The sequence below is a fragment of the Haliaeetus leucocephalus genome, unplaced genomic scaffold (genome assembly GCF_000737465.1).
Source record: "Haliaeetus leucocephalus isolate CR32 unplaced genomic scaffold, Haliaeetus_leucocephalus-4.0 Scaffold0, whole genome shotgun sequence".
Lineage (NCBI taxonomy): Eukaryota > Metazoa > Chordata > Aves > Accipitriformes > Accipitridae > Haliaeetus > Haliaeetus leucocephalus.
In genome coordinates, this window is record NW_010972436.1 from 28,499,157 (window position 1) to 28,571,245 (window position 72,089).

Here is a 72,089-nt window from a genome sequence, read left to right on the forward strand (position 1 = left end):
GGAAACAGGGATGTTTTTAATTGATGTTGCTTGCTCTAAAGGCACTTTTAGAGTTATTTTCCACTAGAAAAAAATGAAGAAGCGAAATGTGGAAAAAAAAATGCTGGTAGGGAACATAAAACTCACTCAGCTGTGAGTAGGGGCATACGGTTTGCTTCATCGCATGCTTAAAAACAAGTGCTGGAGCACTGTGCTGAATTTGGGTGGTGTGGTAGCTCAGGCTTTAAGTTTGCAGTAGGGGTAACCAAGCGATGCACTGAGAAAGATTCCTGAGCACATTCATATGACTGCAAGTGCTCACGTTTTTAATCAAGTTACACTTTAGCAACTTATCCTTTGTCACTGATCCATGGTAAAAGGCATGCAAGCTTTTAACCTGTCCCAGCTCCAAAACAAAATGTCACTTGAGACTCTATACTAGTGTCCATATTAGTGCCATGAAATTGCTTAAGTGAAGGCAATTTACCCAAATTCAGGGAGGTACAGTGTAAAAGTATGTCTCTTGTGGGATACTGCAGAACTTCTGAGAAATGTTAACCACATACACCAAATGATTGACTGAGTTATGCAGAACTCAGGGTTGTTTCATCTTGCAGATTCAAACTCAAGTTTTACACGAAAATACGCAAGTGACTGTATGTGAACTGGTTGTATAAGATCTCATTTCAATTAATGGAAAAACAGTCAATGTACTCAGTGAAATTTAGAGCACAGTTCATCTGAGGAGCTAGTAGGGATGCAGTTTAGTTGCTTAAATCTAAGCAATTATTGCCATCTGAGATGCCTTTTGGTATCCAAGACATTCACGCAGGGGTGGTGAACATAGCACAGGGCCTGGCAGACTCCCACCCAGCAGAGAGACACCAGATGGGATCCTGTCGAGCATCTCAAATGAGGCTTCTGTATATTGATGACTGAAACGAGCTCAAGATTTCCATAGACTACGATGGGAGTTTCCACACCTAGCCCACTGATTGCGCCCTGTATGTGGGCACCTATAATTATATTTCTCAATTTTTAAGCTGAACTCCTGCCTGAAGGAGTAATTCAATTCCCTAAACATAAGGCATTTATTGCAGCTGAAAATTCCTTCGGTTGTCTTGCCTGACCTCCAACTGCAGTTCAAGAAAGACACAGCTCTCCTGTAGATCCTGTGTCACAGCTGCCAGTCCAGCTTGGATGTCTCAGAAACCCTAGAACACTTGAGATTAACTAAAAACTAGTGTTTAAGTATTGAGTTAAATCTGCAATATCCATTACATTTGCCACCTTCCAAATTCTGTAAGATTTATCTCCCTTTCCAAGATTGTTGCCCAATGTCACTTATGAGAGCTTTTTGAGCTGCAGTTAAAAACCTTCATAGCCAGTTATTCAAATACAGGCCATTAACAAAAAAGACTTGCACAGATCAGCATCTGTGACAACAGAAAAATAGAGAGCTGGAATCTTGGTGGAACAGCAGTAAAATAAGCTGGGCTTTTGTATGAAAATGTCATTTGAGCATCCCTAGGGTAGTCAAAGTGTAAACAACCAAAGAGGTTCCAGCAATGCAATGAAAGAACCTCATCTAATTCACTGCACTGCATTGACTCTGGATATTCATACTTTCCCTGATATTTCCCTAAAAAATTCTAGTAATTTACCCAGAAGGAAATCCATAACATCGTTAAATATTTTGCACTACTGCTTACCTAAACCTCAGTATTCAATACCAAAGCTTTCTTTTACTGTAAGAAAGCCAATAACTTTTTTTCTTCACCCAGTGGGCTCAGACAACAGTTGATTCCTGAAACTTTTATAACAACCTCTTTACTATATCTCAGAAAATTGATATATTTCTGTCCTTACTTATTTACCATTTGACCCTGTTTTTTTCCCCTAAGGTAGCAGCAGATATGCTTCTTTGTGATGACTTACTCAAGAGACTCTAAGTTCAAGATCCATTGTGTGTTGTACACATGTTTATTTAATAACATACACCAGTGGAACAATTTGGGTATCTAAAAATCATTGTCTAGTGCCCTCTGAGGCACTTTGAGATACCCAAGACATCTGCATAGGACTGATAGATGTGACAGAAGACCAGTGGGAAACCCATGATCATCTGACTTTGAAACTGGAGACCTAGTGGAATAACTTTAGTCATCTAAAATGTAATGAGATTTCTGAGACTAGATACATGAGTCATTCCTGAGTAGATGAAGCAATTTTTGTAGCCTGTGTTTTGCAGATGGAGAGGAAAGGCCAAGGGAAATGCCGTATCCAGCATCAAAAATGAATTTTCTGGTAAAGTCAGGTGTCAAATGTAGAGCACTGGAGTCTCTCAGTTGTGGTTTGGCCAAGGTTTTTAAGCTGAATTGTACAGCCCAAGCACAAAAAGTTGTACTCAGGTCATTGGCAATAGATTCTCATTCCTAGTCAGAAAAAAAGGTTGTGTTCAATCCAGTTTTGTAAGTGTCTTATGTCTCACCGTGGTTTCCCTCTGTTGTTTATGCAGGAATCACAGTCAGGGAAGGACATCTTGATATTTAACCATGAATCTCTATCCGAAATCTAAGATACTGTGACAGGTGCCTAATTTTACCATGAGTATCATGGTGAGTGGTCTGAATAGGGATTATCGCTCACAGCTTGACTAATATGTCCCGCATAAAAGTTGATTATCTCCTTTATGGACAAGTTCATGTGGTTCTCTACAATTTGAGGGTTAGCAATTAACCTTCATCATGATATTCCCTGTAATTAGTATCAAATACAGGTTTAGCCTCAGGAATATTTGGGAAACATGTGGCGAGGGTAATTGCAAAGGCATTTGTAGAGGTTTTAATAGGCACGACTGTATAAAACTTTCCTCTGTTGCTGATTTTGGCATGCTGACCTATATTTTCTCAAGTCTTTTATAAAGAAAGGTGTTCTAAATGGTTTATTTGCTGCCTTGTCTCAATTTCCTGACCTCTTTCTTATTAAAAAGCATAGCAAGGGGTTAGCTATTAAAAGCTGAATTGTTTTGTCTGCCTTGATGAGACTCAGGTTTAGTAAGGTGCTTGCATTAAGGATTAGTTGAGGCATTAACCATCCAGCCAAACATTACCTACAAGCAATGAGATGCTGTTGTGACTTATTTCCTATTTAGCCTTTGTGGTTTTAATAGATGTGAGAACTGAAGAGACATGGTGCAATAGAGAAGACAACAAATCGAACCTAAAATGTGCATATTCCAACTGCAGGTCGTCAGTAAATTCTCAAACTGAGCTGCCCTCCAAAGATATCAGTTGCCATCATATAAACACACCATTCCTTCTCTTCTTCCATCCATCTTCAACTTGCTCTAGGACAACAGTGCTGGCTTCCCAGCTACAGCACAGGACATCCTACCTGCTGCAGAGAAGGGCTTGTGCTTTGCAGTGGAATTGGGTATGAGGAGAGTGTTTTCATTTTCATAAATGATGATGTCTCCACTGCAGGTTATAGTCAACAAGGACAGAGTGAGTACAGCTTAAGGAAAACTGCTTTTAAAAAATGAGATGAAGTCCTGGATTTCTTGCTAGAAGCCCTATGTGGTTTTATGACATTCAGACATATTACTGTGGGAATAAGTCTGAGGTAATGTAACTACAGTGTTTTGGGATGCAGACTAGCATCTCCTCAGAGCTCTGCACTGTACCAAGGTTCTAGTTTGAGGGTCACCTCAGGAACTCCTTATGCTAAAGAGTGATAACCCACGAGCGTTCAGTGAAACCATCAAGGAGTCTCAGGATCATGCCGCTCCATTGTCTTCCCAGGTAAATCATGGCTTGGATCACCAGCAGACATGCAGAGAAGTTCTCTTCCTTCTCACTCTTAGGGCAACAGATGATATTCTAGGGGGACATTGGACCTTGACAGGTCCAGGGGCTGGAGGCGGGTATTGACACTACCTAACCCCAGGGACGTCATTCACGTTGCAGACTCAGACATCTGAACTGAAGTTCAGATGCAATATGTTCATATGAATGGGGTATCTTAGTTATTGTTATAGTTTATGTATATCTGGGGCTAATAGAATTTGCCAAAACATAGACTCCTAGTGCCATTTCAGGGACCCCAAGTTACCTGAAATTTTCCCTTGGCCCTCATCATTTGTCCTGTGGGAGGCAGGATATTTTGCCTAGGGGATCTCAAATAGCACCACATATCTATGTTGAGGAAGTCGAACTGAGTCTTGGCTCCCTCTTGACTGTGATGGGAGGTAGGACACCCAGTGCACAGAACTCACAGGTAGACACCTAAATGTAGGTGTCTACGTGTGCATCTGGCTCTACGACAAGAACCTATGTTAGGAAGCTAATCTTTCTGAGTCCCCTCTGTAATTAATAGAGAAAGATTCCCTTGAGAGGGAAATTCTGAACAATGAGTTGGATCCTTCCTCTAAATCACTCTTTGAAAGAACCTGTCTCTCTCTCCATTGACTACAGGGTAACACTGGTGTATCGAGACTCTTAGTGCTGGCCCTAATTTAGATGTCTGACTTTCATGGGATCACTGCTACAGCAGTATATATCCCAAGTGATCTAAATGTGCTTAGGAAAATCTCTACCAGCTTCTTTCCCTGGGGAATGGAAAGTTCTGTTGCTATTTTAATTTCATTCCCACCCACTGCAAGGATGGGGTATAAAACTAAGTACATGTTTGGCTGTAACCTTTGTGCTGTCCAAGATTGATCCAAACCTCATCAATCTCTAAGGCAGATTTGCCCTGACTGGGGTGGCCCTTGAATCAGGCCTAGAAGATCAAAGATAAAAGGGAAGAGAGCCAAGACAGATTTAGAAATATAATCAGCTAGCCATAGCTACATTCTTAATTAAATTGCTACAGGCCAACAGCTGCTCTTTAGGGAGTCTCTAAACTCTAACACATGCCCCTATATTACAGTAGTAAAACCAAGGAATAATTTTGCTCGACAATAGCTTTCCTGTGTGCATTGAAACGGCCTAATATACTTTCGTGCCTGAATTTAGTGGTTTGAGGGTAAATACATAACTGTGAGGTTTTCTTTTTTTTTTTTCTTTTTTTTTTTTCCTGGTCCTCCAACCATGATGTCAAAGTAAGGGAAAATATTTTGTAAAAAACCAAATTAACAAACCACAAGAAATCCATATGGCATTTCCCCTCATCCTCCCTACTGTCTAACTCGTGCAGCTGTGAAATCCAAAGTATACCTTTTCTCCACAAATACACCCCTCTGTCGACATCAGTACCACAGGCCTTAAACCAAAGCGGATGGCAGAAGCAGAGAAGGCAGCAATGACCTCTTTTAGAAGGAGCTACCTATAAAGAGGTTTGAGTGTCCCATCTATTCAAAGGGTAAGGGACTACAGCAAGTGGATATCGAGTGAGGGACGGCAAAGGGAAAGGGTTCAGCATAATCCAGAAGATATCTTTCAAGCCTTCTGAAGTGAAGCCCTGCTTCCCAGAAAGTAGCTGTACATTGCCTGCTTATGGGAAGTAATGAATAAATGTTTTTGTTTTCCTTTGCTTCTGCAGATGGCCTTTGCTTTTCCTTGTTAAATTGCCTTTATCTTGACCCATGAGTTTTCCGTCATATTTTCTCCTCCTGTCTTGTTGAGAAGGGGGAATGATAGAATGGCTTGGTGGGCACCTGGTGGCTAGCCATGGCCAATCCACCACAACTGTGCAAAGCCTGACTCTATCTTCTCGACGAGCTACTCACAGGCAACAGCAGGTTGCTGTTTGGTCCCACAAATCCCTGTCTCCTCCAGGCTGCACAAACCCAGTTCCCTCAACCTTTCTTCACAGGACAAGTGTTCCAGCTCCCAACCATCTTGGTGGCCCTACACTGAACTTGCTCCAGTTTGGCGATGTTTTTGCTGTAACTGGGGCCCAAAACTGGGTGCAGTATTCCAGGTGCGGTCTAAATGTTGATGCAAAACAACAGCCAGTCATCACTCCTCCTTTCACTTGACAGATACGTCCCACGCGCTACATTTTTTTCCAGAAAAGATTTACTAAACCTGACTTTAGATCCCTGAGATATAGATGTATAGTTAAAAAGCCTCCCTTCACTTACCTTTCTTTGCCACAGTTCCCTACCCTCCAGCTGTCTGGCTTGTATCTGGATATTTCTTAGGATAAGATGAATCAGGTCAATTTTAGCTATCTGAAGTTACTAATTACAAACCCCATTCATAGTATCCCAACCATCTATAAATACTTAGGAACAAGTATTTGAGTGCATTGCTGCTATGAATGTCCTATCCTCCTTTAGAAATTATGAATATATCTACAGATAATGCCATCCCACAATGGAAAACTGAAAAGTCTGGGAATTTGCACATAAATACACTCATAAGCCAGTTGCAGGCCAACTTTAAATGGGCTCTCAAATAAGCACTCAAAGCATGCCTGTCAACCTCCTTCCCTTACATGCTTTCCCACTCAACACCTTCTGTTAAAAGCAGAAAAGCTCAATGGAGAAAGGAGTTGAACTCCACTGAAGCAGCACACAGTACATTTGAATTCTCCTTTATGAAACAGCTGGTTATTTCATTTAGAGTTAAATAATGGAGGATTTGTACATCTCCCAGTCTCTCACATCTCTGAATGGCTTTCTTCCTATTGACAAATTTGCCTTTTTGCAGAGTGTACTGAAAATATATGTTAGTGTGATGTATATGTGTGCGTGTAAAATAATTTTAGGCTACGGTTAGCGTTTAAAAAAAGCAGAGTAAAATAGGAGAGTTATTTCTGGAGAGAAGCCAAAAGAGACTGAGAAAGTACTGGCATGCTCAGAGGCAGAGGTTTTTCAGAGGTCAAGTAGGTGAATGCTGGGTGGCCAAGGGCTGCGGAAAGGTCTCAGCAGCTGGGAGAGGTTCAGCAAACCAGTTCAGTGGCCAGTTTAGCCGTGTTGCTCTACCTAGCTCATGGGGCCACAGAGCCAAGAGAAGTAGTGACAATGTGGTGCGGTGGCAGCAGGACGGAGTCCCGTTACCCCTGCTGCCCCCCTCATCTGCCCACCAAAAATCAGGGGGAAAGCAATCTGAGAGGTCACCATGACCTGGTTGTAAGTGACGACTTCTGGCTGCTGTCTGCGGCTTTCTGCAAGAGACCTGCACCAGCTGCCAAACCCACCTGGCTTTTTGGGGAAAAAAGTGCCCACATTAAGCTCTTAAATAGCTGCAGATGGTGAATGGAGCCCTAGTGTCTGTGGTGTCAACACGTCCAACTAAGTTAGTCTCCCTGCTCCCTCCTTCCAGTCAGCAGAGGGGAATGGGGATTTGGGGGAATAATTCATCTCAGTTACCTTCAACACAAACTTTAGGACAAGAAGAACCGCACTCCAGTTTATTAAATGTATTGAACACATCTCTGATGATAATAAAAAGAATTCAGAGTATCTAGCTCGAGTGGAAATGTTGACTCTTAGTCACGTAAATCTCATAGCAAATGCTTCATGGCAGCTATTACATACTGCTGTCCTACAGGAGTCTGTCCAAGGACATTTATTCTGTGCTTTGCCATCTTGTAGCAGATGTGAGAAATGAAATCTGCAGAGCATTAAAGGATATTATTCTCAGAAATTGCCACCTTTGTGTGAGGGGAGATTCATTCCTGTGTATGTGGCAGGCAGAGCAGTACCTCAGCGAGTCCTCATTACATCCTTATGGTTCAGCCAATTGTTTGCAAGGTGCTGATTACAATCACTGTCCCCATCTTTCATTGTATAGAGGAAGATAATGAGGAAAATCATAGAAAAGATAATCACAGAAAAATTATCAAGCCCCCTAAATCAACCCACACCCTACAGAAACTCAGAGATGAGCATGTCTGAAAAGAACATGGCAAGGGAGGACAGGAATACAAACTGGCTTTCAGCAGCACACAGTTGTGCCAGTTTCCCTCAGACTTTCGTCAATATACGCCCTTCAAGAAAGCCAGTAAGAAATCACCAGTTTCAATAGTACCAATTTACACTCGCAGCTAAGTCAATAATTGCGTATATTTGGATTTTTATTTATATCAGTGAGATGAAACCTTCAGAAGGCTTCATAGGTAGGAAGGGTGTCTTATGGCAACTGATTCCTGACCCCACTCCAGATAACTACTCAATTCATGTTTAATTCAAACAAGTCTGTAATACAAATACTCCCTCCGTCCACATGCAGAAGTCAAAAAATATCCCCCTCGACCAAATTCCTCTGTCAAATTCAGGATCCCTATAACCTGAAATGGAGAGCCTTAAGAAGGAAATGTACCATGAGAAGGAAATAGGAGGAAGCTTGGATATTGGCAATGTCAGAAGTCCCTGTAGGGATAAAAAAATAACAGAAAGAAAATATAGCAGTGGAAAATTGTCTCCTGAGTTGAACCACTGTCAGTTCAGTAGCAGGAATTTCCACTTTTGTTCCTGTATTTGGATCAGACTTAAGCTCAGGAAATAGCCTTGCCTCAGACTGCCTTTCATTTAATTGAGGTAAAAACTCCTACTTTCCATCCTTCAGTGACAAACTATGGCACAGGCAGACTCAGCGTCATGCCGAAGGGAGATGCTCTCTGTGCTCCCCAGACCCCTCACGTACCTTCTCCCTTGGTGCATGAGGCAGCCTGGAAGAGAGGATGCTCTGGTGGCAAGTCCCATACTGGAGCTCAGCCTGCAAGAAGGGCTCTGTGGAGATGGTGCCCACCAGCACGTACGTGGCTTCTTTGAAGCCCTTGAGCTCCCTCAGCCCAGCCAGCTGCACCTACTGCTTGGAAATGATGGAGACGGAGAGAGGACCACGAGGGTATAAATGTCTGGTTGTGGGAAAGGTGAGAGATGAGCTTGCCACGTGTGCTTTGGGTACTGTGGACATGACTGGCAAGCCTGTACCATTATTTGGCAAGGCAGGAGTAAAGTTTTGTCTCTAGGAGCTAAAATATAAATTTGTGTGGGTGTGTTTATGCCACTGGAGTCCTGAACACTGGGAGCTTCAGAGGATTTTGTGGCTGGGGAGTATTTCCTGGGTAAAAAGAAGACCAGAGGTAAGACTGGGATTGCAAGAAGTCCCTCCGAGTCGGAAATATTTGCCCATCCTTGGGGAAACTTTATGCTTGTCTGTCTGGTCATATCCCCACATCCTTTTCTTTTTTATTTTTATCTTTTCTGTTTGTTTGTTTCTTTTTCTCCTGGAGGGGTTTGTGAGAGAAGTCACCCCCTGGGGAGGGGAGGCAGGGAGGGAGGGAGAAGAAGGGTCTGTCTTTTGTTTATGCAATGTCCAGGGAGGCTGGGGACAGGCTGAGCATCTTGCCCTCTTGCAAAAAAACCCAGCCAAAATGGAGCCAACAGATCTTCAGTGGTGGCACTGGGGAGGGAGTGGTGGAGCGTTTTTGGCTATCTTCAGGAGCTGTTGACTTTGGCTATGCTGCCCTGTCTCTAGACGCTTCCTGTCTTTCTGAGGTTTTGTTAGTTTATAGAGTATCTATGTCGGACTTGAGGTTCACCCGGGAAATTGGTTCTTGCTGTAGTCAGCAAAAGTGAAGAGAATAGCAAAAAGACAATCTTAGGCTCCCTGCCCGACAACCCACCTCCTCATGAAGCCTCTCGAGCACTGTTTCCCCAGAGCAGTTTCTGGAACAGATGTGCTCTTAAGGATTACAGGCAAGTTATTTCTACCACTTCGTTTTAAAGAGTTTTCCAACCCTAAACATGCAGACATCCCGGAGACCCAGCTCCCCTCTTTCCACCACACACCTCCTCTTTGGCAAGAGGGAAGCCTGAAATTTCCTTTTCACGTTGCAGGCAGCATTTCATCCTTCATTATAGCTCAGCCAGCACACGACCAGACCAAGCGTCTGTGAAATGGGAAAGGAGATCTGAGATGGGGCTCATGTTTTGCTAAACACCATGGCTGGGCTGAATGTTTCCTATAACCTGGTCTGCCATGCTGTATTTCAGACATCACATCTTGCTCAGGATGTATCTTGGGCATCATATACCTGCGCTGGCACTACTGTCTCTCACCAACCTTACCCTGTAAGCAAGACTATGCCGCACATTAACAGCTGTAACTCCTGCCTGTGTAAACGCAAAGGGAGACACAGACCACTATCCTATCACTATCCAGACTCAGGTACCTACACAGAAACACACATAGACAGACATACCTGTCAGATCCCCTCCCTTCCCAAATAAATTTTCACTCATGGATGGGAACCAGACACAGACACAGGCACACTTTGACAGACCTGCAAAATTGGTTGCAAAGTCATATGTAGTCATATACATGCGAGCATCTAAGTCAGATAAATACAAGATGCGTGGGTATTGGTATCCATAATAGACGTTTCTACATAATCTCATCTTATTGATAATGACTAAAAAGGGGTTCTCTAGAAAAGTGAAGGATATATTCAGTGAAGATAAATATTTGATGCCAATGTCTAAGCTGTGATAAGAAACTGATCCCCCAAAACTGCGCAGCAAGGAATCCAATTTCTTTTTTGGCTGTCACAGGATGGAAGGCAATAAATGCAGCCAGCTTGTGAAGTCCTCAATAAACTAATGTGGGAAAGGTCTGCCATGGGGTGACAGATACCTACATGGTACAAGCCCTCCCTCCCCACAGGGGGAAGGCAGCAATGTCATCTCCATTTCCTTGTGACCGAAGGATCTACACAAAACCATGTGGCTCAAATTATTCTGGTGTGTTCCCATAAATTGTGGCTGTATTTTCATCCTGAGAGAACTTTATTTAGCTTTCTAGATGGTTGCTTTATTTTAAGCTCTGTCCGGGAGCAGCATGAAGTTGCCAACACAGCCTAGGGCACGCACTTCGCCACCCACAAATCTGTATGCCATGAACCGAATCTAACCTTGAAACTTCTTAAAACAGTATTTTTGACTTCTGCTGGAAATATAAACCAGTCCCCTGTGGCACATCTTTTCAGTTGTCTTTTGGGGTTTTACATTTCAAATCTTTGCTTTTATGGCAAACTGGGCATTGGAGCAGAATTTGCCATCTTGATGTTATTTCTGTATTATTTGTTAATGTTTATCTGATTGCAATTTTTGCAGTGCTTGTGTACATAAAAGCAGGCTCTGGACAGTAGTCAGTATTTCTTAAGTATTTACCCTGGCTCTGAAACAGACTCCAACTTTGACCTTGGAAAGAATCACTCTAATCCATCACCCCTGTTCTAAATAGCAGCAATGGGAAGTTGGGTCTGATGTGTATGTGTCAGTGCCCTATAGCAGATCCTCCTAGGCTCCCAAACCCATTTGTCATAAGCACTATATTGTTAGCTACGGATGAAGAATATCTTTTAACAGAAACAGACTGTTTCTTTAGGATGAGGAGAACTTCAGTGTGGTCCCAGGTATCCTATGATTCCCTGAGCAGCCACAGAATTCTTCTAAATCCTGCAGCTGTGAGGCCAGTTATTCCTCCCAGAAAAAGTCCCCTCAGCTGATGAAACAGGGCCAGGCTATGAGTTCATAACATGGGTGTCACACTAGTATCAGTATTTATTAATACTGGTCCTATCTGATATTACATGCACTTAAGACTGCAGTGCTGCAGAGGTATCATTACATGCACATGCTTTACCTGTGCACTCACTGCCATTTTCATTAACACTGCTGTGAATAAAGTCCTGTTATTTGCATTTGTAAAAGGAGCTAAAAGCATCTAGACATGATGCCAGATGCATCATCCCCTGTGTGTACATGGCCAAAGACCTTGCTATTTCCTAAATTCACTAGCTTGATACTTAAGCTAGATTTTATTCATGTCTGAAACGCTGCATCTCTCAGTTAAATGAGGCTTATAGTAGGGGAGCTTTGATAAGGCAGTTTCACCACTGTGCACAGACTATATCAATAAAAAATAAGCAGTCTTGCCTGTGTAATTATCCTCACAGCTTCTGCTGGCAGAGCTGCACCGGTCCACACTCACACCTTTTCATGCACCCAAACAACACATAGGAAGGGAGAAACAAGCATAAACACAATTCACTGCATCAGCTCATGGTTTGAATCAGTTCCCTTTAGCCCAGTGGTCATGCTTATTCTGGAGGGTAAAATTCTCCATTATATCACCTGCAGCAAGTGCAGAAAATGATCCCACCGCTGTCTGCAGGGTACTCAGAAACAACAGGCTCTGGTCCCTACGGGACAGCATCCCCTAAGGGATGGCAGCAGAGAGCTTTGGAGCAGGGCAGACATCCTCTGGGAATGCCTCTGAACAGGGACTTTGGGCCTGTGGTTGGAGGTGATGCAGTTTTGTGGCAACATGTCTTTGGGTGATGAAATGCTCGCACAGCCGACATGCCCACAGTGCGCTGCTGAGCGGGACGTGACGATGTGGGTCAGCTGTAATGGGAATGCAGGAGACGTGCAAACAAAAGCGTCAGAAAGCAAAACTGCTGCTATGGGGGTGCTGATAACTTTTCCCAGACTGGAGTTCATCCCCATTCTCCAAAACAGAAATGTGAAATTACTCTGTGACTTTTCATTTACAATTTGGCCCCAGAAAGTCACAGAAATTTGTGCTCTATTGTGAAGAATTTTCATCTGTCCTTTTTCATCCAGTTTCTGCACACCTTAATGTTGCTTAAAATGGTTTGTCAGTTCCTCACTTTTCTGTCTGATGGTATCATGAATAACTGGGCAAATATCATGAATATTCATTTTGATGAAAACAATGGTTTTGAAAGGAACTAGACTGTAAATGGCACAGTGAAGCAACTGTCTTTTTGTTCTGTTTTGGTCTAGCATGAAACACAGCATGATCCCAGTCAATGGCTGTAATCCTTGGCAAGAACAATGATTATTAGGGATTTATAAATTAATAGCAAGTAATGATGAGTAGCAGTTACTAATAGTGCCTCTGTTCATTCTGGAATTTGCTTATCATGCCTGTGATACTGGAATGTATTAATGAAATATTTTGCATTTGCTAGCTGTCTCCCACACGCATGCATCAGCCTTCTCTCTCCCCTTTCTTTTTTTTCCAATCTGTATGAGAGTCCATTTGTTGGACAGTAAAAGAGGGCGCCTCCTGGGCTTTTGGGGAGTTTTGCACTGCTGAACCAGAGAAGAGAAATTAATCTTCTGAGAGGACTTGCCAGAGGCAGAGATCTCTGCAGTCCACTGCCATGGTATTTCTGCTATCCTGCATCCTTCCACTCCAATCTGCTGCCTTTGGTGTTTGTGTCAGTGTGTGTGTCCCAAATGACACAACCTGAAGGAAATTTTGGGGATCTCCATAGCCCAACACTATGATTGCTTCAGTAAGACAGGGACTTGAAGATATTTTTCCCTGCAGATGGTTTATTAATATGGTATCACTACTGCTGATGCTTCAGAAATACCCCCAGGCAATGGGTAGAATTCAACCCCATTAGGCTGTCCCAGGGTACTCAGTTTATCCCAAGATCCACTTTTATGTAAAGAATTACATCACAATTATAAATTTTGCCTCTTAAAATTGGGGACATGTGCAACCCCCACAAGCTCCACTCTGCAGCAAACACCTCACCTGACCTGACTCCACCATATCAAACAAGCATGTACTCTATCCACAAGGCCAAAAAATCAGCAGAACATCCCAGGAACCTCCAGGAGGTTGGGAGTTTTTGTGGGAATGTAGGAGATGTTATACATCTGGGACCTTCGACATATCTTCATAAAATTTACTCAAGGTCTGAATCTATTCTGAATCTATTTTGTGTTGCACGACCATGGGGTTTGGGGTCATTTTTTTTTTTTTTAATCTGTTATGAGGCTCCAAAAACCCTAGTATCATCAAACTAGAAACTTCATTCCAGAAATGTCAAACCACATCTTGAGAGATTCTGTGTGAGTCTGTGTTATCTATGTGTTTGTGTGCTTACTCCTATGCACCCATTGATTCTTCCCCGTGGGAACAGAAGCACAGCTTAAAATGCTAGTGCTGTCCCAAATGACACACAGTTGCTTCAATTCAGTATAGGTCTACCTACACACAGATATACTTTTCTTTCTTCATTTCTCCTGTCTTTTATCTTTGGCATGCATCATAACTCTCCCGTGGCACTTTTATTACAGGAAAGTGAAGGAATTCACAGAACAGCTAGTTCAGAAACACAGGCACTTTTGGATTTATAAATGAAAACATTCATTTTGCTGTTCTGCTGGGCTTTTGACATGTTTCAACAACTTCACCAGATAAATGAGAGAAGTAGGATAGATGGACACAGGCTACATAAGAAACTTCAGGGAATCCAAAGAATTTCTATGTTAAATAAAACTGGGAAAAAATAACTATGCTGAATCACAAGGCTATTGGTGAATTCATAGCTCACATTGTCTACGTTGTGCGGTGTGGTTACATATCTGCATAAACACTCATACACATATTTAAGATTTGTATCATATAATCAGATATTAATTCTACCAGTAAACATGAATTTACAGATATTTTCACATCATTACTCCTTCAAAATCACTGCTGCTACAATCAGATAAAGACACCTCTTTTATCTTGGAGGGGCTTTAGCTTGGTGGGGAGAGGAAGGGGTGAAGTAGTATGCAGGCAAGGTCTATGAATTGACAGTCTCTGTGAGCAAATTTGTCGAGCTTACAAGTGGAGTAAGATGAATCTCATCCATAAAAACTCAAAACAGGACTTGCAGAAGATATGCATATTTCTGAGCAACAGCTAGAGCATGGGGCAATAACCTAGAGCATTGCAAATGACAAGGCACGCCGCTGTTCAGGCCACTGAACTGAGTTCAAATAGTCTATTCCTGAAGCAGTTGTTTAGGGCCATTTTATTCTCAGTGGAGGGAAAAACAGGGTTTCTAAGGGGCAATTAACCTTATCATATGAGCAAAAGCTATGAAAAATCACACGGGTCAGCTAAGAAAAATGAAACCTGAAACCAGTTCTGGGAAAAACTGCAGATTCTCTAGGAAATGACGTTATGGACGAAATTCATGCTTAAAGTCAGGTGTAATTTTGACAACAGGTTTGGCTGAAAAAAAATAATTCCACTCATAGAGGAAAATGTTGAAAATGTAAAAATATTTCATTTCAAAATGATGCAGATGGATGCCTTTTGATTTTTCACTCCGAAGCAGCAATCAATTAGTTGAGGTTAAAAAAATAGCTTTTGAAGTAATGAATAAGTAAAAAAATGAGCTGAAACATATCACTAGGGGGCAAAGTATTTTTAATTGACCTCCAGATTAAATTATTGATGTATTTACTTGTTTATTTTCTTGTGGGCATCACTGAAAAAATATTACAGTCTTCACTTTCTTTTTGGCTTCCGGATCAAAAAAATCCACACTTCACCCCCTGATCTAATCCAGGCTTGGGTGGGTTTAAGGAGAGGGTAATGAAATGCCAGTCAATATCTTTGCTCCATCTGAAACCCCTTCTGCATGACTGGGTGTCGCAATGCAAGTTACTGCTGGAATGTACTATGTAATTCTGGCAAGAAGTCAATAGGCTCGAACTCCTCAAATAACCAAACCATGGTACTAAGAAATCAGTGGAGCAGGCAGCAGCCCAGACAGCCAGTCCATTAGCAGCTTAACCACAGCAGATGTAAAGTCACCAACAAAACTCCCTACGGAGACTCCCAAAGAGCCAGATGCTACTGCTATAAAAAGATCTTCTAGAAACTTGGCATGTCTCCTGCCCACATTTTTTTTAAAGAAACATTCTCTAGATAGGAGGTTATTTTTTTTTTTAATTTGGGGTTAGGGGTAAGGGAGAGGAGGAGGGGAAGGGAAGGGGGAGATATTGCTTATTTATTCTGGTTTGCTTATGAGTGAATCTCGTGCTCATGAAAACAAAATTCAGCGATAGCGTGTGCTGAGACACGGAAAGCAATAGGCACAATTCCAGCCTTCTCCTACACACAGCTTTGCTTTTGCACCTCAGACAGACCTGGGGATCCTTCCTCAAAGAGCCCTGCAAATGCACTTGGGGAGAAACACCAGCTCTTATTTTATTCTGTTCTGCTTCCCTGGCCCACTGGGGAGCCCAGTTTGCCCCATGTGCTGCACTTCAGCAGTCGTCTTGCCTTGCACTCTTGGCTGGTGCACATCAACTCAGGTGGTTGTGCTTGGCCCGTTGGTCTTTGCCTCTCATGTTGCTCCATCAAAGGACTTAGCTGCTCACTTGCAGCACGACCAGCCCTTCCAGTTTTCCTGAAATAGTTGTGAGCCTCATGTAAGGCCCAGCTGCTGGATTCATGTGATGAGGGGGTTTCAACTGTGATTTTAGTAACAGCAACAACAAAACCAGTAACAAAACCAGTAATAGCGTGTAATCCTCATGGCACAGGTCCCATCTGTGCCAATAAGGTAAGCATTGAAGCCTAGGACAGATGGAGACACCAACTCCACAGATATCTGCACTCAGATGGTGAATGCCACCCATACGCCCAGATGAAAGTCCTCGCCTGCACCTGTGGATGAGGACAGATGTTGTCTGGAGAATGTATGGAGAAATATTCTGCAAGATTTAGATATACATCTCAAGGTGACCCCTTCCTGGAAGTCTGAGTTGAGGAAGAAAGCAGCTGATGGTCCATCGGAGAGATTAGGATTTCTCCTCCACTTAAGCTGCACCTGATGTGGTACCTAAATCTCTGTGAAAAGAAGTCAAAACAAACGACCATGGTTTGATTTTGAAGGAAATGTTGACAGGTCTGGCCCTAGACTAGGCCACGTGGGACTCATTTTGTGACTCCAATAGCACAAATTAGAGATGAGTTTTGGTGGTGGAACAACAGGGGCTGGAGGACAAAGAGGAGGTAGTCAGATGTAACTGCTAGCAGAGTGTTTCTGTACTGAGCCCTCACAGTGCTCCCCAGTTGTATGAGTCCTAGAGCTCAAGGGGTCTTTACTCTGGAGATAACCTTGTAGGAGTATCGCAGAGGACAGGAGACATTCCCGAGAGATTCACTGCACCAGCAGGAAAGGGAGAAAGAACTACATTGTCCAGCTACTGTACACCTTTAAGTCAAAACAACATTAGGCTATCATTAGGGTCTAAATATATATTTACAAGACAGTGAAGGCAAGATGCCTCTGAAATGGTGTTTGCTCCAAGACAAACTAGGCCCTAGGAAATCACAGGAGCCGATGCTGAGAATGGAAGTGGCTGCCCACAGAAGGAGCCCTGAGGGGGAGATGGACCACTGGTGGGGGCTATTTCTGGTGTCCACCTCTGGTACACTGGAGCAGACCTAGCTGCTAACCTCAGGGCCTTTTCAATGGCCTGTTCAATGCATGGCTCTGCTCAGGACTGATGCTTCAGAGGTGGTTTCTTCAGAACCAGTGATTCATGGTGACAATGGTTTTTGCCACTTATTTGCACCTTCGTGTATCATTAACCCAGGCTAGATAGAAGACACTCCTGTCATTATTAGCATCTTTCTACTCCTCGCTCTGCACTAGCTTTTTGAATTTCCTTCAGCATTTTCTTGTTATTGCCATCAGCTTGATACTGCATTTAGTTCTCTAACTGCTGATTTTCTATTATGGCTATTCATTGGTACATTTTGTTACAGCTCATATATTCATGTAATTTGATAGTTTGTGTTCTCTCATTCATAGCAATTCTTCTCTGTGGGGATGACCTATTCAGTCATCGCTATGCAGTTTGTATCCTGGTATTCCAATGTTCCACTGATTATCTTTCCTCCACTAAGTTTCCAAGTTGTCTGTTTTAACGATACTTCTTGCTTAAATGGAGTGTTGCATATTCCGATTTCTTGGTATTTCCTAACAAACTGTACCAGCCTCTAGCTTCTTCTTTTTCTGCTCCCAAAGGATATATCTTTTTTTCCTTTTTAAATTATTATTCCCCAGAAAATGAGTCAACTTAATCCATGTGCATTTTCATGCTTCTCAACTTTCCATTGCCTCTACTGAGGTTTTTCCCAACAACATTTATTTCCCATTTCCCCTTCCCTCACACAGACACAGAAACAATGATGAAACCAGGTGACAAAGAATCCCATGTTTTACTACGAAAAGCTGCATGACCAAGATAAGTATATTAAAACAATTTCCAGTTTGCATTGGGAAAGACTTTTTACTTGTTTCATAGGTCAGACTGTTGGAATGGGAGGTAATGTTTGTGGAGAAGAGATGCATTTTAGCAAACATTGTGTACATTACTGTTTTGCTTTGTTTTTTTTCTTTTACATCTTATATGTTAATGGTGGTAATGGTGGTATCTTCCAAAGCTGAGAAACATGTGAACAAGGTTGTGTCTGTTGCTGATTGCTGGGCATTCTGCTTTTACTGCTTTTCTCTAAAGACTAAGAGTATTGCTTGCATACATGAGATTTATACAACTGGTTTATTTTCTTTTCTCCCTTACTCTCTTACAGCTGTTTTTTACAAATGCAGTAAACAGAAAGAGAAGGGTCCAGTTGTTTTGGAAGGAAGAGGGAAGGGAAGGATATGGATAAATGACAAATACATTTTTTGATTGATTTAGTCATGAAAAAAATTACTCTCTTTTTCTTCCCTCTCGCTTAACAATTTTATATTGCTGTTTATGTTCCGTATAAGAAAAAAATTACAATGCCCAGGTATTCATAGTTCACATTCCAGTTTCTTCAGTTTCCTGAGTGTATTGCATCTCCACAGAGGCTGCCCTCTTCCCATGAAGAAACAAGACAAAAAAAACAAAAAAACATTTTTCCAAATAACTTTAGGAACAGCACATTTTGTAGCTCTGTAATGGGAATCCAGGCTGAAAAATGAGAAGACATTCCATTACATCAAAATCCAAAGCCAGCATCTGGGGTCCTCGGCGCCTATCTTGTCCTAAAAATAAAGTTATTTTTAAGCATTAGAGGAAGAAAGAAGAAACAAACAATGCCACCAGGAACCAGCCTCAGTCATCGTCATGCATCTGTACTCAGCTTACAGGCAGCGAGGTCTGCAGCTGAGTGTCTCTGCACTATGCAGATGCCAGACGACATCAAAGAGCAATCACACAACATGACAAAACATCCTCAGTCAGTCCCAACCCCACAATCTTACACTCCATGTGTAAATGATGGACAAAACATGGGAAGCAGCTATATAGAGAGGCAATATAGCCATGTCAGACATGAAGCCAGGGTAAAGACCCAGCTTTCCAGAAAATCAGTCCGGTTCCTGAGCCACTAGACAGTTTCTCCTACTTCTGTTATCCCTCTATTATCTGTACTCAGTGTCCCACCAGCAAGATTTGAGCAGAGGGATTTCTCTTAAATAACATCTAGATTTCAGGCAGGATTCAGTTCCTGAACCATAAGCGTCTGATGCAATTTGAGAGTCCCAAGGCATTCAGAACATTCCCGTACAGATGACAAATATGACATAGTGTTTGTGGGAGATTTGTCCTTCTCAACATTGGCAGTTGGACTCACTGCATCTATGTCCCTTCTTTGGAGGAGGTGAATCACTCTCCATGCTCCATCTAACTGGACCTCCTTTAGGTCTGGAAACAGATACCCTGCCTTCATGTAGACACCTACCCGTAGCCACTTTAATCTGATGGGGGCCAAGGGAGACTATGTGAGACAGTCAAATACTGATGGCATATTTTAGGATTTCACCTACAGTCACACGAGTTCAAGCCACAGGGCTCAATTCACTTCCCCACACCTCAGCACCTAGAGCCACTTGAGATGTCCCAGAGTACCGTGCCTGGCTGCCAACTGCCAGAAGACACTAGTCTGCCATGGGCTCTGCATCCATCCCATCTGTGAGGCTATGGATCTATGAGACACTTGGGACATCTCAAACAACACCACGAACCTACATGTGGGACACTGAATTGAGCTTCTGTGTACACATTATGGGCTGTCCCTTCAGCTGTACTGCTCTGCTATTGAGCTTATATGTTTAAAGTTAAGTAGGGTGGTTTTGTAACACAAGGTTTGTTTTAGAGAAGTAGGTATCTGAACAACTTTCTCAACATCCAGCTTACTCCCAAAGATGTTCTTCCCCAGCATTTTGGGCTGTTTGATCAGCTCCCATGAATGGATATGCACCCAAGAGATAGACCATGAGATAAGATGACTCTGCTCATCACACATTCAGTCACACGGCAGTGGGATAGTTGTGTTCGTTGCCTTCACAGGGGGTCCATGTAGTCCACTGCACATATCCCACAGCCCTGCTCCACACCGCAGTGGTCATTGGACCACAGGTAGGGTATAGTGCTTTCTAGCTATGTGAGAAAGCTTCATGTGTCCTGCTGCCCATCTCTTTCCCACTGAATAGAGTAAGGACTAGCTGTGTAGCCTATCTGGGAGTGTTTTCTACAAGAATGTGTACTGTGAAGGAAGACTAGTTGGCTATAATTCTGCAGAACACTTGACCAGGGGGTGCTGAAAAAAACAGTGGAAGAGTCACTAACTAAAGATGTAATTGATTGTATTATAAATAGTACGTAGCACCTGGGGACAAGCCAGTGGAGAGGCTGTGTATAAGAAAAGTCAATACAGAGTAGTCACAACAACTATGCTTAGAAAATAAAGAGAAAAGCAAAGACACAGTTCAGTTCTTATATTGGGATACAGCTCTAGCTTTCCTCCAGCATATGGGAATGGCCAAGAAACATGAGCCACTACTTTATTTTTGGACTCAGATCCAGATTCCCACTGATTTCAAACCCGGTGCTTTGGGATTTGCTTGTTCTATGCTCCATGGCAAAGGGCCTTCATGCTTTCAAGGGTAAAGGCTGCATTTGTCTTTCCCTAAACATGCCAACAGCAACACAGCAGGGAGTGGAGGATGCCACCCCGAATGATGCCCATCATGGCTCATTGGCAAATTAGTGGCACGTTGGTTCTCTGTGAGTCAGGAGCTCTCAGCTCCCTTTCCAAACCTATCACAAGCAAAGACACTCTTGCTGGCTCCTATGCTGCAGCTCCCAGCCCTGTGCCAGCTTTACAGCTTACCACGGCTCACTCGTCTTCTTCAGTGGCTGACGTTGCTTTAGGTGACTAGAAAGACTTTTGGCATTGGAATGGGAATTTCCATGTCAGTGGGTTTAGGATAGAATTAAGGATTGAAACATCTCTAAACAACAAGGAAGGATCACGCCAGCAGTGGGATTACCCACTATGGCTGTGGACCAGCCCAGATCTTTGGAATCCAATACTGGGAGCCAGTGTTGGAAAACTGAATGTATGTTCAGAGAAGACAAAGGCCTTTAAGAAAGAAAACTGGACCATAATAAGAAAAGAAACCCAGCTATCTTTTTTAGCCAGTTTACATTTTGTTCAGTTATGTCTTGGAACAAAAGGCCCAAAAACCTGGATGTGACTCCTACTTAACTCCCTCCCTGGGATGCGGGTGAACATAATCCAAAGTCACCACACAACAGACACATCTTGGTGGGTTGTGATAATGTCAGCTCTAAAAGCAAAACAAAGTCAGGCCTGGTCAGGACAGAGTAGAAAAATAAACCAAAGCAGAAGAAAACAAAACAAAACAAAACAAAACAACAAAACCCAAAACAACCAGAACAAATCTGAAAGAAGCCAGTGCTTTTCCCAGTTTGTCAGATACTTTGCAGAATAGATGGAGTTGGTTAACTCTTAGGTCAGACCTTCCCCAAGAGCTGAACAGAGATAAAAAATGGTGAATGCCAGTTGAAAAAAGCAGGCACCTTTTCCAGGAATACAAAAATAAACGATAATCAGGAAATACTGGAAATAAAGTTCAGCTCATTTGCAATGGTGAGACAGAGACACCGTTAATGGTACTGTGGTTTGGACAACACCACTGAATAAAACCAGAAGATTTGCCGGACAAAGCTCATGTCTTTTCCTGGAAAACCAACCCATTTGCCAGGAGATGTTGGGAGCCAGATTTATGGAAGGCCAATAATTATCCTCCTAGTGTAGGTTCAGCGACATAAGCTTGCATTACTCCTTCTTATCTACTTTTCCTTGTACTTTTTGCCCACTCTTTCTCTAGTCAGCTCTGTTCTAACTCCTTGCCTTTTTAGGAGAAGTCTAGAAGCAGGGACTTGTACGTGAACATGAAAAATATACATCCTTTGAAGTTTCCAGTCAATCATAAAGGAATGAGCACTTGTTCTTTGGAAATCAAATCCTTTTATGATATATTGCATTGGACTTCTAAAATAAAGGTGTCCAGATTTACCAGACAGTTGCAGAAAGGTCATTGATTTTCTGTGCACTTGATAGGATGAAGATAACATTTTACTCATTCTTGTCCTACTTCCTTGTACAGCATGCTGAAAATATTCATTCTCTTTGATTAGTCACACATTCTTCAAGCCTGTCTATCTCAGATGCCAAAACCAAAATAATAGGGTATGCAAGGAGGAGAGAAGAGACTCACCTGGCATTCAGTTAGCCATGATGTGTTTCACAAAAGCTGGAAACAAGAGAAAGAGAAGGGTCATTTATCAGTTCCCTTTCACTGAACTCAGTAACATTTTGGGTATCTCAGCTTGGTTGTTATTTAAATTCACTCTTATTGCTTCCTCTGATGCAATGAAGACAACACCACTTTGTAAATAAGATTCCAGATATCAGGCACTAAATGCTTTGTAAGTCCTTAAGATAATATATGCAGTGCAGTGTAGCCAGCAGTCTAGGTAGCCAGTAGAAATGAACACACACATCAGTTAATCCATAGCTTGCTTAATCCCTTACCCCTGGCTGCCATATGGAACTGGCTTTCCAAAGTACACAGCCATGAGAAACTCCAGGTCCTCACCTGCAAGGCTTCCAAGACTTCAGCAAATTTGTACTAAGTCAGGGGGCACTGAAGGTGTCTCTGGAGTGAACCTCCAGAACCCACAGAAGGTCACCAAGTCAGGTAACCTGACTATATCTCTCCAGTGAACTCAGGTTTACGAACAAACATGGTATTTCAAAGTCAAATTAAGCTTTTGTTTCAAAAGGGGCTGGGGTTCCATTTTTCTCCATTTAAAAAAGCATTCATTATATAGAATTTTGAAATTCAAAAGGAAAAGGAAAAATACATTTTGCAGTAAGGAAATATGTTTTCCTTCCCAATAATACCCCCATGCTATGAATTTCTGTGAATTCAGCATAAGTTCACGAGTCATTTGGGTTGGCTAAATCTACAGATTTCTACCAATAAACTACTTGTAAAAGTTTCTCTGGGATCAGATCACTGGTGTTTGTAGATAGGAGACCACCAACGCAAATATTCATAAAGGGCTCAGTGAGTACTACAGACTAGCTAAAACACCATCATACAATGTCAGTTAACCTGAAGAAGGACTCAGCTGTGTATGAAAGCTTGTGTTCATGATCCCTGCTAGAATATTGTGGTTTTATTGAACAGCCTAAAGCATGTAGGTTTGCTAGATGCAGGAGACAACCATGGTCCATGAACTCGTGACCAAATCATTTTATTCTGGCTTTCTACGATAGCAATGAAATAAAATGGAAGGCCTTGTAGGATTATTAGGACACCAAAGAGGATGCTGAGGATAACATTTTTTTGCTGATTTTTTTTTAAGGAAAATTTAGTGATTTTCTGTAAGAAAGTCTCAAAGGGATGTATATCTCTTTTTGAGAGGATAAGGAACTGTGGCAGCAGGTAGAAAAAAATATTTTTTTTAAAAAGGCAAACAAAATAAGAATATACAGCCCCACCCCCTGAAAGGGCCATGACCATTCAGCTATGGAAAATAGAAGCAACCTTCAACAGATAGGGTATATCAGATGAATTATAGAATCTGAATTGGTCTAAAATTTGGGAAAGAACACATCCTGCCCCAGATCTTCCACAAATTTAAACTTTCTCAGGATAATTGCAACAAAGCCTTCAAGCACGAGCACCACTCAGACTGGAGTGGTCATACCTACCTTCATAGTTAATACAGCCGTTGGCGTCTTCCTGACCAGCCATCAGCTTATCAACTTCCTCTTCAGTCAACCTCTCACCTGGGTGGAAAGCAAAATGCCTGTTCAGTACCTTTTTTAAAGAATTTATGAAGCACAGTTCAAAGAACCAAAGAATAAAAAAGAGAGTGAGAGAGAAGAGGGGATTTTCTCTTTGGTTCAATTTGTGGTGCTGACTGCTAGGAAAGCTACTTTTGTACTTGCAAACTGAGAAAATTTGATCTGAAAACCAGAAAGACAGAATAAATATGGAAACCCACATGATATCATGTTCACATACTCATTCTTCTAAGAACAAGCTTTCACTAAGTGCCAAATCTTGAAGGCTTTAGTCACTTTTTAACCAAGTCCTCACGAAGAAAACTCTTATTAAAGTCACCATCTAGTTTGCCTCTGAGTTTGAGGTTCAGGAAGATTTCAAGGTCAAACTTAGGATCTCTGTTTCGGATAAGAAATCCATTCATTTTGATTTAGTTATCTAAATATCACCTGTCTATTTGCCTATAAAGCTTCATTTTGGTTAAGCAGGGATGAACCCAATCCATCCCCTTATTCTGATATTAGGCACTGATTGTAGGATGATGTCAAATGAGTTCCAGAAAAATAACAAGAAATCTGGGGGTGATTTCAGCTGAAATCATAGAAATTAAAATGAAATAAAATAAAATACATTGGGTGTGATGTGCTATTCATGTTGTTCCACTTTTCCATCACTGAGTTCTGGCACACAGGAACAAGTCCTCAGCTGATGTGAACCTGGAAAATTCAACCAATTTTTGGAAAATTGAACAGAAAAGCATGCTAATTTACAGAATATTTGGCTGTGCCTAGCATTTGGCTGGCATTTAGAGATGCCGCTCTAAACAGAACTGTCAATTCTTAAGATTGAAATACTTCCTATGGGTGCTTGAAAATCAGACATTGCCACATTGTTCTCAGTTACTGGAAAGAGAAGGGTAAGTACAAACGTACACTGCCCACAGTGGTTTCTTTGTCCCAGGTAAGGTTAGACAGGGCATCAGTCCTGACCCTGTGGGGTTTTTTTGTCATCACTGAATTTGGTCCCCAAACTGATCCAATAGCATCAGTGATAAAAAGGAAAATAGCATTGCTTTCTTTTCTTATTCCCTGTGTCATTCATAGACATGGATATGTCATTGAATGAAAACCCGTGGGCATTAAAGGTTTGGCTTCTTGAATTGATGTCCCAGGTCAAAACCCATCATTGGAATCCTTTGGTCTAAACCAAATCTCTTTTGTAAAATTTCATCCTTTTTGAAAATAGTAGACAAACACTAGTGGAAAAGGCTGATCTTGAGAAATGCTTATTGGATTCAGATGACAACATGGCAGTGCCTTCTAATCCAAATTGGAAACCTGTCATTAAGTTACAGCCAAATTTTCTCTCCTGCACTCATTCAGTTGTCATCACTCTCTGTGAAAAACTGAGCTTCTGAAGTAAAAATCTGAGAGGACAGACAAATATTTATCCCTCCTGTAAAAACAGGGGCTTTCGATTTTGGAGGCACTTCTGTTAAACAGATGACTGATAAAGAAGTGCTTCATCTTAAAGCTTTTCTTGAAGGTGCAGAACGATGGAGACAAATATTAAAGGAATTGATGGGTTTTCCAATGTTTGCATAATTTTATGGTGGTAGAAATATAATATTTATTGGAGAAATAAAAGGCTAGAACAAAGAAGGAAGGAAGGAAGAAAGGAAGGCAGGCAGGCAGATGTTTGAGCTGTAGATCAGTGATTTTTAGCTTCATTATTAAAGAAATTTTTTTTAGTCTTTACAACTGAGGACAATGTGATAGCTGCAGTCTTGCCCAGTCTTTTTCTCCATAAAGGTTACCCATAATGATACAAGCTGTATGGGAAAGACCTCAGTGATGAAGTTGCATGAGGGAAGGTTCACCTTACCCAGTGTAGCCAAAACGTGGCGGAGTTCAGCCCCCATCACTGTTCCATTTCCCTCCTTGTCGAACACGCGCAGACCCTCCACAAAGTCCTCATAGGTGCCTGTGTCTTTCGTCTTGGCAATATGCTGGAGCATGGGCAGGAAAGTCTCAAAGTCGATCATCTTGGAGTTCATGTCTACAAAGACACAGATAGAAATGAAAGTTTTGGTGGATCCTGGAAGAGTTGAGGACTAATCATGAGGCATCCACCATGGGCAGGTGATGAGGGTAGAAGAACTGTTGCAATAAATGCCAGCTAGAGGGGAGAGAAGAGCATAGAAATATCCTAAGTACAGATGGAAGAATGGACAGTCAGAGTGGGAAAGAGGTGTGGCAAAGAGACAAATATGAGTTTTTAATAGATAGATAGATAGATATCTCCTAGTATCTGACATACACAAACATCAAGGAAAAAAAATACTGTTAGACTTCCAAGGCTGTTTCATGCAACATAAAAGTATGAAACTAAGCAGAAGACAGTAAGAGAAGCTCATTCCGAATGCAAAATCAGCTTTGCTTTGCTGTTCTATAACACAGAGGTGTTTAAAACCATACTGGGAGAGGAGCTTCAGGGCAAATAGGCAGGTCCAGGGCTGTGTATCCCATCTTCCTGATTCTTTGCCTAAGAGCATTAGAGGGCATTTTGTTCCCATATGACTCTCTGTCCTACCTGCCACTGTGTCATTGCAATATCCTGACATATCATAGTTATTGAATTTTTGAGGGCCTAATTGTCAGTTCCACCTCAGTGGGAGGAAAGGACAGAGAAGTAATCTAGAAAATGCCTGAATGTAGATAATGGTGGGAGGGAGATTTCCTTTGTTCTGAAGAGATATCTAGTGTATGGTGAATGTTGAAGGGAGGTATTCCTGCAATCATTACAGACCTAACACACACTTTTGTAGAACAAGCTGTGTCCTCACAATCAGTCTATCCCTTTGTTTCTTTGGATGTCTTCAACATGTCTGCGTTTTTAGTAAACACATGTGAATGCTTGTCATCAAAGCAATTTTAAAAGGTAAAAACTTGTCATTGTAAAACACATTGACGCACAGGGCCATTAAATTAATTCATTCTCCTAGATTTGAGACAATTATATTGACTGCAAGATCACTTTTTTCCTCATTTACTTTTCTGCTAGTGATTTGCAGAGGCTGTTTCACATCCTTTGTTATTTACAATTAATCTTTCCATCAGAAAATGGAGACCTCATCTGTTTCATGAATAATTCTTAGAGCGATCTCTTTCAAAACAAACACAGAGGAGGACACCAACCTTCCGGTTTGGGTCTGCCAAGCACTTTCATGACCTCAGCCTGGGTTGGATTTTGCCCCAAGGCTCTCAGGACATCTCCGCACTGTGCATACGTGATTTTCATCTCAGATTTAGGAGTCCGGTCGAAAAGTGAGAACGCTTCCTTAAATTCTGGAAGACAAAAAGATGAAAAGAAAAGCATGCCATAGTCCCCCAGAAAAAGTCAAAGCAAGCCTAGACCTTCTGCCTAACTAACTCTGCCTGACCCTTTTATTTTGCAGTTTGGGAACAAGTTTGATGAGCTCTGCTGTTGCTGTTATCTGCATTGTTTGTGTTCCACCTCCCCTGCATTTTCCGGTTCAATCAGGGAATAGAATCCGAGAGGTCAAGTGCTCTTCTCATGGTATTTCCGTCTCTGCTATCATCGGGAAGTGCAGAAAACCTTAGAGAAATGGTTGGCCTTGAGAGCTTTGCAGCTCATCAAGAGCACTCGGGATGGCACAGAATTCAACAGCAGTTCTACTCATTAGCTAACTGGATTCAGCATTGTACACTTCGAGAGCACTGACACAGCCCACTGAGATAAAGGAGCACCTCTATTAGCGGGTAACAAGATATGCCATGATAACCTACTGGAATTATCACACAACAAGCAGTCGATTGGTGGGGGAGGGTGAAGGTATATGGAAAACCTTATAATTGATAAATTGTTGGATTTTACAGTGTCAAGGAGCAGATCCAGAAGAATCCTCTGATTTTTGTTTTTTCTAGCACCCAGTCCAATTGCATCTGGAGAAGTAAGGTTTGGTACGCCATCAGCTACCACTAGCAGGCCAGATCTCAAGTGTGGCGATGCAATCATTCCCTCCGGTGGTGTCACATCTGCCTGCTTTCCCCTGTGCACCCATGCAGAGCCCTTCCCCTTGCAAGAGAGCCAGCTCCCCTCTGCTACACCTTGTGAACAGATCCTCATGTCTTCTCTTTAATTCTGGCCGAAGAGGGAGTCCCTTACCACTGTGAGCAGCAATATCTTGACAAAGGCATTCCCATGGAAGAGGCTCCCTGTTCTACCACTAATTACATGTAGATATGGTACTTAGGGACAGGGCTTAGTGGTGGACTTGGCAGTGTCATTAACAGTTTGACTCAATCATGTTAAAGGTCTTTTCCAACCTAAATGATTCTATGATTCTATGCTTCTAATTAATGGGGACAATGCAGGATCCCAGGGTTTCCCCAGACACGGTAGTTACTCAGGTTCACCTCTCCCTGTCGGAGTTGCAGACACATTGCAGAGACAGAGGAACATCTCAGGGTGCAAGCAGCAGTAGTAGGCTGTTACCTTTTACTGAACACACTGCATAGTGCACGGTCCATGAGTGACCACAAATATCCCTTTGGCTTTAAAGCTGTGAATCCCTGAATCTGCCCCTTGTCCTGCTGTTACTCTTCTGTATATGTTTCCCTCCCACTCTCTAAACACAGCGAGGCTATCTTTTTTTCCCTAGGTCCTGACTCATTCAGCCATTCAGCCATGCACTCTGCATGCCATATTTTCTCCACCTTTCCCTTCTCATTTCCTCCTCCTCCTCATTATTCCACCTCCGGCTTTTTTCTTTCTTCTCCTTTGCCTCTTTCCCTCTCTCCTTCCTTCTTCTAGTGTTGCTGGGTTTGCCTCTCCTCCTTTCTCCCTCCCTTTTCATTTTTATCATTCCACTCATATCTTACTCATTTCCTTCTTCACTCAACGCTTTCAAACAACAATGAATTTTCTCATTTTGGACTAATTAACGCTCCCCTTGGTTTCTTCTTTGCACTCTCCTCTTTGCTCTCTCTTTCTTTCTCTCCCTGCCTCTCTCTCCTGGATCTTTGCCTCCTCCGTGACCAGCCGGAGCCCAGGTCCCATTGGCAGCCCTCACTCCAGCAGAGGGCAATGGTGGATTTTCATGGGCTCCTTGCTGACAGTGGAAGGGGGCCAGAGCCCCACTCCCAGCTCTGGCCTTTCCTGGGGAACCCAGCAGCTGAGGTGGGGGAGAAATACACCCACGTCCCTGCGCTACCCATCCACCTGCCCCTTACCTCTCCCCTGAGACCAACTGCCTGAGCACCCTTCGCACCACCCCCTAAAGGTTCAGAATTCATCACAGTTACTGACAGCTCATATTTCTCTCTCTTTTTTTTTTAAATTTAATTTAAAATGAGATGTGACTGCCTCTCACCAGAGCATTGGCCCCTGGGTTTGGAAACCCCATATTGTCAATATACAGAAGCAGCCTTTTTTCTTTTTTTTTTTTTTTTTTGGCATTTGCACTTGCATTTGCATTTTCTGGCTTAATGCATGTTTCCATCAAAGCAGTGAAAGCAGCATGGCTATGGTCTCCTTTGTCCTCCTGCTAGCCATTAAACCACTGGCAGGAGCAGTGTATATTTTCATATGCCTAATTGCTACCTATCTTCTCATCTTGAATAGCTCATATTCTTCTCTTTTCAGCAATTTAGGGGACTGAAGAGGTAAGGAATCCAGTTTCATAAATACACATTGCCACAACCAATGAATTTCACTCACAGTTGAAGCAGGAGGATGTGTAAAGATGGGTGTGTTACATAGCGCTTCACCCACAGACCATTCTTCTTCTGAGAGTAACATTTTGGGGGCTAACATAATAACAGAATAATGACTCCTGGTAGGGAAGTAAGCCTGGTGCAGCGAAGTCTTTTCCTTAGCAAGAGGAAGAGATTCAGAGTATCCTAGAAGATAGGGCTGGAAAAGACCTTGAGATGCTGCCTTGTCTGTTTCTTGTCCACCACCTCAATTTGGAATCAGCTGCCAGAAAACCAGTTGGGGTCATATCTAACACATAGGATGGATTTCCTACTGACTTAGATTCAGCTGACAAATGGGGAAGCATCTAGTCTCACTGAGATACCTAGCTCCTCACCTGGTCAACAGAGAGAGAAAGAGGTGATTATTACACATTCAAGGTCTATTTTTTTACAAACACATATAAAGGTACGACAGGTGACCTTGACCTCCTGATGACTTCCTGAAAGAGGAAATTTGATAAAATTAACAGTGCAGTGAGGAGCTGAAAATTAACCCAGAGCAAAACAAGTGCAACTGAAATGCAGAAGAAAGGGACAGATGGCAATCTTGGAAGCTTCAGAGAATATGAGGAGAAAATGAGGAGAAAACAAATCAAAAAGATGTATTCTAGAGCTCCTGTAAGTCCCAACTCTCAAGTCATGCCAACAGCCAGTATAACAGCTATAAATCATGGCAAGTGGTGCTTGCTTTCTAACCTGTGTGTTTAACACAAAAGAAAAAAGTCCCAAGCACTGGAATACTGATTGTCCACTTTCTTAAACTGGTGGCACACTTCTTGGCAAGGTTTTGACATGTGCAAACTAGTTTAGAGGACAGAGCATGCCAGGGACAGTCCAGGGACAACTGTGGACCATGCTGTAGATATAATTCTACATCTGAAGCATCTAAGCTCTACCTAGGAGTAAATACCTATGTAGTAACTATCAACCTGCCTACCTACTCACCTATGGACCTAAGAACTTCCTAAAGGTCAGGTGAAGGAGAGGGAAAAAAAAAAAAAAAAGAACCAGAAGATGCCAGGAGGAAAGGAATTGAGGAGCTGACTGATGAGCAGTGATCAGTCCCCAGGTGATGCTCATTAGGCACTCCTTCCACAACTCCTGGCAGAACCTATGAACCAACTGTGGGATTAATCTTGAGCAGATTTAGTGTTTCTCCCCAGTGCTAGCACACAGCATAACTCTGTTATGCTGTTGTAGCTGACGTGGAGGTCTCACAGCCTTTCTTACACAGATGACGTTATCTGCTTCCTGCCGCATGGCTTTCCCTTTGATATTTCAAGGCCATCCTATTCACAAGTCCTGGATTCCCAGTTTTGCACTATGTATTCAGTGAGTACAGCTAGTCCAGAAGGGAGCAGGGGCTGCTGTGAAGAAAGAAAATGCAACTTTCTGTTTCTAGAGATGGTCTACATCTTCTCTAGACCCCCTATGTTTCACGGCAGCCCTGGAGTTGCTCCAAATTTGCCATTTCCTAGCCATTCCAATAGGCTGATGGCAAGACAAGCATCCCTTTTTTTTCTGAATAGGCCTTTTCTTTTCCCATTCTCTGATATAGTCTCTAGAGCTAGTTCTCCTCAGGGAGAGATAAAACAAGGCATGGAAACTAGGTGGGTCCTATCCAATCCCCAAAACATCAGCTGATGAGATCCAGCTGTTATGTGCTGCTGTAATAGTTCAAAGGTTTGTGGCTCAGAACTGTGCTTCTCGTACAGTTCTCCCATGACTTTGGGACTGGAAAAGGGGCAGGTTCCCAGAAATTAGCAGTTGTCTCCAAACATATGTTACTTTTGACCTGTTGTTAGAAAACAGAAACTAAAGGCATTAATGGGGACTTGAAATCCCAAGGTAATGTTGGAAGTCTGTGGCAAAGCCTCAGTCACTAAGGCATTATCGTATTTGGTTCCAGTTCAGGAAATCCTTCTTTCCATATCTCTCCTCTCTGAATCAGCCTGACTGGATAGTCCGTGATTTTTTTTTTTCATCTAATTAACCCATTTTCTGATACCATCTTTCACAGGCTGTACCAAGTTCTGCCAAGTGTTTAAAGACCAAAGCAAAATTCTGCCAGATGTATGATTCCATCTATCAATTATCCCTTTAAGTAAAAAGCAGGCTGGTAGTTGAGGAAAAAGGGGACAGCTGCAGTGGTGGCGTTCCCAGGGCTTCATGCATGAGGTTTCAGTATCAATTTCTTGGGCTGGGACAAGGGTTTCAGAAACTGATGCTGATGTTTTGCTTTGAAAGAAAAAAGTCGCCTTTGCTGTCGTTATTTGCTGGTTTCTGGAGAGCTGTCACAAAACTGTAACACCTTAAATTCTGATTGAACACAGGAAAAGTTCTCAAAAGCAGAGTTGGGAGACTTTCTCTTCGAAGGATTGATATTTTGTTACTGGGTTTTCTTAAAGAAAGAATATATATTTGGACTGAGGATTTGGAAGAGGGGGAAAGGGAGGGTTCTTTTTTCATTTTTGCCTCATTGGCAGACAACCTGATGTTTCCTTTAACAAAATAAGTACCTAACCATGCATAGTGCATGACTTTCCCCCTTTTCTCTTGACCAACTCAACAGAGGGTTTGGAGGAGGGATGGAGCAGGAGCCATGAATTAAAGCACAGCCCTCTCAAGGGAGCGTCAATACCACACCCGCCTTCACCCCAGCACTTGCCAGCACCTCCCAGTGACAGCATTTACTATGCGCAGAAAAGAAACACATCTTCCTCACCTTCAATCTGATCGGGGGTGAATTCAACCTGGAAGAGACAAAGAATAAAAGCCAGATAAAAACAGAAAACTGAAGCAAATAAGAGCAGCACTGGGTTAGTCTCTGTGTTATGGTTCTGGCTGCTTGTGAGGTGCATGAAGGAGACTGACTCATAAATCCAAGAAAAAATTTTATAGAGCTTGTAGATTCTTCTTCTTTCCTCCTCTGCCTTCCTTTATCAATCAGTCCCACCTTTAGGACCTCTGCCCCTCCCACATGGCTACAGATGCCCTTTGTCCATTCTTCTGCTGCTCCTGTGTTCCTGCTGTAGTCTTTTTTCCCTGTCCCAAGTGACTCGCCAGAGGGAGGATGATTACATTAGCACAGTGGTAAATCCCAGACTACTTCACTGAAAGGGTTTTATCTTCAGACAGATGGGGATCTACTATCCATAGTCTTTTCCAGCAGAAGAACTAGGGGGTATCAAGTGAAGCTGGTGTGAATCAGGCTCAAAGGAAAGTGAAGGAAGTGGTTCTTTGCTCTTACAGCTGAATTGTGGAAAGCTGGTCATGGGACACTGCGGACGCTCACAGTCTATGTGTTTGTAAAGGGTGACAGGACCAATTCCTAGAAAAGAAATTAATTTCTGTACATTACCAAATGTACAGAAATACTTTGCTTAGGAAGTCTCTGCTTGAGGTTTAGGAGAGTGTTTTGGGGGACTTTTGCCCAGTTCTTGTACCTTTTCCTAAAGCATCCTCTAACAGCCATGGCTGGACCATATTGGACAGCTCTCTGGACCTTGCTCTAAGAGCCATCTGTCTCTTGTTTTTTCATCACTTCATATTTCTTCCTATTTCCTAAGTTTTAGGGTTGTCCCATTCCCTACTTCTCCACGGCATTGCCCTCTTGCAGGATTTCAAAAATGCTCTGAGATGCCCACAGGCTGCTGCTGGGCTCAAATGCAAAAGAAGGAAACACAATGTCAGAATGTGAGGTCCAAGCTTCTGCATGAGCAGGCACACATCAGCAATGTGAATTTACAGCAGAATTTACACCTGCCTCTTAGGGAAAACCAACAGGATGGGCGTCTCTGCTGATAGGGGCATTTCTGAAGTGCAGGAAGACTGGCAGATTGCCGTAATGGTGAATACATAAATAAAGAGAAACCATATTTTGATAGGCATAAACTTTCAAATGCACACATGCAAAGCATATACTTGGGACAGACCTAACTGTCCTGTGGACATATATGACCCGTTGCCCCCCAGTATATGCACAACCTCACACATTTTGGGTCAAATTTTTCTTATGAAGCTGACCACCTCTCATTGCTTAATATCATATTTTGTTCCTTGGTAGCAAAGTAGCCAAGTAGAGCAAAGGCATAGTGAGAGCCTCAAACACAAACTCCTTGTTTCCTTGTTTCAAGGAGAAATGCAACATGACACATCTCTTCACCATCTAGTTGGGATTTTCATGCTATTAAAGGGTGGAGCTGTTGTAATTCCTCAGCTTTCCAGCCAGGATGTCTGTGATATGGTGGAGCATGACAACACCAACCTCCTTCTCCCACCCCGGGCTTGGTGGAGAGCTCCCAGACGTTTTTCTGTCTCCAGATACCCCAAGCAGCACAAGGAGCTCTAGCATTCATAGGACACAATGAGAGCCTACAGGGCAGATACAGACAATCCAAAACTCATTCTACTCATGCTTTCAGGTGTTTCGTTGCAGTCCAGCTCCTGGCACATATTAGCAGTATATCTCAGTCATGCCATGTGGCTCCAAAGTACCCTGCAAATTCAGTCTAGAGTCCCTCTTTTGCCAATGTAGCTATTCCCTGGCAATTTTGGACCTTTCCATCACCAACCCCCCAAGAAAGTACCATCTTCTAACTGAAAGTTGTTTGCGCATGTGTTAGAGCATTTTACAATAATAGTCATTACTGTTAGTGTTTCCATTTTCCTTTAGACTGGAAAACAAGGTCATTGAAAGAGGATTTCACTCTCCAGCAGAAAGTTAAAGGACTCATCCCATGCCCTCTTCACAGGACTCTGCTAAGCTTGATAGAACGTCATCGCCCAATGAGTAACACTGTGTTGATTGGGATCTTCTTCCAGGCAGCTCTAATTATCTATCATTATTTGTGGCTGAGAATGTCCCTGAGAGAAGGTGATACCCAGACCCCTCTTGCAGGGTATCCTGCATCAATTTCTGGAATAGCTGGGGCTTGGCAGTCTTGAAGACAGTGTTTTTGGTGCAGGTGAATTTACTGGCTTAGTCTGCCTTGCTAGAAAATGCCAAAATACCATATTATTCAATTAGGTATCTCATTTAAGCACTGAAACAGCCTTATTCCTTTGACCCAACCCTTCACCTATACGTATTTCCTACCAGTGCCCTGCCTATCACTCCTTGCCATAGTGTTTCCAAGCATGGAATTTCTGGCTTAGGAGAAGGAAGAACCAGAAAACATCTGGTGACCTTGGAAGGCAGGACTCAACACTAATCCTGCAATTGTTGAAAATCAGGCCACTATTTTTGTGTCTGCCCTGTTCAACCTTATCTTAACTAACTCATTCAGGGGATTATCACTTTGTTGGCAATTCTCAGTCATGATTTACCTTGAGTGAAGTCCAATTAACCAGGAGGCTGTCTAAAAGGAAGCATTTCAAGAATGCAAATAAGAAGCACCTAAAAGAATAAGAATGCTCTTCCATTTTCTAATACATGGAGGGGTCCAAAGCTCATCTTTGTCATGAAGATTATAATCACCTAGGCTGGGTCCTATCCCAAATCCACATACCTTAATTTAATTTGAAATAAATACCAATTGGGGAACACATTTATAGAGGTGCATTGTCAGCAGCAGCCTTATGCCCAGTGTGTCTAATTATGTCAAGCTTTGAGAATTTGACTGAAGGTAATCATGTATTGAGTTTATTCAGGCATCAATAGCCAATGTCGGTGAAGTAAGGCTAGAGCTGCTGCCAACTCATATTTAAATAACTATGAGGGATGGCTCTTGGAGAAGAATTCATCTCAGCTACACTTAGATGTCGACATCTGGATGTGTCAGTGACCCCACATTCGCTTTATACCAGCAGAAGGGAACAGGCACTTCTAGGGTGTAATTTGACTTGGTTTAGGTCTATACTTGAGGAGAAGATGAGTTATGCTCTCCTTTTCACTGAGGGGATCAATCAGTTCTACAATGACAATAAAAAGTGCGCAGGTGGATGTCCTTTTCTGATCTGGTGAGTCCCACCCCGAAAGCGTGAGCCAGCCCTTTGGCAGACCGCAGGCCAGGAGAAACCGCGCCGGAGCGAAAAGGGATGACTGCAAATTCCCACGGCCGGATCAAAGGGAAGGTCTGAGCTGAAGGGCTGAGCGTGCCTCACCTCTAATCATGGCCCCTATAAAAACACCACCCAGAGCTGGAGGACCGTGTGTGACAGCTGGCAAAGCGGTGGCAGACGATTTGACCAGACCTACCGCCCAGGCATGGCTTCCTCTCAGGAAAGCTGCAGAGATGCGTGGGTGGCAGCTGCTGCTATTTTCCTCCCCTCTCAGCACATACCGCCGTGGAGTTGTAGGGAAAGGCGAGTCATCATTTACCCGGCCACAAGGTATCATTGAAGATGGATGGAACAAACCCCGGGTTATGTTTAGACTGAAGACGGCTGGGGTTTTGTTTTCCCTCCCCTCTCCCTCAGAACGGCGTGGAGGACACAAAACCAAAGCCATCTCCTCGTAGCAAGAGCAAGGGTGGAGGTGTCCTTGCAGAGTCACCGCCCCGGAGAACCCAGGCAGGAGGGATCCAGAGGACAGGCTGTAAAAATGGGCTCAGGCTAAGGCAAGCAGCGGGCAAAGGAGTCCCAATGCACCACAGCCACAAACAGCGACCCGTATCCATGCTCTGAGGCGGCTCTGCTTCTGCTGCTCTACTGCAACGAGCATCCAAGGGGGTGGAAGCTCCCAGTGGGATCTCTGATGCTTAGGCCCGCTCCTGCCCCCAGACACTTACACCGCTGCCCACCAGCATCACCCCACACTTCACTGAGCTCCGGCAGCAGAGCATTGCCCAAAGCTGGAGGCTGCAAAACCTATCCACAGGCTTAATGTGAATTTCCTTTCCCAGATACTGTTTTACATTCTCCAGCTCCTTGGAAGTAGACTAGGATGATTTCCCATGGCGTTTTGTTTGTTTGTTTGTCTGAAATACACTGGCGCTTCAGAAGAATTGAGTTTCCCCTGGCAGTGTTGGCAACCGACAAGGTTTTAAAGCAGGGACATTCCTATGAGTGCCAAGCATCCACAGCACCAAGGCTCACAGTGGCGTTATTTGGTACAAATCCGTATGAGAGACAGAGCTGCTGACAGCTAATCTCTTTCCACTTGTCCCCTGCCCTGATGTGTGGGCTGTGCTGCACGTTCTTTGAAGACACCAGATGTCTGAATTAAATCCTTTCCATAACAAATGGGAAGTGTTATGCCAGCTTCCCTACTGTTTTAGCAATCTTGGCTTCAGGGGGTCATCACCTGGTCATTCGTGGCATCAGCTGTAGCCCTGATACTACTCTCCTCTTTGCTTAAACAATGGCATTAAGCTGGTTTTGTCCCAGAGACACCAGGAGGGATGCACGCACCCCTCGGCGCTGTTAACGTCATTCACAGCTTCCTATCATCTCAGGCAATTTTTTTATAAACCCATAGTATCTCAATCAAGCACATAATGCTGTGCATGATAAGTCAGACATAACTAAGTCTGAAATAAGTCCTATTAATAAAACTGTCGCTAACCAGCAGCCAAAAGGTTATCTGGGGGAAAGCATTTAGACAATGCAAGCAAGGAGTCCCTCCAGAAAAGAAACAATGTTCTTCTTGTTTCATAGTACACTGAGGAATCCTAATACAAACAGCAAGGTTTTCACTTAGCCATGGCAGGGCTACTTCTGGAGAAGGAGAAGGGTTGTTGGGTTTTTTTTGTTTTTTTATTGTGCTCTTGGGAGACCAATTTAGGAGGCAGAAATGCAGCAGATGGAAAGAGGCCCAGAAGACCATCAAGATCAGTATCATTGTGTTGAGGTTACATTTGTATTTCACAAGCGTGTGGTTTTTTTCCACTAAGACCTTTTTAAACTTATTAATACACATTATCGCCATCATGCCCTCTCCCATTACTTTCTGCTCAGAGCAGTTACGATGTACATAAACTCCTCCACTGTCCATGGGTAAACCTTGACACATGGTCAAGTCTCATACAACTCCATCCCCTACTGTTGTTTGATAGTTACTCCTGATCTCTCTCCTCCTCTGCCTTCTGGAACTCTTTTGGTACACCTACGTTTAGCTCCCAGGGTTGCCCTAAGGACTTTCCTCATTATTTCTACTCAGCTCATGGTCTGATGGGAAGGAAGGCACAGTACAACATACAGACACTCGACTAGAATACGAGCTGTGACACAGGACAGTACAAGATGCTCCACCTGGTCTTCACAGGGAACAGATAACATATAATGATCATTTTGCAGAGTAGAAACCCAACCATAAAACTCTACTGATACTCTGTGTTTTCAGTTTTATGTTTGGTCCCCAATGTTTTCAAGAGAAAAATTATTTCAGGTTGGACTGAAATGACAGGTCATTTTGGAATGGCAGAAAATATATTGTTTGAGAGTCAGATAGAGAACTGAATTGCTGACCTCTTAAAATACCTAACTATACTGATAATGAAAGTGAAGTGAAGATAGAAATCAACCATTATTTTCAGCTGAACTGGTGAAGACTTTCATTAAAAAGATACGTATTTCAAGATCAGGAAAATGGGGCAAAGTCTTTGTCAAGGTCATGCAGAGGATGCTGCTACATAAGGAAATACACAAGCACGTTTTTCTCCAGCCTGCACTCTTTTCCACCAGAAGATGGTCACCTTGAATCTTTCTTTTATCTGCATTTCCTGAGAGCTGAAAAATTATAGCAGTATATCACCACTGCTCCTACCTGCTTCCAGGTCCCTACTTTATTTTGGAATAAGCCTGAATGAGGTCTGCCATATTATGACTTTTGATTCACCTGGTCCCTCAAGAAGTGGATGCAAAAGCCTTGTGTGAAGGAGCAGTGTCTGGTTTGGGGTTAGGAAGTGCTGGTTTGGGTCTCAGAGTCACTCTATGGGATGCTCCCAGACCGAGACAGAGCTGGAGATGGGGAGAGCTGAGGTAGCACTAAAGGTTATGGGGTGGCAAAGGACTGTGGAGACACACAAGATCAGTGGTGCAGCCAGATTGAGAAATAGATTTGGGGAACCCATGAGGTTCCTACCCCAAGGAAAGAAATACAACATAATCCTGCACCTCAATACCTCAGCTGTAGTATTGTGCTCTGGATCCCCGCTGAGTGAGGTAAATCTGGTAAATTTACAGGGCACAGGTTCAGCTTTGCACTTTGCAGGAAGCTTGTCCAAGCACGCGGCGACTCAAAGCAGCCTCATTTTTGGTGCTGATGCTCTGCATCTTCAGCCCGAGCTGGAGCGCTGGGTGGCAGTCCCCTGGCAGGGCTTCACATCGCCTTGCTTCTTGCTTTCCTGTAGACACCTTCGGGGGTTTAAGGAGCGATGTGCTTTTCAATCACTGTGCTTTTCCAACTCTGGTAGTAGGCTATAAATTGATAGCTCCCTTTCTTGGATAGGGAACGTGTTGCCACAACTTTCCGGAGTGCAAAGGGAAATTCCAGAGCTTCGACAGGAGAATGACACAGCCGCTTTGGAGAACTGAGACGGCTTCTGGCAACGGCCAGCACCAGAAATATAAAACACTTTGTAGACTGACTGTTCTCCCTGTAGCAACATGTATTTGGATTCTCCAACCATTTATTGATGGCTGGCTTCCCACCTCCTCTGCAACCCCCCCCTTCTCCAGCCCCATCAGCAGATGTTTGCTCAGATGTTTGCAACCATGGAAGAAATTATAAAACCTAAAAAATACCCTCTGTTAAATCCTGGAGGGGAGCCTGGGGTGTAGGAGAGGTCAGACGTTGCCTGTGCTGTCTGCTTGAAGTAGACACTAGCTCATGGGTTGGGTCTTTGATGGAGAAGAACCCCAAGGATACAGCTTGTGGACCACAAGGCAACACTTCGGGGGGATTCAGGCCCTCAAACCTCCTGGTAAGTGGGTGCTAAGAAGGAAAAAGGCCCATCTCTCAACCCACATGCATGGGGGCAGGTGGACTCCACCATTAGGCATATAACTATGGGACAGCATTGCAATTGTGCCCCTTGCAATATGATTGTCTTAAAATGGAAGGTCTGAAACAGGACAGGAAAAATTAGTCACCAGATAATACATTTGGTGGATATGATATGTTGGAAAGTGCCCAGGAAAAATGAAACACTTTTTTATTTAAAAATAGCTAAATATTTTACTATTTAATTTGGTAAACAGCTTAAAATAAGAAAAAATATGAGGCATTATTATTATTATTATTTACACTTATAAATTTGACATAAAAGCCTCTCCCTTTGTCTTTCATTTCCAAAATCAAATGTTTTGTCTTGCAAATACTGGCAGCTTTTTCTTATCTTTTTTTTTTTTTATTTTAGATTCAAATATTTTTATATTGAAGTGGCTTATTTCATGTAAAATTGACTTAAAGAATCCCACTGCCCCGCATTAGATCACCCCCAACCCTACCAAAACAATTCTTTTTGGGATGAACAAATCCATTTTGAGTTGCCAGAAAAGAATTTTTGTGGGGTTTTTTGTGTGTTGCTGAAACCTCCTGAAAATTCAAGCTGGTTTCTTTTAATATTTTAATTCCCCCACCAAGCCTAAAAACAACCACCCTTAGCCGAACTAATTTTGGTCTCAGATGACACAGTTGTGTAACTAACTCCTCTAGGCCGCTGATTGATGCGTCAGTCATGCTAGTAGTGAATGAGACCACGTGAGACATTAAGTTGGCCGAAGTGAAATGAGCTTGATGGGTCTCAGGCAAGATGCAGCAGAAGGGCAGCTGCAAAGCAAAAATCTCCTGGAAACCAAGGAGTCATTTTTTGATGTGGAAGCTGAAGCTTTTGCTTGTACACAGTGAGATGCCCCGAGAAACGAAATACCTTGGCATAGTCCATCCACCACAACCATCTTCCACGCTTTTCTTCCTCCAAGGTCTAGTCTGACAGTGTTTTGCAGCCCAGCGACACATGCAAAAGAGCTTCAGTGTCCTGGGTAGAAAATATTAAGGTTTTCCCAGACATACCCAGACACAACCCCATACCGTGGGGTTCACACAGCAACACGATGCAAACATCACACTCTCCCAGCTCTGTCCCAAAGGTGTTGTTTTTCTCTGTCATCGCCATTGCAGCCATCACCACCCCAACCCTCCCAGGGATGGGATGATGCCAACCACCAGCCCCCAGCAAATCCCATCCATCCTTGTGCACTTGCAGCTCCGGGAAAATCAAACAGTAGCTGGACCCCTTTAAAATGTCACACCCCTTGCCCTGCAACTGTCTTGAAAAAAAAAAACAGGAATAACCTGCCAAAGAGTCACCGTGATAACGTGCTGGCAACGGGGAGAGCTCTGCTTTTCTTTCATGAAGCTGGCAGGCGCAACGCACATGCTGCTCCCAAAATAATCACACTATAACCCAGCCCCAGTTTCAAATGGGCCAAAACTTCCCCGTTGAAAATCCATGAGGACAAAGCAGTATCTGCCATATTTCGTACCCTGGGGTTTGGGGGTTTTTTTGATTTGTTTTTTTAAATTATTTTCCGAAGCAGGACGTTATCCATTGTGAGCAGAAAAACAGTGTGCTCTGATCTCGCTATGTAACCACAGCCGTACTGGATGTTCCTGCCCGTCCCCAGCACCACTAGGGAGCTCAAGTCCGAAAAGCTGAGCCCCAGCTGGGAGACTGGTCAAGAGGATGGAAATTTTAAATCCTGCCCTTTTATCAAAATTTCAAATTCCAATGGAAAAAAAAAAAGGAGAAGCCCTTTCCCTCTCCCTGCACCACCACGAGTTTTTCTTTTCAGTTCAGCCTGCTGGGGTCCTTTGCTTGATTTAGAGGTTTATTTATTTATGTAGAAAGAAGCCAAATCTGAAGTTTCCTATAACTGCAATTGGAGCTGACATTTCAGAGTTTTGTTTTGGGTTGTTTTTGGTCCGCTTACAATGGTGTCAATGTCCAAAACCTGATCATATTAAGTAGTGCTCTGACCCGTGACGGTTTTCTCCAGGCTTTGCAGCGGAGCCTGCAAGGTGACACGGAAAAACAAGTTTCTCCCAAGACCCACAAAGTCTGCGCATGTCCCACAGCCTCAGTCCCCAACACTCCTTCGCACTCATTACAGCCAGCTCCTGCCATCATCCACAAGGATGCTGGAGGCAGGTTCAGTCACCGTGTTTATAAAATGCTGTCACCAAGCAGCATGGCATTCAATGATGTTTCATTTTGGGGCAGAGGGAGGTGCATTTTGCAGGGGGGAATTCTTTTTGCAACCATTATATTAAAGAGAGACAACATATTTACCCCTGCCAGGCTGTGACTGTTACCTACTAGTCAGCACTAACCACAAACACCGAAAAGTTTGAGCTATTTTCCTTATCAACATTTTATGTTTTTTCTTCTTTTTTTTTCCTTCTTTTTTTGTCTTTCTTTTCCCCCCAGGCACTCAGCAGTTATTGTCAGGCTGCTCTTAACCATAGCTGGGTTCTCAATGATGCCTTTTTTTATTTCCTTGCTCCCTGTTGCTGCTTTATTAAGGCTGGGCGCATTAGAAACCGGTTTGTTTTTCTAAGATTGTTCACAGCAGCAGACTTCTTGCAGGAGATTTTTCAGTCACATCTGCCCAGTGGCTGCGATGTTCCACTGCCTCCCAGAAAACACAAATGATAGATTGTCACTGTTTCTATTCTGGGTTTTGGATGCGTAATTTTTGTTGGAGCAGAGCAGTTTTTACATACTGGAGGCTGGGCAGGCTCTGGCTAGGTCACGGGCTGAGGACCACTTTCCTTCATTCCCAGCACGATCCCGGCAGGACGGGCTGCATGGTTCGGCTCTCCTGCACCCAGCGGAGGGCTGGCAAGGGGGCACTGGTCCCCAGGTTGGCCAGCCAGGCGCCTTGCATGGGTATGGTGTGTGCTTACACATGCACCGGGCATTTGGATAAAGAAAAACTTTATAGGGGTATACATGGGTGTAAATGTTTGCTCATCTATATATATGTCTGTGTATATGTGTGTATTGATTCATATATACATATGAATATACATAAATGCACTTACATTTCTTTCCTACATGCATGTCTATGCACACATGCACATACTATATATACATACACACACACTTACTACATATATATATGTATATTATGGAGTCCTAGAATGGTTTGGGTTGGAAGGCACCTTAAGGATCATCTAGTTCCAACCCCCCTGCCGTGGGCAGGGACACCTTCAACTAGACCAGGTTGCTCAAAGCCCCATCCAACCTGGCCTTGAACACTGCCAGGGATGGGGCAGCCACAGCCTCTCTGGGCAACCTGCTCCAGTGCCTCACCACCCTCACAGGGAACAATTTCTTCCTAATATATATATTGTATGCACAACTCACATTGACAACCATACACAGTCATTAACCCCCAAGGCAGTCAGAGAAACCAGAAATGAGAGTGGATGGTTTATAAAGGACTGGTCTAAATCTGCACTGATCCTTTTAAATCTAGAGGCTAGCATCTTTTGGATCTAGAGCACAGATATTTGGAAAAAATAGGATGCAAGTATTCAGCTGGGGTAAATCAGCATGGATGAATGCGTGATTGGCAGGGGCTGTGATAATTGACCCCCTGCTGGGAATTAGTCTGTGACGTGGACAGCATTCACGAGCAAAAGCCGCTAAAGCTGTCCTGATCCCCGTTATTAGTGTCAGTAACACCCAGTTCCCTGGCTATGGCTGGGATTCTGGGAAGCAGCTATCTCGTCAAAGAGAGCTGGGCTGCAGGCTGACCGCATACTCTGAGCATAGCGTGATGATTTCAGTTTAAATTTAGGTGAGTCCCGCTCTGCCTGTCTGCTTTTTTGGGATTCAGATTGCAGATAGGACAGGGAAGGGAACAATGCCATGTAAGATGTGTGCAGACAATGAGACATGAAATTAAACTCAAGAAGGAAATTTGCTTAGGAGAGAAAAAAAACAATATTCTGGGGATTACATTGGCATTGCCCCTCTACTAACATTACATCCATTTCCTTTCCCATATTTCTTTCCACTTCTTTACTCTGGCCAGCATATGATAATTTTGTACATATATATATGAAATATTGTTAGGAAATACGCTTTGATGTTGCTTTGTTCTTGCTGGTTTTAATAATACCCAGGCTTTAACCAACCCTTTTGTCACTTGGGAACCTTACAACGAAGTCTAAGCAAACAGATCAGTCCCTGGGCTGGGGGAGGAAAGAAGGTGGAGGTGGAGAAGCTCACTACTAGTCTAACGTCAGAAAGCTCTATACTGTGAGACTGTTCAGAGCCACGACAGCTGTAGGAGAGGCTGGGATGGTTTCAGACTCCAAGTCCCAGAGCCTGTGCAGCGAGGCGGGCAGGTCTCTTGGGCTGGAGCCACGTGCATAGAGAGGCAGCAGGAGCTCTTCCCATGCTCCTCGTCTTGGTGCAAAGCAAATTGGTTACCCCGCTTTTGGCCAGTCCAGAGCAGGTACCCACCGCACGCCTCTGCCTGAAAATCGCTGTAGATACACTCTGCCTTTTCCTGCTGCCAAGGGGAACCGCTCCATAGCAGCTTTTAGGTATTTATATCAGCCCTACTCTTCTAACACATCAAAACCCTTCATGAAAGCCCCTCTCAGAGCAATAATTATCACTGTCTCCAGTTTGCTTCTGCAGCACGTAAGTGCAGAGATAGGTCTTTACCCAAGGCAACTGCTCCCAAGGTCACCATCGGGGCTTGCACAGCGAAGCTGAAGGGCTCTTTCACCTGAGAATGCATCTCATATGGAGATGCATTGCCCTTGGCCAGCACGGCAAGGACTTGGTGACAGTTTGGTAGCCAGCCTGCCCCTGGGAAGAGATGGGGTGCAGGACCAGGAGGGCAGGCAGCACATCATCATCTGGCTCTGAGTCATGTCCTCATCAGCTCACAACCTATGTGGCTCTGCTCCACACCCACTAACGCCTTTTTCCATCCTGTCAGCACAGACACCGGGGAAAAGTACACCCAGTCACCTCTGCCTGAACACTAACCTCTTTGCAAAAGTTAGGGGAAACCCAGAAAAGTTTCTGTTTCTATTAAGAGCCACTGTTCTTCTCCGCCCCCATCCCTCCTATAGCTACTCTCAACATTTTTTCCCCTTCTCCAAGTGAAGATTTAACTGGTTTACGAGAGGAATAAATACTCTGTCTCTACAGTCCAGCTTTCCAGCAACCTGGGAAAAGTTAGCACTTTGGCCAGGGCCTTCTGCATGCTCTGAGCTGTGCATTTAATTTAAATTTAATAGTTATTGCACGTTACACAAATGGCGATTAAAACCATATTGATTGAGGTTTAGCAGCTATGTGAGAAATGCAGAGCTTATTACAGAGCTGCTCCATATCCAGAGTGTGCTTTTAATAACTCCCTGCTCTTCAAGGGGCAGACTGGAGAGAGAAAAAGGAAAAAGCAAGGCTGGGAGGCACCGGCTGAAGGGATGACAGTAAGGCTGCAGGTTGGGCAGCTCTCACTCGCTTCCCACCTTGGGCACACACCCCCATAGCACGAGATCTCCGCACAGATATGTTGATTACTTCCCCATCTATAAATCAAAGAAAACCTACCTTACACGCAACTACAGATGTGCAAACAAGCCTACAGAGGCTACATCCCCACCACATGCTGGAGAAGCAGACAAACATGTTGGCTGAGATCTCAGAAGATCATGGCAGGATGTATTGCCGTAAGGGCTTTCTAGGTCAGGACCTGCTGCAGAGCCACTTGAAAACCCCAGAAACTGTCAAAACAGGCCTTATTTGTTATTCTTTCATCCCCCCTCTTTTCAAAAAGCTGCAAAGTTCATTTGGTGGCAAAGCAGAAATAAACAACCTCTTGTGTCCTAGTTTGTCTGAGATAACAACTGAAAAGAGAAAATGAACCGGGAAAATAATAACGGCATTGAAATCACCCTGCTGAGAGCAGTGCAAATGCTTTCAAACCAACTCTTTGCTTTTGCATAGTTCTTTGCTTTGCACAATTTGCACAATTTCTGTGCTTCGCGCAGAAGTGAAAGCAGGCTGGGAAATACTGCGGAGACAAGGGGTGTATAAATGTCAGGGGAAACAGAAAAAAGATGTGAAATATGCAGGTGTACAAGAAGAAATGTAGAGGGAGATGAAAAAATCCCCTACACATGCTTGCAGAAAATCTTACTTTAGATGATTTCAAATGAGTCAGTAAAGCTGGGCTACCCTTGGGCAAGGTTTACCCAATGCCACAGCCTTGTCTTCTGTATTAGGGAAATAAAGTTAATGGTATTTAAGACCCTCTACAGAAATCATCTCCTTTCCATAAGCGATTAAGGAAAGCCACGTTCAGAAAATCACGCTGCATTCCTGCCTCTCAGCAATCCAGATACAGACTCAGAAAGCCACACATTTTACTTTCAAGGCCTGAGGATTCAGTAATGCTGCAACTCTGAGTTATTTCAAATAAAGAAGAACATATGAAACTTGACAGGTTTTCCTCTCTACTTCCCTCAGACCAAGCTGAGCTGTTTACAGGTTTGGTTTTGCACATCCCTGTGCCACAGACATCAGACATTGCAGAAAAGTTATTTTTTGGCAACTGCATGACAGAGACTTGGAAGAGGAAACTGCCCAGAAATTTTTTTTTTTTTTTTTGTTAAATCTTCCTACTACATATTTTAGGGTGCCACTGAGCAATTTCCAAATTTTCAAGGGAAAAGTCATTTTGATTAAGAATGAAAACAAGTTTGGGTTTTGTGTTTTACTTGATGACAGTTTTAGTTGGAAATGAGGCAGAAAAATTGTTCCAGATAGGTCAAAATGTTCTCTTTTGCCCAAATTGAAGTAATTTCAACCATTAAAAATTTCTGGGTATTTTTTAATATAAGAAAGAAAGAACCCTCCAAAATTAATAGCTGCTTCAGATCAAAAAGAATCTAAACAGGGAATTAACTAAAAAAACCTGAAACTGGTAATTTTCTTTATCCTTTTCAGATTTCTTTGGAAAACCCTTTGCAAAATCTGTGTGTATTTGCAAAACATTCTGGTACCACCAAACTGCACTTTTCAAGTCTCCCCGAAAAGTATTTTTACGAGAAACGTCACCCAGCCCTGCGAACAAGAGCAATATACAAAGATAGCCAGACTTTCGTTGGCCCAGAAAATTCATCTGGAAAGCTCCTTCAATTTCCAGTGCTGTTCGGTTTTGGCCCTAAGAATGAGTGGAATATACCACAAAGAAACCCTTTTGCTGTGTTTTAATGCATGCTTGCTCAACATCTTACTCTTTCTTCGTCGCTCTGCATCCTGGCCTGTATCTCTTGGGGATTATCTCTTTTGGGGATGCTACAGCCCCGGGGACTTGAGCCATCCCACCCCTCTTCTGATGAAACGTTTCACTGGGTCAAGGCTACAGGCTGTTTCCTAACGCTGAAATCCCTTCACACTTTCAGGCACTGATTTATTTCTGTCAAGCAAGCTGCCAAATTTATGTCAGCCTGGGGCCATCTGCTCCGAAGGAAGGGACAGGAGGGACAAAGGTGCTCTCTCTGCTATTAAAAGCTGCCCCGCAATGGCCAGCCTGGCTGGGAATGCCCTGTGCTTCCAGAGTGACATGGAGTGTGATAAATAAAGAAGAAAAGAGCAGAGCTGCCTTTAGAATGGCATGGTAATTATGCTTATCTCTGCTACGCAGAGAGCGTGAGACCGGGTACAAAAAAGCACCATTTATAAAGGGAAAGTGCTATGCTGCGGACTTGAGCTGCCATGAATTTGGAGGGGGATCCCTCCAGAAGGATGATCCTTTTCCAGCTCCCACTCAAAGCAGTTGCTGCCCACCATGACCTGAAATCCTCAGGTCAAGTTTTTTCCGAGGAAGGACCACAGGCTACTGAATTTGGATGCCCCCCGGCTTCATGGGGTTGATGGATTGGGAAGATGCAGGATTTTTTTTCAGACGTGGTAGAGATTGCTCGGGTTCGGGATCCTGCAGATCTGTTCTCCTCCATGGTCAGCCCAGAGCCAGGATTTTGGAGTAGGTCCATCATTTCTTTTAGAGTAGGGCCTCGAGCAGAACTGCTAACACTCAGCAGCCAATGTCTGTACTGTGGAAAAGTCCCCAGACTGGTAGAAATCCAAATCTATACAGCACCGTACAAACCAGATAGTTCTACTGGTTTGCATCCAGGCACAGCCCAGCTCTGGCAGGGCTCTACTGGTAAGCACCAAGTACTTGCAGTTCTCATTAGCTGGGGCACAAAAATGAGCTACCAGGGGTCTTCGCTGCATCCAGGTCATGGCTCCAGTGTGCCTACACTTCAGTGGTCCCTCTTCTCTACCACTGCTTTATTCGATCTACCTTAGGTGCTCATCTTTGGGTGAAATGAATGAACTTCCGAAGTGCCTGTTTCTCTTTAGCAGCTGTACTGGGAGCCTGAAGAGACTAGCTCAGGCTTGAGGATCTAACTTGTAGATGCCTGAAATACCGCACGTGAATCCCACTTTTTTAGTTCCTTTCTTTCTTTCTTTGTCATTGAGCCCAAAATGCTTTTCCCTAACCAAAATCTTTGGGCTCAGCAGAGCTCATGTGAGTCAAAATCTGCATATGGGATGTCAGATTAGGTGACTAAACAGCCTTAAACTCTGTAAAACAAGTACTCACCACGCTCAGTGACATGAAATGCTAATAGGTCATGCAGGAGCCTTTGGCCTTCTTCACTCATCCTCATCTTTCCATTTGGTGTAGGCTGAGCAGGGCAGAGGACTCCGGTTATCTGGGGTTTGAGCGGAATTTCTCCTCTTTTATTCTTTTCTGGTTCTTCTCCTGTGCCCATCACAAGGGAATCGGGGCACTTTGGTACATTATCTTGTGCAAGAGCGAAGTGGATCACATGTTAATTAGTTGTGGAAACTTTTTAATAATGCAATCCAAACCTCCAGTCACCCTCTGCACTTTTTTGGATTGTCTACTAAGACCATGTGCTTGAGATAGTAACTTGAACTTGTGCAGCCAAAGGTTTCAGGGTGGAGCTCCTTTTCTTTACTATAACCAGCTGAGATAGACATCTTATGTAAACTAAATGTCTAGGTTCCCTCTGTAGAAGCCAGACTGGACTTTTTCCACTTTCAATTTTATTCATCCCATCCTAAGAAAGATATCTGATATTTAAAATAGGTGGCATCTGAAATCTTCCTCCGGAGTTACAGGACTTTGTACCATTATTATGCTGAAAAGGGAGTTGTCTCAATGCATCTGAAGATTTTTTGCCAGATCTTTGCAATTTTTGAGCACATACCTAAGAGGCATTCGCTGCTCGCTAAATTAAAAATAAATCACAATAAGCTTACAAAAGTTCTCACACCTTGCCAGAGCACTGGTCCATAGCAAGAATGGTGAGTCAGAGGCCAATCCCATAAAACTCAAAAGGAAACATTTCCTACTGACTCCCACAAGCTTGCAATGGTGTCTCTTGTCTTCGCTAAACTTTCAGTCTTTTTGCCTGGGGCCTCCTCAAGACTCACTACTCAAATTTCTCTGTGCTTGAAAGGCTCAGGAAAAAACCACTGAGAGTGAAGGAGGCCCAGCATGGGCTTGGTTTAGCCTGGCAGGTGTCTGCCCACTTCAGAAACCTTCAAATATGTGAGCACAGGAGGGAAATTGCTCTCAAAGTATTTCTACTGAGATGCACTGTAGGCCAATAATAATAATGGTGATGACAATGGAAACGTGTAGCACCTGGAAGGAAGGAAACCAAGGGAAAAAATAGGTTGGAGAGAGAAAGATGAGAGGGTGTTGGGAGGTTGAACGCCTATGGTGGCCACCTTCAGCTGTCTTGATGCCTGAAGACTTGGCCAAACCGTCAATGAGATGTAACATCCTGACAGGTTTCAAAGGGGGCAAAGACCTGCATCCCCCCCACCTCTTACTAAAACATAATGTGATTTCTTCTTCCAAGCTGGATATGGTATGTGCACACTGCATGGGATATCCAGACAGGCTTTTTCTGAATCAGACAAGCCCTTAGTAGTCTGGATGTCTTTAGTATGTCCCAGGTCACCATCTCTCTACTCAGGGACTCAAAGAAATGGTCCCCACCCCGAGTACTGTGCTGCCCTGTGGGGGTGGCTCAGGCACAGCTCTGCACCACCTTCTACCTGATGCACTGTTGACATCGCTGTGTTTTTCTGGTGCAAAGCAGAGGGGAGACAGAGTGGGGAATCGCTTTGAAGGAACCTGCTCCTGTTGTCTCTGCACCAGAGGGAAGGGGTTCTTCAATACGCTGAGATTTGACTCATGCCTGCACTGGGATGTCCTAACCTTGGCCTAGAAGATGGCTTCTTCTGGCAAGAAAAAACCCTCTTTCCTAAGCAAAACCTGTCGTAGGACGCTTTCCATGGGTCTGGGTTGCAAAGGACCTTACACTCCTGCCACCAGCCAGCTACAGGTTACCTGCTGCTGCGCCTCCCACGCCAGAAGAGATGTGGGCCTGTGAGCTCATCCCCCGTTTCCCTCACACATCCAAATAAAATACTTGATTTGCACACTCAAAATCTCTCTCAAGTGGGCCAACACCTCAGATTCCTTATTCACAAAGAAGCCTTTTTGCCTGCAAAACCCTTCACCCCTACCCCCCCCTTTCTTACAGAAGTCAGGGATATAGCTAAATTCCTCTTCCTGAATAAAAGGTACATTCAAAAGCCCTCACACAGCTACAAAACTTCAAGAAGTCAGGGCACACACCCCACGGCTACTGATTGCACACAGAAACTCCTCAAAACCGTGACTACGAAACCTCTGTCTCACACACGTAGGCACAAAGGTGTCACATGCTGCTTTATCCTCTCTTGTACACACATTCATTACTCCCATAAACTGAATTTCTTTAATACAGCCACATGTTTAATAGAGCATTTTTTTCTCTCATGCAGACTAAGGCAACACATTTACCCAACAAACAAAATCCTTTTTACCCTCAAAGTGTCTCCTGCTTTTTCATTCCCCCTTCTAAGCACTTCTCACAGGTATGTCCACTATTAACTCATATACATTTCCCCCACCTCCAAGCTCACTCTGAAATAATCATTTCAGTCACTTCAGCCCAGAATAAATTCTCCAGCAAGGCACCAAAAACTACTGTGACGATCCCACCTAGCAGGGCACTTATTTGTTGTCAAAATGGGATTTTTTTCCCCCACGAAAATCAATCCATCTCCCCCAAGAGACCTTTGCTTCCCTCCCCGCAGACAGCAGCCACCCCAAGCTCTGCTCAGCCCTGCTTAATTCCGCGGCAGATGTTCGCCCGTGTCCCCCTGCACATCTGCCCAGCTGCAACCCTGCCATCGCACTGCTCGGAGCTCTGGAACTGAGCAGACAGACAAGTCCGGCAGGATCTCATCTTTACCGGCACGATGCCTGCTTTATTTCCCTTGTGGCTGAATCCCATCCCGGATGCTCTTAGATGTTTTCTTGCAGAAAAAGGGAAGAAACTTTTATTTTTTAGGATCCCTGCAGGTGTTCAGAAGCCTGCAGGGCTTTCAGGGAGAACGGGTTTCACATGGCTTCAGGATCACAGTACTCCACAAAAATAAACGGTGACTGTTTTTCCCCAGGCACCTGTATTACTGCATGCTGCTACAATAAGCATATCAAGTGACGACAAGGGAAGGTGCGGTTATTAAAGATATCTCCATATGGTAAGCTGTGTCCCATCCAGGTCCTCACACAACGCCAGCTGTCTCTGCGTGGCCTTTTTGTACCCAGGACTCACTGGAGTCTAAGCACACGTCATCTCAGCTAACTTTAGCAGCTGAAATGTTGGCACCCAAATATCCCTTTGTCAACGGACCAGCATCTCCCAAGGGTGATTCAATCCATCCTGATATAGGTGTTTTGCACCGCTGCAAGGGATAAACCTCTAGAGAGTTTCTTTCTGCTGATTATAGACGATCTGTTTAAGATCAATGATCAACTTGCCAATGGTTAAAGCTAGATGAGCCAGCCCCATTTTCTGTGTCTATAACAATAAAAGACAAATCCTGGTTTGCATCAGCCTTACTATTTTTCAGGAGAGCAGAATAAATTTCTGGCAAAATGTTCCCCCCCTGCTAAAAGACAGCATTCAGGTGGAAATGAATTAGATATATGGAAAAGACAGTCTTCTTGCTATAAGATCTCTTTGGGACAATCTGTTCCCCAAAGTAAAGAGGTTCAGGCACCATTCCAGAGAAACATTTTCTTTAAAAAAACCCCTCGTGGACTCAGCCAAACTCTTACAGAAAAACAAAGAAACAAACAAACAAAAAAACCCAAACTCTTTTCTATGAGTTGCAAATGACATTCAATTGCACCCAATCTACTTTGAAAATTCCTAAGTATTGGATCAAATCCTATGGGAATGTATATGTGAATAACACTATAAACTTTAGAATAACTGCATTTACTTAAGGGGATGTGTCTCACATTTAGGCCACTGTAACTGAGATCCCAATAGAGACCCAATACAGACTGAGACCGTGAAGCAGCAAGAGAAAGAAAATGGGATTCTGGAGTGCAAAATAAGGCTCTTTTAAACCATTATCATGGCAGCAGACTATAACAGTCAGGAAAATTGAAACAAGAAGTACTTTTCTCTACCACAGAAATGTTTTAGTTCTGAGACTTTTGAGTGTCTAAAAAAAAAAGTTAAAAAATTCCAAACACAAAATTGTGCAATAAGGTCTGAGAATAAATATTGATAATTTGAGACATTCCCATCAAAAGATGCATTTTGATAATTTTTAACATTTTGTTTTGATACAAGTTGTTTTCCTTGCCTTTTTTAACTACAGATTATCTTCTGCATGAAAACAAGAAACAGTTTCATCCTGGAATGCAGAAATGGAATGTTTGGAGAATTTCAAAACTCATTAAAGCATTTTTTTTGAATGTTGTACAATGATCTAGGGACGTATTCTGATCTACACCAGATGGCTTGAGCTCCACCAGAGCTAGCTTTATGAAGCAGGAAGCAGTATATTTGCCAGACCCAGACCCTCTGCACAAATAGTTTCAATTTTGACAAAAGCATTTTTGATGAAAAACATTTAATTGAAAAATTCCCAGGAAAACTTCTCTAGAGGATATCATCTCCCTTTGCTATAAGTTTTGGATAAAATATCCCCACCAGACCCAAACCATGCATCTACCAATGCTTGCCCTACTCCAATTTTCTGTATAGTAGATAATGGAATAGTCTCTGTGAAGATGAAGAGATGTTATCATGGGAGTACTGGATTTACTTATTTTTTAGGAACTCAATATTTTTTAGCACTTTTAAAAACATGATAAGAGTCCATAATTGCAAGTTGTGCTGGAGGGAAAAATGAGAATTTGCATGAATAAGAGTGCAGAGTGAGTAAGTTTAAAAGAAAAATGCAGAAATGAATTGATTTCAAGTCCTGTTTGGATGAAAATGTATTTATGATCCTGAAATTGTGTTGGCTAAAAAGATGCCTGTCTATTTTTTAAGTGGTACCAGTTTGGGGGTTGGGGTTTTTTTTAATTACAACTCATCTTGCTGCTGGACTTAGCTGCCCTTCATACCACAATGTCATAGTATCCCAGCTGAATATTACCGCAATGTCATGGTATCCTGGCTGAAGCTATCTGTGCCCTTGAAGAGAAGTTATTGCAATTGCCCCCTCCTCCTTTTACAGTGCAGGAATGTTAAGTACAGAGATGTTAGCAGAGAGCTGGATCCCACCACGTACCACTTGCCCAAGGTCACACTGGAAGTTCTTCTCAGAGCATGGCACTAACTCTGGTGTCATTACTTTAAAGACTAGCCCCAAACCAAATTCCTTGTAATTTGACTCCTTCTTATTCTGTCTGTGGCAATTGCCTTTGCTGCTCACTTTTTGCTCAAAACCAAGAGCTACTTTTGGAGAATGGCATCTCTCAGCATTGAATACACCACCACCAGACCCAAGCCCCACCAGACCCCAATTGCTTCTTCCAATGCCAGGTTAAAAGATACGTACTTTGATAGAAGCTGGGTTAAATTCAACTTCTTTTTTGGGTTCTGGTTCTGCTGGTTTAGGCGCTGGTTTGGGTTCTTCCTTCTTAGGTTCTGCCTTCTTAGGTTCAGGCTTCTTTGGAGGCATGTTGGTTTGCCGGTGGGCTGCTTTAGAAAGAGAGAGAAGGAGACAGACAGACAGACAGGGAAGACAGGATAAATCACCAGCGCGCACAGGTCTTTATCCCTGTCCGGTCTCTTGAAGTCACACATTGTGTCACTCTTAGACCCGTCACATGTCAGAGCTTACAATAGGGCCACTGCTATAAAAGGACAAGACATTTACCCGGCTATTTTAGAGCCATCGGATACGGCATTGTTACGAATTAGCACTTAAATGGAAAGGGAGTTTGGGGGTTTTAGGTCTGGGGCTGGCGCTGGGTCAAACATTTTTGGTGTGCGTGTGCATTCGTGTACGTACAAGGGGGAGGTTGGGTTACGACCCAGGTCCCATCGATGGGTTTTCTCCTCCCCAGGGCCATGCTGACACTCACCTTCCCAGCTCACTTGCTGCAGAGGGTTTCTCTTTCGGGCTGGACGGCACCGCTGGCCTTTGTAGTGCTGCAGTTCATTAAAAGGCAAGCACGGATTTATATTTAGACACGAGGATGGAGCTGTACGGGAGGTTGACCATCAACATGTCAGCTGGCGCAGGGGAGAATTCACGCCTCAGATCGCACGCTGGTCTTCTCCTGGGAAGGTGCAAAGGACCAGTATTGTTTATAGCAGAATGCATCTAACGAGCAGGGGAAAAGAAAAAAAAGAAAACAAAACCACACACACACACACACAGTCTGGGATAGCACTAGGTGTCTGTAAGTACATCCTCATGGCTGAGATTTTCCAGACCATTTTAGGGACCTGAATGCCAGATTCCTATTAAAATAACTCAGATAAGGGTATCCATTTGAAGCTTTTCTAATCCCAGCCTTACTTTGATTTAAATAAGCACCCTTCAAAGCAAAACAGAGTTAACGATTTTCAGATCTGCACTTGGTTATGTCATTTTGCTAAATCAGGAGGTCACTCTCTGAGACACGGTCGCTTCCACATTCCCTAGATTTTTCTTTTTTTTTTTTTCCAAAAAAAATCATCCTCTGTAACAAGACAACCACCCACCAAACCACAATATATTTGAAAAGGGGATCTATGTTGGCATTTCAAATAAATATCAGTTGAATCATAAATCTCTTTGGTTTACTCACTACATCATCCTGATAAGTTACTGTTCAAACCCCTTTCGACCCGCTTTTCCCGACATCGCTGTCAGGCTGACCCCCCAGTGCCTGCCTCTCTGCACTCCTCCGTTCCCTGGGTGGCTTTGCTGGAAGTGCGTTTGTGCTTTATCCTGCCCAGCTGCTCCCAAATCACGGCACATCCATTACTGGCAGTGCACAAGCAGCTTTGAAGCACAACATGAATTCTACACAGAAGGCTGGCCACCCCCATTACGCTGCTGTCTCCACTGTGGCTTCAGCAAGTGAAAACAGTTGGGGATCCTGGAGGGGCTGGAGGGGGCACGGAGAAGGGCTGAGCTTTGTGTCTGTACACCACACTGTGCATTCCAGGTCCTACCTGAATGAGAGCCTGCTTTCTGATTCCAGGTTTGAGGCAATGCCACAGTAGTTATTGCAGTAACAAATCCATCACTGCAATAGCGTGATTATCACAGTAATGGCAATTTGTGCTTTTTGGATAATGGGAAGCAAATCTCATTCGTCCCATCAAAAAGGATACTTTGAGAACATTGTCTGTGACAGGACCCCTGAGCTGCTCCTGACCAAGCTGGTGAGGTATTTTCGCATTTCACTGTTTCAGGGACAGCCTGGATAACTGCATTTTTCCCTGCAGTGCCACCTTCCAGGAAACTCAGTTCTGGTCAAAGCTGGTAGTAGAGAAGGGATGCGTCTCCACGAGAAGCTGTGCAGAGGTCTGTCTACTCACTCTGCCCAGATCAGACTCTAGTCCTGCCAATTCTCTTCAGTTCACAAAAGCCACAAGACCCCACCAGTCCCAGTTCATGTTTGTGTGGCCACCTGGGGAAGAAGTTTCCGACAGAAGTTTACCAACATATTGATCTACTCACTACAGCCAGTGCAGCCAGGGGAGCAGTTCAGCTTCCCTAAGGTAGAAACCTAGATTTGGTCCCTGGGCGGTAGGGTGGGCATTGTTTGCATTCGAAACCCAACAGAGATGCAGCAGATGACCCCACCTGGCCTTCAGCTGCTGTTGCAGAAGGGCCTCAGTCTCCCATAGGGTCTGTGCCCTAACTGCGTACCCGCCAGTCCCATACATGTCTCAGGTACCGCAGGGTATCAGAAACGGCTTTAGAAACACTTATGTGGGCAAATTAATCCCATCCCCTGTGAATTATTGAACTACAAGACGCCCACACAGTTCTGGAAAGGCCATTGTAGGCAGAGGCATCTCAAATGACACCAGATACTTCCATTTAAGCAACTGAGTGAAGCCACAGATACCTACAGCTCAAAGAGATGCCTCACCATCACGCTGAATATACGGTCTAGATCTCTGTTGACTGTGATCGGGACCAGAGCCACATAGTTCATGTAAAGATATTTGCATTGTAGACACCTGAATTAATTGAGATGAACCTTATGCGGGCTGAATTCCATCTTCTGAGATTTCCTTCATATTGCAAAGCCCTGGAGTAGAGGTTTTTCTGCAGGTTTCTATTTCTCGTTTGCCCATTTTCTGTCCAGGAAAACAAGAATTAAGCATGGAAAGTGTCTGATGTACCCTGATGATCAGAATAAGTGAACCCTGCAAACTTTGCAAGTTGTAGATATTTCTGTGAAAAATAACAGAAATCATGCATTGTTTTCATACACTGTAAAACATTTTGGTGCATTGATTTCTGCATTAAAATGGGTCACGGCTGGAGAATTGTAAGAGCTTTCTACAGACCCAAAGAAATACCAGGGAGTAATTTCTCCATGTTCCCCCACTGCAGACTTCTTGATTGACATGGCAGGAGCCAGCACAGACCCAGGAAATTCTGAGTTCTGCTACTTCAAAGCAGCAAAACTGCAGTGCAAATTAACATGTGCTCTGGGAGCAGCCATAACCACAAGGACAGCAGCTAAGCAAGCATCAGCCTAAGCACATAAGTGTGTTTTACACAACATTTGAAAAACCCCAGCAGGTCTTATTCCTGAACTGAAAACAGCACTGGAAAATATCAGGCAATTAAGATGCCAGCAGCAGCTCAACAGCAGCTTGGGATCTTGTCACCTCCACCTCTGCAAGATAAGAAGAGACCATAATAACAAGGAGAGTCATATTTCATTTTCTCTTCTGAATTCCACAAATCAGCCATCGTTGTGGGGTTTGTTGGGTTGTTTGGGTTTTTTTCCCCTCAGCTATTCTCTAATAAAAAGAGAAATAATAGCAAAGATGATCCTGGAAGCTCACCTCAGTCTGATGCTCAGCCAAAATTCAATAGTCATACTGTCATACAAAGATTATCTCAATATGTTTTTTTTACATATTCCTGATAAAGTGTATTCCCAATAGAGCTGTCTTGACACAGTTCACAGAAAACATCCTTTGCACTTCTGTCAAAATTGAAATGGTTGCAGTACCCTGCCACTTTTTGTAAATTGTCAGTTCTGCTTGGAGGGGAGGCTTTTGGAATGCTAAAAAATCCCAGTTAAATACTTTGGGATTTGATTCCATCTCCCACTTTTCTGCTCCTCTTCTAGACCCATGGCACATTCCCTCTTGACATCTGTTTAGTTTATTTGTGCAGACCTATCGATGACCAAAATACCCTAACAGATCAGCCTTTTCTCACAGTTTCATGTGGTTCTTCACTTTGCTTTTTCATCACAAAGTAGCGTAGATGGCAGGCAATAGCCCCAGCTATGCAATTACTGCATATATGTGTGCTTATCTTTATTTAAATATACAATGTCAAGGCAAAACAGGGAGGTACGTTATGAGTTTTAAGTACCTGCAGAGCTGGCTAACCACTGCTGGGTGGATGTCTTGGATCAATTCCACGGATTAAAGATACTCCAATGCCCTGTAAATCCTTCTGCAAACAGCCAAATCAATGCAGCTAATCTTGCCCTAAATCCCCCATTCATCTCTCCCATAAGGATCCCTAGAGTCCCAGCAGCTGCAAACAAACCTGACCAAAAATCCCTCTTCCTATTAATAGGTTTTGAAGGGCAGGGGGTGGGCATGCTCTTCAATTTTTCAGTCATGCTCACAACAGATGTTAGCAGCAGATCTCAGTGCCAAAAACTATTCCAGAGTCACCCTAGAGTCCAACATGAGAGGCTGGGCTAGCTGTGAATTTTCTAAAATTCTCTTGATCATCAGGGTACAAGAAGTTTCTCCTGGGAGATGGACCAAGATCATCTTCAAAGAGAACAGAGCTCATCAAGACATTTCCCACAGAAAAAATTGGATTTAAGAACCAGAAAACTAGAATATACATGAAAACAAAATATTCTGGCCAAAATCTGAATGGTTTAAATTTGGGAATACTGCCTCAGCGCCTTATGATTCTCCAGTCCTTGATAAGTCTGTCTGTCCAGTTTTACTGGAATTGTAGAACAGCCCAGTTTGGAAGGGGCCTCAAAAGATCATCTTGTCCAGCCTTTCCTAGGAAAGGGAGGCTGGATGAGATTATCTAGCAATCTTACTCCGTTTACTGCAATTTGCCACACTCCCCCTCAGACCAAGTAGAGGAGATAGCATAGAGAATGTGAATCGCCTCTTTCCGAAGAAAAAATATTGTTGTGGGATATTTGAATTGAACTATTTGGGGCCAAAATGTATCAGGTTTTGGACATTTGACATCTCAACAGAATAACACACACACTCACACACACACACACGTAGATTGGGGTTTTTTTCCTGTTAAAAATAAAAATAATCTTTGAGTTTAAACTTCAATTCTCTCTTCAAAAACAACCATTGATGGAAACTCTCCAGACATCTTTAAATGAGAGGTTGAGAGCACGTCAAAGATGTTCTCTCTCCAACCAAAAGTGGTTGTGCAACTTTTCCCAATAAGGAATGTTGTCCTTAGAGTTGTAAGATGGCCACAGCTTGAGTGTGTTCCCCAGAGAACAGCGAAAAAGTGCTTTTAGAAGATTTGCAACCAGGAGACGATTTATTTTTCTGCTTCTTCAGTCCCCAGTACAGCAGATGTCTTGTCAGCTGTTGGACGAAGAAAGCAAGCTCCAAACCACATCTGCTCATATGCTACTCAACCTCTGTACTTTAATATAACCAAGTTATAAACAGAAAGTCAGATATTTTCAAATGGCAATGGCATTTCAAAGATAGTTAATGAAGAAAAAAAAAAAAAAGGGAAAAGAAAAAAAAAGAAAACCAGATGGGGAATGTCCAAGAAATCTCCATTTCTCTCCCTACCTTTTGTCAGCTGTAGAGCTTATCAGTTTTTCCATCCATGCCTTAACACCTGAGTTGTTAAGACAAGAAGATTCTGGAAGGAAGAACAGAAGGGGTTGTAACCAGATGGAGAGAGAGGGATGTGGTGGGCCAACTGAGAGGGTGTTTATGTGATGGGAACCTGCTGTAAGCAAAGGTGGAGGAGGACAGAAATAAAGGTAAAAAAGAGAATTTTCTCTGAGATTACTGTTGCTGCACCCAATTTCCATAGGGTGAATTGTCTGACCAATATTACCACTGCTCCCTATTAGCAACATCAGCTCAAAAGAAGAGCAAACGCCTGCCTTTGGACCAACTTTTCAGCTGCTATAAATCAGTGAGTTTCACTAACTTCAAGGGAACTATGCTGATTTATACCAGCTGTGGATATGGACCAGAATAGTAGATTGTCTGGCAGTAACCATCATTTACTTTCTGACTATTGGGATCAGGAGAACACATGTTTGCTGTTCATTGGGCTGGGGTGGGGAAAAGGAAAAAAAAACAAAACAAAACCCTGAATCTGATAGAAAATGTAACAGCGAAGACATCAAGCAGCAAAACAGCACTGGTGACACAAAACTCAGTGGAAATGTGCTCTTGCTACATGTGGAATTTAGTAGAAAATTAGTATATAATGGATCCTGAGACTATTTAGGTACCACAGGATGAGGAACACAAATGAAATGCTTTGTGTGTTAGTTACAGCCTTAGCAAACTTTTAAGGTGTTGCTGCAAAGCCAGTAAAAGTCTGCAAAAATCAACAAGATCCTTCAGCTGGTTGTTGAAAGGAAAAAGTGTTAGATGTCAATTAAAAGGACTAATTAACAGCTATTTTGCAGGCTTCATGATAGCCTACTTCTTTTAAGTATAGACTGTTATTTTTTCAGAAAATCGTCTAGTTCCTATTAGAAATGCTAGGGGACAATGATGTCATTTAACTTTAGCATCGATGAAATATCTAGCTTTTAGACGAGTGATCAGCTATGCCTTTTCTTTGTCAAAATGAAGAAACATTCCCAGATGATGATACTTTCCAATTTTTGGTCTTTATAACAGGTAGGATGAATATCCTTCTAGACTTTTCTTTCTCTATATTTATTAGCAAAGGAAGTCCCAGCCATTCACGCTGGAGGCTTAACTTTCAGATGCTTAAAGTGAGGAAATCCCACATTTCCATGTGCGTATAGTCCATTTTATCCCCACTAGGATATTTCAATTTTCTTTTCAGGAAAGGAATAAAATAATGCATTCCTTTATTTCCAAAAGGAGTATACCTACCCCCAACCTCCATCTATCACAGGTTTTTATGCTTTTGTCTCTGGGACTCAGCAGAGTCTGAGAACACTTCTGCTTTTAATGTTTATGGGCTATGAGCAAGTCAACTCATGATCTTCTCAGGGACAAAGTAAAATGATCAGCCTCAGCGAGTGACGGGTTGACAACAGGCTACTACCCATACCCTGATCACTGGTTACTTAGCAGGCAAGTAAATACTTCTTTTCAGGGTGACCTTGCAGATCCTAGAGCAGATGCTGAAGGCAAAAGTGGTAGATCCAAGTTGATCTAGCCAGAAGTCCCCACTACCATCACCATTTCATCATCACCTTGTGTTTTCAACTCTGTGAAGCCCATTATAAGGAAAAGGAGATACACACGGCTGATTTCAATGAGCTGTCCTCCTTTCTCCTCCATCTCTCTCTCTTTTTTGGTACTGTATGAGATCAGCAGCTCATATGGCACTGCAACTATTCTGGCAGCCTCTGACTGTCCCCACTTGGACTGCCATGTGGCTGCTGCAAATTTCAAGGCTGAGCATTTCATGTTGTTACTAAACCACTACCAGGGAGAGCTGCAGGGCAAGGGGTGGGCAAAGGTGGATTTCTTCCTTTTTTCCAAGCTGTGTTGCTTTCACACATTAACTGAAAAGCAATCCCAGGGACTCTAAGTAACAGCTGCCCCCTTCTAGCAACCTGAAGTGAATTCACGGAGATCTAGCTCTATACTAGGAAAATGACCCAAAAGGGGCCAGTGATGGATACAGCAGAGAAAAAAAAACGAAACCAAAAAACCAACCAGTTTATCTGGATTCACAGCAAAGTCTGAGGACATCTCAGGAGACTTCTCTGACCTGGTACTGGACACAGGAGATAATTAATCATCCAGACTCCATCCCAGTCTCATCCAGAGACGGACTCTTCTCAAGGACATGTAGTGATAGGACAAGGGATAATGGCTTTAAACTGAAAGAGGGTAGATTTAGATTAGATGTAAGGAAGAAGTTCTTCACTGTGAGGGTGGTGAGGCACTGGGACAGGTTGCCCAGAGAGGCTGTGGATGCCCCATCCCTGGCAGTGTTCAAGGCCAGGTTGGATGGGGCTTTGAGCAACCTGGTCTAGTGGAAGGTGTCCCTGCCCATGGCAGGGGGGTTGGAACTAGGTGATCTTTAACATCCCTTCCAAGCCAAACCACTCTGTGATTCTATGAAAAAGGGCAATTTATCACATTCTCTTGGAAATCTGTCTTAGTTGCTTTACAAAGGCATCTACATCACTTCACTTACCAGACAAGAAGCCTGGAAGACTAATCAGGATGGGTAGTTATATGAAATGAGCTCCAGCCAAATAAAACTGTATTTCAAGCTGTGAAGTTGTGGTAACTGCTGCAATATTGCAACTTTGGGGTTAGCAAAGGTCCCAGACTGAGTCTGAGACTCCCACTTTTCTGTTCCAATGCTCTCAGAGTTATGTGCAAGAGACACTCGTGAATTTTCTGGGGAGGTGTCTCTACTCAGTCATTACCAAAGCCCAAGCCCAGAGTCCATCAGAAGAAATTTCTAGGACATACACAACTATAGCATTAAGCATAGCTTTGGGAAGCTTGCAGTTTATGTTATCTCCTGATGTGATGGCAGATGAAGGCAGAAATCCTACAGCAGAAGAAACAGCCTGCAACAAGTCAGGTCTCTGTTGGAAATTTCTGTTCAACAACAAAAATAGGTGTACCCGGCTTACCTCATTTCTGCTCCCTGTAGGCCAAATCCTACTTGGAGATTAGCACTGATAACTTGAAATGAGCCATAAAGACTCATGATCTGGCCCTCCTACTCATTTCTCTATTCCATTTTTATTACCAGAGATATTTAGAATTCTGGGCCACAACCATAAAGGCAACTTTTGCAGTGATGATCAAAGTAATTTACACCTTGCTATCATTTATCATTATCATTTGAGTTACAGGAATATCTTGAGGTCCTGGCAGGAACCACAATTCCAGCTTGCTAGTTACAGATATGGAGAAAAAAAATTAAAAAATATGTAAAATATAGAAATAAAAATATAAAAATTGAAAATATATATACAAGTAACAGGAGGAGAAAAAGGGAGTGGGGACTGGTATCCTATACCTTTTTTTTGTAGTGGCAGGGTAGATGATTTGACTAAGGTCAAACAGAGAGTCTGTGACAGAATTAGGAAATAAATTAATTTCTCATGCTGTTTCCACACTGTACTGTACATCCTGGGAGCTGAATACAATTCCTGCAAAAGGCACACAGTGTATGTGATGGGAACATATTCATGAAACCTCACACAGCAATGTTTTAACCATAGATAATTTACTGACTGTTGATGCTTTTTTTTTTTTTAATAAGTAGAGGGGCTATCAAAAGGGAATATGGAGACTTTTCTTGTGATGTCACAGGTGTAACATTAATGTCACTTCCCAAAATACTCATCTTCCTTTTTCACGCAGTGGAATTTCTGGCTTGGTTGTGAAACTCAACCCCCTGTGAAGGGCTGTAACCCAATCTGAATCAACAGCTTGGGAACAATAGTCACATAGAGTCGGCTGGCAGAGGAACGCCAGGAATGTCCTGGGCTGAAGGACTCAAGGGCTAGCTCTGCTCTGCGCTCTTGAAACCCTGGGGACCCTCCACCGGGCACTGCTTGGCTGAAGAAGCCACGGAGGTTTGAAAAGAGAGCTGAGCTCCGGCAGCCGAGTTCGTGTTCAAGTATGTGCAAAGTGCGTGGAGACCCAGAGCTGCCCATGGATCAGTTCATGATATACAGACACAATTCAGCACACGAACAGGGAACATGATCCCATGCTAACCCCCCAGCATTCGTACCCAGGACTTGCGCTTGAGTGTATTTCTAGTTACATTTCTTGCTCTGCCTTAGTTATCAACTTATCCTCTTATTTCTTATTTCTTTGTTGATCAGCTGGCACATTTCTGAAGGAGCTTGAGATCCTCTTTAAAAAGTTGTCCACCAAACACATATCTTTGGTCTTGACATCTAACTGAACTTTCATTGTTCTTCAAAAATTACCCTTTTCCCTTTTTTGTTGTACTCTTCTCTCTCCTTCCCCTAGCTTTTTAGTTGTGCCAAGTGAGGTTTCCCACATACAGACTCAAGAAGCTGGAATAAGATTTGGACAGTTATCTAATGACTAAAGACTGCATGAGCTCTATGATTGGCCAGCTGATCCACTGCTAACATTCACTGAATCTCATTCGAGATAAGAGAGTCACAGATTTTGGGGCCTGGAAAGCCATTTGTCATGACTCAGTTCCGTTTAATACGCATTTTTCGCTGGGGAGGCCAGCACATATCACTGACCTCTCAAGTGTTACTTTAGGCTGAAGTTTTTTCCTCTGACATTGTGCTTTGCTGATCACAGAAAGGGCTAAAGAGGGATACTTTTCCACAGGGAGAACACATCTACAAGACTCTTTTCCCCTTTCACTATAATCCTCATACGCTTGCCCAGAATGGCTTGAGTATGTTGACCTATGAGGCATCTGCCAAGCCTGCCCATCTGACTTTGCCAAAAGACCAAAATGACACTACTTCGCAGTGGGAAGACAACTGTAGGTGGACCGTATGTTGCAATGGTCCTATGACTGGGTTATTAGAAGACATGTGGGAAAGAGGGCTGATGTTCTGGTCCTGAGTTTTCTTACTCCTTCAGCTTTCTGTTTAAAGAGATGCCAAGGGTGTCTGGTCCTTACGGGGTTATGTTTTTTGTGTAGGATACATTAAATGGCCAAACTCTCCCACTAAGACACAGCCTACTCCAAGCATATCTAGTGATCAAATGTCAAAATTAAAACAAACAAGCCCACCCCCACAGAGAACATCCCAGATCATCTGTAACAAATGTTGACGTAAATAAATCAAAAGCCATAAAATAGATAACAGCCTGGTCCTGCCCAGTTTCAGTTACAAGAGTTTGTCCAGAGAAGATATTGTACAGAAGAAGGCCAAAAGATATTTTGGGGTAAGGACATGGGAAATAAAACAACATTGAACCTGCACTCCGCCAAGTATCCGCTGTGCTGTGATACCCACGGGGCATATCAGTCTACTACAGAAGCAACTAATGAGTCTTGTCCTATGAGTGTTGTCTGCCAGGGTATCCTGCACCCAGCGCACAGAACGGCAATCCCTTCTGCCCCCCAAAATAGCAATTTATTACCAGTGGTTAGCACTTGACAGCAGTTGAAGACACACTGGATATTCCTTTAAAAATCCCAAAGAGGTGTCTGAGAACACATCAAAACTTAACATACGCCGGGACTAAGCTCACAAGTGGAGCTTGGACTCCAGCTCATGAGACAAGAGACATGTGATCCCCACCAGCTCTGGCCAGTCTCGTCTTAGTTTACAGCACACCACAAGGAGGTAATAGAAGAGGACGGTTCCTGGAAAGAATGACTCTAATTCATACTTGTTGACGTCAACAAACCAGAGATATGCTTGACCATTTTAAAGTATTTCCCAAAACCCAAAAGTGGTTCTGTAAGAATGTTCTGAGGTTCTGATATCAAAGCATATTTACTTGCTGTCTGGCTTGTTACACTGGCTTATCTGGAGCAGAAATACATATATGTTTGTGTGCTTGCATTGCCACACGCATGCCTATGAATATTTACTGTGTAAATACATAAACATATAGCAGGAATTGAAAAATACACTGTATTTCAATGCATCTGTCAAGGAAATTTTGCATTTATGAAGATACATATATACGAATATTGTATGTCACACATATAAGCATATTATGTGTATGGTCACTATGAAAGCTTTAATAACATTGTCATTTAAAAAAACCAAAAACATTCAATATCTGCCTGCTCATTTTGCTCTTGAATGACCAGAGAGTTTTATGCTCCTTCTGTATTTTCTGACAGGAGCACTGGATAGACACAAGATCCCTGAAATTCCTGGCACAGAAGGCATGGTAGACAAAGGTCTACAGTTCTGGCATGATAAAGAGGATCTGGGACTTGGTAAGGGAGAATCAGAATAATACAGAGAGATTTGTCTGTTAGCTGAGGGTGATGATGATAATTTTTTAGTGTTCAGGTCAGACCTGAGGAGCGGTGCAGTCCCAGCCTGTCAACCTTGCAGCAGATCCTATACTGGGCAGGGAGAGAACTATTTGGTGACCAAGCCTCAGTCCCACAGGCATGAGTGAAAAGATAGATGCTGTGATTTGTTCAGATCTCCTCCAGTGTAAGTGCAGTCATGATAAATTGTTCAGTGTATCTTCAAAAGATACGCAACTATGATTATTTTCTGGGGTTCGCTTAACTGTGCAAAGTAAACCTAATGAATTGAATGCAGAGTACAACATGGAAGGGGACATTGCTACATCTCATTTCCCATCCTCAGCTGGTAAAAACATCTATAGAGAAAGAGAACCACCTACAACTGCTTATGGATATGAATTTTATGAACATTTTTTTCAGCCAATGTCAGCCTGCTGGGCATTTTTCCCTGTACACAACCACTCAGTGTAGGAAAACTAGAGAAAAATAGAGTTTTAAGAAGAATAAACAGGTCAGAGGACCTGCTAGGTGGGTTTTCCAAGTCTTGCAGAGTTTGATTTTGTCCCATTGGTGTCATGTTGAATGACAGCTGCAGAGAGAACAGTCATATTCACAACAGCACTGCAGTCTGAAACAAAGCAGCATGTCAACCTTGCTTACATCTGGACTGCCAAGAGGGAAAGATTAAGTGCAATCTGATGACAGCATTGTTCTCCCCATTCTCATACAACACGGAGTCTACCAGATTTTCCCTTCTGGTTCATCAGCTGTGAAATGCATGGTTTCACAAAACATCAGATCTCCAGCCACCACTCACAAGGTATTAGATGAAGTGACGGGCCTTGCTCAGATCCCAGGGAAATAGGAGCCATATGACCATCTGACTTCTTACATCGCTAGCTCAGAAGTTGATTTAAAGGGGGGGGAGGAAGGGAAGGGGCTTCCAGTTGTGTAAATCCTCGTCTGATGAGTACTAGTTGGTGAGGGGTGAGCGCCTGCTCTTGTGAAGTGGGGATGGCAATGTGCTATGCAGCCAACCCATCTCACCCAAATGGCAACCCATCAAATCCTGCAGACAGACAGACAGAGACTCAGAAGCAGGTTTGTTTTTTGTGTGGGGAGGGGAAGGCGGGCTTCCTCGAGATGCTGCCAGACAACACAGATCGAAATAATATGAACTATGAGGACAGACTGAATGAACTGGGGTTGTTTGGACTAAAGAGGAATGAGATGGGCGAGAGGGGAAGAGAAGGCAAGAACTCGATAACCTTCAGGAACAGGAAAAAAATGCTTCAGAGCATACAAAATGACTCTGTTCTCAATGTCTGTGATAATCAAGAGCTTAAACTGCAGGACGGTTAATCTTTCTCCTTAAATGTTAGGAGAAACTGTGTTAGGATGAATACTGTGTGCTGGAATCTGTCTTATGGAACACTTTTGCCTGCTGGAAAGCTTTAAGGTGATTTTAAATAAACTTCTGTCAGGAAGAGCATAGATATAATTGTTCCTGCCTTGGGACTGGAAGGTCTTTCAGGGTCTACCAGGATGTTGGGATTCCCACTAGGAATCAGAACTAATCCCACCCTCTCAATCACACAGGCATAACAATTAGCTGCTTTAGTTTCCAGTCACAACCCTACAACAAAGAAAGCTCAAGAGCTCTATTGCCTATGGCCAGTTCATTGCTATATTGCGCCCTTCAGTTGGGTTTGCCATCCCCTTTTATCCAGCTCTTGTTCTCATTAGCTGATCAACAACACGCTTGTTTCAAAATTCTTTACAGCCATACGGGTTAAACAAGAAAAAAAGAAGCATCAAAACCCAAATAAGTATCACTAAATATAGTTAGGGCCAGCTGGTTTTAATTAGAATTGTCTCAAGGCAGCCATGCCAAAAGCAATCTGAGCAGAGTCTTATGGCATGATCTGTTGATCTGCCAACATCTTTCAGGGGTTTACTGTATCCCCTGCAGTGAAATCGCACCCCTGTGTAATACAATGATGGTGCATTCCAGACATATTTTTTGGCTGAGAGGCAGTGTTTTGGATGCAGTGGGAGCAATTGCTGTCATCTGATCCTAGGGCTCTGTTTTGTGTTGAAGGCATCACGTTGAAACCTAGATGGGCTCAGTAACCAAGGTGACCTCATGGGAAGGAGCCATCACCATGGAGAGTCCCCCAGCATGTTGGTGAGGATCGTGTGTGGGGGGTGAACCAATTTTGGGGCATGTCTTGAGGCTTTTCCAGTCTCTTCCATTTTCTGCCCCCCCCCCCCCATCATCAGGTAGACCACTGGGCCCAGTGTGTCAGTGAATGGTACCAGTTATGCAGTCAGGTAGGCTGAGAGCAGTCCAGGTTCCCCAGGAAGTTTTCACATAGATGGGATCCAGCTCTTCTCGTTGAACAGCCTTTTCCTGACCAGGGTAGCTATTAGTTGCACAAGCTATAAAAACATGACAAGGTCTGCGAGCCAGAAGGACTCTGCTACCTGCATGTCTTCTCTGTCCCCGCAGGGACAAAGGGAGTCAGATGAGTCTAGAGTAGGGTTTTTTTTTCACTAATCACTTGGAAAAGCAGAGGAGGAAGGAAAGGAGACTGAATCATCACAGGGTCAGCCAGGCAGATATTAGAGCCTTAGACTTTTTGTTACCGTGCCTAGGAATGTTCAGTCTCAGTTTCTTTCACCAACAGAGAAAGATGGGGAAATGGTCTGCCATACCCTCCACTGGTCCATCATCTCAGAAGACCGTCTAAGGGCCAGCCCCATTCTGCCTTGAGGAATGCATATTGATTTGATTCATCATCAAGATTTTTCCCAGCTCTAATTTGATGTGGGTTTACTGGTGGTTTCTCAGATGGGCTAATTCAAAACCTGCTGAAGTCAAAAGAGATTTTCTCTGTAAAGCCAAGCACAGAAAGTAGATAGCTGTTATATTTAGGTCACATAGATCTGCCTTTCTGAAAGGGATTTGAGATATCTCCATATTCAAGGGCTGTAGTTTCAAATCAGATCACATTTCATCATGGTCCTTCCTATACTGAACAATTGTTCGTGCGTACATCTCAGTTCTTAGATATCATCACACAAACAGCGAGAGAATATTCATCACTAGTGGAGAAAAAGAGTACTGTGTAGCTATCACGTCCTGGGGACAGACAGAAGTTCAGGTGTCAGTGGACAGAGGACCTCTTCCAGACCTAGCTCTTCTGGATAAAAATGTTAGTACATTCAGCTTTCTGTGTCTATTCACCAGCTTGAAGTTTGATATTCCTGCAGCCTGCTAGCACACACAACAATGTTGACATTCCTTATGTACTCCAGGAGAAGTCATTAAGGTTTGCTGATGAGGGCTTGGTTTTATACAGAGCTGGCGTGGTTTCAGCCTCCCCACAATGTCTGTTCTTCCCTGTCCCCAGAAGAAACCTCAAGCCCTTGCAACCAGCAGAACTGGGGTAGGTGGGACACTCTTTCACTCACTTCAGCACGAAGACAGGTAACCTTGTAGTGAAAGGTAACACCAATATGAACAGCTCCACAAGCAAACTGCGAAGACAGTTAACCTCAAAGAAGGATCTGTAGCAAACAGCCACAGAAGGTGGAAGCAGATAAAGAGCAAGACATTTTTCAGTCTTCGTGGTGGATAGTCAAACAGAGACAAATCAGTCTGACTCGATCTGTCCTCTCTCCTTGCTCCCATGAAAGCTCCTTCAGCACTGCCCAATTTGTCATAGGAATTACCCACTTACACAGTTGCAAAAGCTGCTTTCCTCCACTTTTGAGTATCATTTTGGCTCATGTCACATTAGGTAAAACGCAGAACATTGCACATGCATGAACACAGAAGGCAAAGTGATCGTGTGTAATTAAAATATGTTTATAAGACCTCATCTTTCCCCCAAAGAATGACAAAATCGATTTATCCTGTTTAGGTTTATTTCAGGCAGCACTTCCTGAGGGTGTTCTTCCAACAGGAAACTCTTTGTTAGCATTACTTGACATATGGGAGAAAACTGGATGGGACCTGTCAAATAGCAAAGCTACTAGAGTCCCCTTTATTCCATTAGGTCTGATCCTAATCTTATTTATAAATCTTCATCCAAACAAGGCTTCATTTTCCTGCCTATGCCAAAAAAAGCATATGCAGAATTAACAAAATATTTGCAAAACTAACCCTTTCTCTGCAATTGCAGAGTTGGTTGAAATCTCAGAAAATAGTCTCACTCGTGTCTCCTCTGCCAAGACAGGACTGAGTCTACCTGTCATTCCCAGCAGGAATGTGCCTAAAATCTGCAGGGATGGGAAATTCTCTGTCTTCCAAAGTAATGCATAGAAGGTTTCCTTGCCCAAGCCATTACACAAAGTTTAGTGGATTTGTTTGTTTGTTTGTTTTTTGTACAGATGCCTAAACTGATTCATCCTTGTTGCAATTTAACCCTCTGACTATTTGGCTTATCTGGTTTGGACACTGAGAACTTGAAAATAACCTTTTAGTCCTTTCTTCACTATGTTATTTTTACACTGCAGATTCTCTTCATTTTTCTTGGGAACTTTCAACTGCTTCAAGTTTATACAGCACCCAGCCATATGCAGAATTCCTTCCACTGGTGTAGTACTGTAATGCACCAAAATATTAATTTTAATATTTTTTCATCTACAGATTTGATTAGTACTAGTTTGAAGTTGAAAGGAAAATAGAAGTGAGGAAATTACTGTATTTGCATGTCTCCAAGCTTTGCTACGTAAAGCAGAATTCCTTTGATCAATGCGCCATGCTTGGCATTTGAAATAAATTGATGAGGTCTGTCACAGGTAACTCATTAAGCTGAGATAATCAGACCATTTATAATTGTCCAATCTGATGTCGGAATCACAGCTATCCATTTCATAGTAAATGTTCCCAAAGTGGAGGGAGAAAGAAGTAAAATAAAATAAAAGGAATTTATGCTAGCAACATAGTGTTCCTCTCTGCTTCCTCCTGCAACTCTGCCCCATGCAGTGCAAATCTCAGTTGTGTGTTGAATGCTAATTTTTCAAATGCAGTGGTAACAGGAAAACTCCTCATCTGGTGCATATGAGCAGAGTCAGAAATGGATGTTTGCCATGTAGCCAGAGAGGCAAATTTTGCCCATCAGTTTATGCATATGTTTCATAAACAAAAAGGAAGTCTATGTTAGGGTGCTGGGGGAGATGCTATAAAGTTTTTATTGCAACTTGTTTTTGTAAGTCTTGTCTAGCAAATCCATGTGGTTTCCCTCAAATTTTCAGTAATAAACATTTAACAGCATGTTCCACCATCCCACTTATATAGGAAATTTTGTTGGGTGAGTGAAAGAAATTGCTCAGAAGGAACAAGGATTGCTGTGTTGCACTGTGACAACTACGTACTGCAGAGAGCCTGAGAGTCTCGGGCTTGTTGCCTCTGTGAGATGACCTGTGGATGTGGCATCTTTGTCCTGAGACTGGGAGAGATCCTGGGTTTTTTATATAAAGGAATGGGTACTTCTGATCAAAAAATGTCAGATGGTTCTACCTTCTGCCAAATCATGGGCGGAACTGAATTCCTGTGAGTATAAACCCATGGACTTGAGGTTTAGTGGTTAAAAAGAAAATCCAGAAAAATAGTGTGTTTTGGCCTCCTTGGGCCAAGCAAAATCTTGAAAGAAGCAGGAAGACATTTCAGAGGTCATCACTGTCTTCTGCAAGACCTACATAATAAAATTTCACCTTACTGTTCAACCCTGAGTACCACCCCATGGAATACTCTTTCCTCTACTGTGTACCCACTCTTGCTCCAAGAGGTGAAAAAGTTATCACAGATCAATCAGATTCCAAGGAAACCATCTTATGTCAACATGGCAAAACCTTTGCTGTCCACTGAGATGGGAGTTGTGTGGAAAATGGTGAACTGAGGCAGTGGACTAGAGAGTTCAAGGAACAAAGGAGCCCTTCTGTATATCCTTGGTGGAGAGACCCAAAGAGCATCACACGGGACCACTGTGCTGGACATGAGGACCTGTAGTGGGTTGACCCTGGTTGGATGCCAGGTGCCCACCAAAGCCGCTCTATCACTCCCCCTCCTCAGCTGGACGGGGGGGAGAAAATATAACAAAAGGCTCGTGGGTCAAGATAAGGACAGTTTAATAAAGTGATAGCAAAGGTTGCGCGTGCGAAAGCAAAGAAAAAACAAATTATGTTATTCTCTACTTCCCATCAGCAGGCGATGTCTGGCCACTTCTCGGGAAGCAGGGCTTCAGTACGCGTAGTGGTTGCTCCGGAAGACAAAATGCCCCCCCTTCCGTCTCCCTTTACTTAGCTTTTATATCTGAGCTGACGTCATATGGTATGGAATATCTGTTTGGTTGGTTTAGGTCAGCTGTCCTGGTTATGTCCCCTCCCAAGATTTTGCCCTGCCCCAGCCTGCCATTGGGGGGGGGCAAAAATGTTGGAGAGACAGCCTTGATGCTGTGCCAGCATTGCTCAGCTGTAGCCAAAACACTGGTGTGCTATCAACGCCTTTCTAGCTACTGATGCAGAGCACAGTGCTATGAGGGCTGCTATGGGGAGTATTAACTCCATCTCAGCCAGACCCAATACAGGACCAAATGACCAGTCAACGGTA

General features: G+C 43.2%; 1 protein-coding gene across 1 annotated transcript; it reads right to left on the reverse strand.

Annotated features, from left to right (window-relative positions):
- Positions 1-17,980: 17,980 nt before the first annotated feature.
- Positions 17,981-53,892, reverse strand: MYL3 (myosin, light chain 3, alkali; ventricular, skeletal, slow). The gene is made up of 7 exons (XM_010561837.1): positions 53,669-53,892; positions 32,443-32,470; positions 27,135-27,284; positions 25,822-25,995; positions 23,862-23,939; positions 22,357-22,392; positions 17,981-18,813 (listed from the first exon to the last, which is right to left on the reverse strand). Exons 1-6 carry the CDS (start codon positions 53,789-53,791, stop codon positions 22,364-22,366), a joined length of 582 nt encoding a protein of 193 aa, XP_010560139.1. The 5' UTR covers positions 53,792-53,892; the 3' UTR covers positions 17,981-18,813; positions 22,357-22,363.
- Between the last annotated feature and the right edge of the window lie 18,197 nt (positions 53,893-72,089).

Bases quoted from the DNA above. Each gene is read 5' to 3' on its own strand.
- MYL3 (XM_010561837.1), bottom strand. From the start codon at position 53,791: ATGCCTCCAAAGAAGCCTGAACCTAAGAAGGCAGAACCTAAGAAGGAA. The intron at 23,940-25,821 runs GTAAGGTGAACC...CTTTCCACCCAG, and splicing joins CCACGTTTTGGCTACACTGG to GTGAGAGGTTGACTGAAGAG. The intron at 22,393-23,861 runs GTAGGTATGACC...TCTTGTTTCCAG, and splicing joins CGGCTGTATTAACTATGAAG to CTTTTGTGAAACACATCATG.